A 65507-nucleotide genomic window follows, 5' to 3' on the forward strand; every position below is an offset into this window, starting at 1 on the left:
TTTATGCGCCAAAAACCTTCCGTTTGCCCCGAAACTTTACCACGCCATTTCTAACATAATGTCGGCCACGCTATCAAGAAATCTCCCAGAAACATTCTTTCTACCATTGTTTCTTAAGTTATTCTTGATTCGGGCTTGTAGATAAAATCTTTATTTCTCTTCTTTATGGAATGTTTATTTGTGTGCGCCGTAGATCATGAAGTGACCGAGGGAGAACCCGTCGACGAGAAGTACTGCGAGCAAGAGTCCGAGGACCAGTACCGCGAGCCCGAACCTGAAGGACAGTGCCTGGATCAGGACTTCCCGGAAGGCTTTGTGAATGGCAAGTCCGATCCCACTCTTTGATGCATATTTATCCCAGTTTATAAATGCAACCTATTGGCCTGTTTTATAAAGTGCATCGTTTTATTGCAAAACATGGTCGGATAGCCACCCCTTGATTGCCAAGACTATTCCTTGATGACCTAGGATTTGCTCTGTCAGACGTTAACCACTGCTAGAGATGCTTATTGCCTGATTATTCCTTTATTATATTTTAAACCATGACCACAAGCGATTTACCAAAAATAAGGGTACGAGTGTCTTAAAAGATAAAATGGAATTTTGAGAAAAATAAAAGAAAGACATAATCTGACGAGATGGACGGCGTTTTCTGTGTGAAATGCCACTAGCGTGCTCGTACCTTTGTGGTTGAGCATGGACGGGAGATGTCTGTCTGGTCATTATAAGGATAAACTGAGGTGTCATCTTGCCTAACCCATTTATCGTACAACCACTCGACCGTTGTGTGGGCAACGGCTTAGCATAAACCCCACTAGTTGTTCTGCTGGCCAAAAAGGAGAGCGGGTGAGCAACGGGAGACCATGGAGAAGGAATACGATCTGTGTGAGTTATGTCCCGGTTATGACCTGGTTGATGGGTCATCAACCCCATGGTAGCTTCCGTGTTGGCTAGTTAGATTCAGCTAAGGTGGGTAATGGCTTTGGTAGGATCCGCCGCGACATTAAGGTGTTCGTAGCGCAGAGTGAAAAATCTATTCGAATAGCCGTGTCCACGGTATTGGACGCGTTACGGCATGGTCACTTCAATAGATATTTTGGGATGGTTGGTTTTGTGGCGGGAGTTGTTTTGAAAAGTGCCCGGCCGCTGTGCCGTAAGCTAATGTGGACGTGGAGTCCGGAAGCAGTAAAATTAGGATCCTTTGTGTAGGATCAACCCCACTTATTATTCAAGTACTATAAAACTGTCTTGAGAAAACTCTTTTATTAAACGAACCCTTGCATGTGTAAAATTTCGCTTTACCGCAAATGAACCCAAACCTTATCCTTGATATACCCGTGCATGATCTTTATTATTTCCCCTCCGCGGGTGTGGTGGGACTTGTTGAGTACCTTTGTACTCACCCTATATATATTTGTGGTTTTCTTCAGAGGAAGACCCGGACTTTGTTGTTGAAGACGTCGAATAGAGGTTGCGTCCGCACCCAACCTTGCCTGTGGTGCTAGCTCTCCGCAAGATGCTTCTGCTAGCGTGTTACTCTGAGCCCGAGCTGGATCCCGCGTGGGTCATGCTTTGGTGTATCACCATAGCTATTTTATTACTGATTATCGTTTGTATCGAGTGTCCGCCTCCTCGGAGGTTTGTACGGTAATGTACCATCTGATGTAATAAATGTGTATCAGCCTTCTGGGACTGATTTTTATATCAGCCTCCTGTAAGTCCTTTATAATTGCCATTTCGATCACCTTTGATTTATACGACTAATTTCGTTTGTTTTTATAGTCATGCACTTGACGGCAATGGGACCTCCTCCTGCAAGAATGGAGCCTCAGACGTTTGGCGCCTATGCTCCAGGAACGTCTCTCCCATCGGGTTCGATGCCAGCTGCACCAGCTGCACCGTCCTCTCAGGGCTATGCTCAGCATGCATGGTCGACGGGAGCTCCTGCATACGGTGGTCCATTCGGTGTGCCGGACTGGGACGACTGGGAGGGCGGCTCCGCCACTTGGTCGGAGTTGGTGGGCGGCGGCGCTGAGCCTGACATCATTGGTCCCTCCCAAACGTATGACGCTCCAGGTGCACAGTCCCAGGATGACCCGTTCACGCCTGCACCTCCTCCGCCTCGTCCTCACCGTGCTCCAGATGCATTTACGTACTCGGAGGACCACATACGCCGACGGGCTAGGACCAGGGGGGAGGACGAAGAGAGCGCGAGGTCCGGGACAGGCGGGGTATATACTCCTGATTCGGTGGACTTTTCATATTTAAACTGTTTTTGTATGATACTATTTTCTTTTTAATTGGTTGATGTATCGTACTATCGTAATATTTTGATTCTACGTTGCAAAACGTTATCGTTTAACCATCTTCATACGAGTTTTATATACAGCAATCTTCTTCGTAAAATTGAATTAAAATTTTATATGTGTACAAAAGAGTATGGCGAATAAATATTGTATTAGAAAAAAGTCTGAATTTTGTAAATAATAAATTCCAACAAAAAATAACAAAAAAATAAGCAGGGAACATCCCGCCCACTAGCCGGGCGGGATGCCTCCCGCCCTCTGGCCGGGCGGGATGCTTCCCGCCCTCTGATCGGGCGGGATTCCTGCCTCAGGGAAGTCTTCGCGAATAAGAAACTTTCTTATTCGCGAAGAGGCTCTCGGAAGGGTCTGGAAATATTTTTTGGAACATCCCGCCCGTGGATGGGCGGGATGTCCGCGGCCCCACGCCTGCCGCCCGATCAACGGGCGGGAGGCACCCATTTTTTGAATTGTTCCCAACTGGCACCTCTTTTTCGAATTTTAATTTTTTTACACCTTTTTTTAAAAAACTCCCGTCATCTCAAATCATGACGTGGCATCCTCTCAAAAAAAATTTGAGAGTGAATTTCCTCTCAAATCATGACGTGGCATCCTCTCAAAAAAAGATTTTAACGAATTTTTAATCCAGTCTAGAAATTTGAGACGAAATTCCCAACCGTAGATCATGACCGATTGGAGTGGCGTACCCGATCTAACGGCCGGACAGCCGCAGGCTGCATCTCCCCAGCCCACCGTTCCTTTCGCCGAACAGGCTGAGCGGCCCAACCCTAGTGCTCCTGCCTCCTGCATCCCCGCGCTAAACCCATCACCGCCACCATGCGAGGGATCGGCGCCGCCGCCGCCGCCGCCGCCGCCAGGCGGCACACTACCCTCTCCTCCTCCTACGCCCCCGCCTTCTCCTCCTTCTCCGGAATCGGCGGCGGGGATGGAGGTTTCGGACGCGGGCGCGGGCGCGGCCTGCCGCCCTCCGGCCCGCCGCGCGCTCCCGGTAGGCCCATTTCCGAGGACGACGGCGCGGATCCCTTCTCCGCCGCAACACCCGTCGGCCGCGGCCGCGGGGAGCCCGTGGCCCCCTCCTCCCCAAACGTCCCATCCTTCGCCGCGTTCTCTGGCGTCGGTCGCGGCCGCGGATCGCCACCGCGGCCCACCGAGCCCGAGGACGCCCCCAAGCAGCCGGCCTTCACCAAGCACTTCGACGACGCCCCTCCGCGCCGCGATCCGGAGCCGCCGAGCCCCGAGGCCTCGTCCTCTTCCGCGCCGCCGCTGCCGCGCGCGCTCCCGTTCACCGGCGCCGGCCGCGGCGTGCCGCGGATGCAGCAGCCGCCTGTGGATAAGCCTCCGGAGGAGAACCGCTTCATCCGGCGCCGCGAGGCTGCGAAGCAGGCGGCCGCCGGGGCGCCCTCGGCTCCCGGCCCGCAGCAACCGAAGTTGTCGGGTGAGGAAGCCGTGAAGCGCGCATTGGAGCTCCTGGGAGGCGGCGGCGGGGGCCGCAGCGACGAAGATGGCGGAGGGCGCGGGGGCGGGGGTCGCGGCTTCCGTGGCCGTGGTGGCCGCGGCCGCGGCAGGGGCAGGGGCCGCACGCGCGACGACGGCCGGTCTGCTGATGCGGATGATCGGCAAGCGATATACTTGGGGGACAACGCAGATGGCGAGAGGCTAGAGAAGAAGCTTGGCGAGGACAAGATGAAGATTCTGGAGCAAGCGTTTATGGAGGCGGCAGATAATGCGCTGCCACATCCAATGGAGGATGCCTACCTCGAGGCTTGTCACACAAACAACATGGTGCGTGCGGCCCTGCAGTGGATTTTACCGAGTTTTCCAATCTGGATATGCTTGCACTGTTCCTGATTGTTTTTGTTGCTGTGGGTTTGTGCGTGCAGATCGAATTTGAACCACAGTACCATGTGAATTTTGCTAATCCTGATATTGATGAGAAACCACCAATGTCATTGGAGGAGGTGCTTCAGAAAGTGAAGCCCTTCATAGTTGCGTACGAGGGCATCCAGAACCAGGAAGAATGGGAGGTAATTTCTTGAACTGGCCTTGCATTGTATTATGTTTTCCCTTGAAACTGTTTGCGCTAGTATGTTCATTTTTTCTTTTGCTGCTCAAGTAATGATGCCATAGATAATTTATGATCTTCATCGTGCGGTCATATAGCACATCTTAACTGTGGTACAGGAATGCTTTCTATTCAGGACAATGCACACCATGATGCTATGTCTCTGCAGTTTTAGTACAAACACGAATGTACGGTTAATAATATTACATGATAGTCACCTGCTTGAAGCTTGATAAAGGACAGATAGACATGGGCTACAGCCACAATTCTACTCTCAGTTTACAAATGTATTGTGGTATGTGTCTAGTTATAGTTAGTGACTTGACGACTATTGTATCAGTATACGTAAAGTTATCCAGATCATTTCTCTAGATGATATTAGGATTTTTCCATTCAAATATACTCACATAACTTAGATGAATCTAGCAGATATTACAGATTAATTTTATAAGCATATCTGTTTCTACATTTTAACATTTAATTTACTGTTGGAACCTGGAGTTGGTGTATCGCTGATACTTCAGATAGGCTGCTGTACCGTATTGGATATGGCAGGACTTGACAATACGTGTATAGGAAGTATAAAAAAAGTGTGATTGAAAAATAAAAAAATAATTTCTGATACCGCCTTCTGGAGTTCTGGTATTTGCTGATACCTCAAGTCGATACGCTTCCTGTCTATGAGATAAGTAACAGGGAGACAGAGAATTTGGGAGAGCCTGGAGAGGTGGGCAGGGTCTGAGGAGCACAAACAGGGGTACTAGAGATATGAGGAGGGCATGGTTTCCCATTTTTTTAGTCAGTGGTGTGAAATAGTGGCTGGGTAGATGACAAGAAACAGCGATTAGGGTATCCTTAGGTGGGCTGAGTGGGCCAGCAATCCAGCACATGGAAACCCATCTCATGTTTTCTCTTTTCCTTCCTAGTCCCTTTATCTTGCGATGGAAATGTATTCAGCATGAGTGTTTCAATATTTTAGTTGTTGTGGTGCTTGCTACTCACTAGCTGCTTGCTTACTACCAGCACCCTTCAATTTTGTATTGCTATACTTTCCGTATTGGCATATCCTTGTTTTTGGACAAATGCCGTATCGCCATACTTGTATCCATATTGGTGTATCACGTGATGATGAAACATAGCCTGGAGTCTTTACAGCATCACATTCACATGCTGTGTCATTTCATCAGATTAATATGCCAACCAGCACATGTGAATTAATGGCTGTATTAAGTTGGTGCTATATGATTTTTTTAATTACCTTTTTAACTGTTCTAATAAAATATTTGTCTCCCCATCAGGAAGCTGTGAAAGATGTAATGGCTAGAGCACCCCATATGAAAGAGCTCATAGATATGTACAGCGGCCCTGATGTTGTTACTGCAAAACAACAAGAAGAGGAGCTGCAAAGAGTTGCAAACACTCTCCCTGAAAACATCCCTTCTTCAGTAAAGCGGTTTACTGACAAAACTCTACTCTCTCTTAAGGTTTGTTTGTGTTATGACAACTTATGCTCTGAACATTATTCATAGTAGTGGTGCTTCAATCTTCTATATCATGAATTCATTTTCCGTAATCTCACTCCTGAATCTCCTGTGGTGACAAAAGAAACACGATTTATGTCTAACTTGGCAATTATACTATTTTACCATCTCTTGTCAGGTTTCTTTAAAAAAAAGAGCCTCTTGAAGTTCAACTACAAGAAACAATTACATTTGTTTTGTTTTTATATATCTTTCACAATATCTTAAACGTTTCCCCTGTTTTGAGTATCATAGATATCAATCAGTCTAGTGGTCATGTGCACTTGTAAACATATTACTTATAGCATGTAACTAATCATGGCATGCTGTCACATAGATATACAATTAACAGGTAATGTGATTCCAAATGTTCAATTCTATCTTGAACTGTTGAGGCCTTGTTTTCTTCAACGGTATAATGTGATAACTTCCTACTGATGCTACTTTCCTTATCATCTTCCTTCCAAAATAGATAATTGATATTGTATATGATGAGTGTCTTTATCGTTTTACTCTTTGTGTGCGTTGCAGAACAATCCAGGCTGGGGTTTTGACAAGAAATGCCAATTCATGGACAAGTTCACTCGCATGGTTTCAGAGCAATACAAGTAGAAAGGTCTCTTATACTCTGTTGCATTAACCATCTTATTTAGCCCACAAGGAGATTCAAAGGGCGTTTTTCTTTTTGTTAAAAGAAGATGCGATGGCCAACTTAAATCCATGCAATGTTTTCTTTTCTTTTACTGGGATGCTAGTTTGATAAATAAATTTGCTGATAAACGTAGTTATTTCTTTTGCGAGATTTACCTCCTGGCCAATTTGGTTCTGCACAAGTGTAAACATCGCTGCCATTTTATTCGTCATGTGAAACTCCTGTCCCTTATCAGGGATTACTTAAGTGCTAACCAAATTGTGTTTTTTTGGAATTTAGAATTTGATGTGTGTTTGATCAAAATTTCACAATCCGAATCAGTCATATTTAATCTGTAATGTTGTACTATGGGCCACATTTCTGGACAAGTTATTTTCATTGTATACAATGTCCAAGTATCCATGGAGCACTCTGCCTCTGTTCTGGGAACGCAAGCAAGAACGCCAGAAATCATATGGTGAAACTCTCACATACCTGTATGGCAGTATCGAATTCTCAGCACGGTTTACCTACTGTACAGTGTACACGTGTAGCAGCTTGTACATTCCTTCTCTAATTGTTCCGTGTGTAAACGCCTCTTGATCCGCAAGAGCGACCAGATGCCTACCTACCTAACCCTCCGGAGCTCATCTCCGTGCTCGGTACAAACTGTTTTCTTTCTTCTACAGTTCTACTCTATACAAAAGTGAAGTAAAAACCGTCGAAATCACAGCAAATCATCTGTTGAATATGGCCACAAATGGTGCGTGCAGCCTGGTCGGCATCTCCTTGCCCGTCAGGAAACCTAGTTCTCACTGTCCAAACTCCCCATCCAGGCGTTTCAAGCGACCACACCATTTTCAGTGCCTGAAATGCATCGCGGAATCAGAGTTCATGTCTGTCGGACTTGCGTTCGTCCTGGACTTTGTTGCCTTGTTTGGGAGTGAATTTTACCTCAGAGCTTCTGAATCGTGCTGCCGCAGCGGCTGGTTCTCGTTGTTCTGGCTGTCCAGCGGCATGTACTGGGACATGATGGACATGATCTCCGAGTCCATGTACGACTGCAAGACAGAAACGCCGGTGAGCTCTCGTATCCAGCCACTACCTCTGCTCGCCCTGAACCGCCATGGATCTGGGACGAGGGGACTCACCCTGAGCCTGTACTTGTAGAAGACGTAGCCGGCGATCCCGACGCCGGCGACGCACGCGACGGCGACGAGGATGATGAACCAGCCGAGCTTCGACATGCTGTTGGCTGCGCGACATGTCCAAGAACCAAAAAAAAAAGGTCCGTAACCGTCCAATGGCAGGTGCTAGTACTGATTACTGAAGAAGCTGGTAGCATTACCTATGCAGACGTCCTCGCCCCGGATGTAGAGTTGGTTGCCCTTGCACGTGCACTCGTAGTTTCCCCAGGTGTTCTTGCAGTGGCAGTCCGGGCAGGTGCACGCCAGCTTCTCCCTGCACTCGTCCAGGTCTGTAGATGGAGGAGGAGCGGAGAAGACATGGATGGATCAGATACTGTCTCGATCGATCGGTTGAGCAATTCAGAATTTCAGGTTCAGAATGGTGAACCAACCTTCGCATTTGTGGCCGTCGCCGTGGAACCCAGGCGGGCACCGGCACCCGGTCAGCGCGGTCTCCTTCAATCGCCGGAGAGCGTGAGGTTAGTGACGGCCATCGCCGGAGAAAATCACGTTGCAAATAGGAGCGGAGGTGTTACTGCATACCGAGCAGGCGGAGAAGGTCTGGTGCCCTCTCGTTTCCGACCAGCACCCGCCGTTGTTCAGGGCGCACCTGCCCGGCCCGACCGCTGCAGCACAGACACGGCACGGCACCAAGGTCTCAGCGTCGTGCGGCGGCATGAGAGAGGCCAAGGGAAAAAACGGGGGGTTACCTTGGCAGTCCGTGTAGCCATCGCCCTCGTAGCGGACGCCGTTCACGACGGGGCACTCGCAGACGCGGCCCCGGTACGTGTCCCGGCAGGCCGTGACGTTCGTGGCCTCGTCGCGCCAGCACCCGCCGTTCCTGTGCAGGCACTGGTTCGTCTCGATGTCTGCAGATGCAAAGGCAGGGATCTCGTCAGGTAGGAATTTCGTCAGGCATTTTGCAGAGGACGGAATCAACGGGGTCATGTTTCGGTCTCGCAAGCTGCTTGAAGAACAGTTTCAGGAATCCTACCAGGGCTGAGGCAGACCCGGGGCTCCGTCCCCTCCTTGAAGCCGGCGCACACGGCCTTGAGCACCGCCGTCCGCTCCAGCTTCCCTGCAAATTGAAACCAGTGTCATCACACTGCAATCAGGCAAGCACCCATGGAACGATGCAGATGTCTGCGACGACGACGCAGGCACAGCAGCCGGCACCGACCTCTGTACTGAACGTTGTTGATGACCAGGGTGGGCAGGATGGTCACGTCGCCGCGCGATCCGCTGCCGATCTGAAACATTGCAGCAAGCATCATGTTACCATGAGGTCTGTCAGATCCAGGCCCGCCTGAAGATTCAGTACTAGAGAAAGCCTGTCTCTTCAGTGCAGTCCGCGAGAGGAATTGTGAATCCCAGGAGGAAGATCGCCGCGACGAACCTGGTCTTCCTGCTCCTTGGACAGCACGGCGTTCTCGGCGTCGGCCTCGGGGTCGCCCATGCACTCCAGCACCTTCTTCAGGTCCAACCCTGTTTCCCATTCCACCACGTTATTCGCACGATCAGAGACAGGCTGTTCGGTCATTCCGACGAGCTGACGTGGCACGGCGGCGAGAGGTGCTGGCAGGCAAACTCACCGAGCGCGGTGACGACGTCCTCGGCGCAGGTCTTGCTGTACTTCTTCTCCTTCATGGAGCACCGGATCTTGTAGTCCATGACGTAGTCCCACCACGTCCAGGGCCGGCCGCTCTCGTTGGCGACGCGGTGCACGCACAGCTGCCGCAGGTTCTCCACCACCACGTCCTTGCCGTCGTACCCCGCCCCGAAGTCCTGCTCCGGGTCCGGCGCGCAGTACCTGCGATCCGGCCGTCACCACCGTCGATCAGCCACTGACGCAAGCTCTCACCGTCGCCGGCGGCGGCGCCGGGATGCAGCCTGAACGTACCTGCCGTGGTTGATGCACTGGGACTTGCACTGCTGCGTCAGCCGGAACGCCTCCGGGCAGTACCAGGTGATGTAGTGCGGCGTGAAGCGCGCGTAGCCGCCGCGCTCCAGGAGCTGCGCGTGGCCCCGGAACCCGCGCACGAACTCCATCTGCTCGTCGCACCGAGCACCGCACTCGTCGTTGCTGTTGGTCCAGAGCTCGTACTCGACGCGCTCGTCGGGGTGCGGCATCGACTCGCGCCAGTCCAGCTTCACCACCACCTCCTCGCCGTCGCCGGCCACCTTCTGCGCCATCTTCTTCAGGGACTCGCCGAACGCGCGGTTCACCAGCGCCGACGGGATGTTGATCTTGTCGATGTACTCCGTGCCCGGGGACGCCTCCGGGCTGTCCATCGTCAGCAGCTGCTCGTCCACGCTGTCGGCGATCAGCAACGCCGCCGCGCCCGCGCGCTGCGCGTTCCACGCCTTGAGGGCGAAGTAGCATTCTGCACGTCGCGGCACGCGTTAGAACTCAGAACTCAGGCAGCGGCCGGCGAGCCCCGAGCAGACGGTGGTCGGTAAATAAAACAACGACCACGGGGTGGTCGGTAAATGAAATAGCGTCCAAGGCAAGAATCGCGAGATCCTCGATTGCCGGTGCCACAGGACTGAGAAAATTCGGATAAAATTCGTGGATATCTGGACAGGTTCGTCGCATAATCGTACATAATTTGAGATCCTGGAACGATCTGCATAGGTTGGATTGCAAAAGAGAAATCTCTATTTCTGGGGGAACAGCCAACGCAACTCTTCGTTCAGATGTGCAGACTGCACAGATCTCCTTGCTGCTGTAATGGCTACTCCATCGACGAACCAGTGATGCCAAGTGGCATACTACTCTACAAGGTGCTCTAGTTCTGATCTTTTTTAACCAAAACATGCGTTCAAGTGAAGTGATATCTGTGCTTTCCTGATGAAAGAAATGCTATTTTGTGCTCTGACGGAAGCTTCAGCTTTGGGAGCCTTTGCTTTGAAAGCAAGGCTGGAGTGTTTGGTCTCTGAAGCTGCTGTCTTTCGCTTCAAGGGAGTAGTTTGGCACGCCAACACCAACTTGCTTTGTGGAAGGATCGAGCGAGTTGAGATGGTCGGATGGATCAAATGGGATGTGTGAGCTTCAGACATTAGAAACGCAGTACGTGTATATTTTCTTGTCGGTTTTCTTGCCTTTGTTCAGAGTTTTCAGTTAAGAGATCGACATGCACTAGTCTGCTGAAACTCTGATGCCAAGAAAGGAGCAATCTGATGCCAAATCATCCTAAAACAACTGATGCCCCAACTTCGAATTTAAACAAAATCAAACTGATTTCAAGAAAAAACATGAGATTCAGAACTACTACTGTTCAGTGCATTTTTTTAACGGGCTACTGTTTAGTGCTTCAGCAGTGGGCTTCCATCTATTCCAAATCTTTTTTATGGCGAAAAATGGCACTGATGTAACCCTGCTTGCTGGACTGAGGGTGTGTTCGTTTCCTGTGGCCTAAAGTTTAGAGGGGTCACATCAAAGAGAATCTTATCATTTAGAAGTATTAAATAAAGTCTAATTACAAAACTAATTGCAGAACCCCGGTGCTAATTCGCGAGACGAATCTAATAAGGTATATTAGTCCATGATTAGCGGATGATTACTGTAGCATCACTGTGGCAAATTATGGATTAATTAGGATCATTAAATTTGTCTCGCGAATTAGCACCCAGCTGTGTAAAAAGTTTTATAAACAGATTTTATTTAATACTTCTAAATAGCAAGATTCTCTTTGATGTGATGGCTCTAGAGTTTATAGAGTTTAGAGGGTAGGAAACGAACAGGCGCTGAATTAGAAAAACCTAACAGCAAATTGTGACACCTTAGTTGGAGATCAATCGGCATCAAATGATTAAAATACTCTACCACACTTGGATGGCATGCCTACCCCGATTTTCACTGACCAACCATTCTAATCATGATCAGTATCTAAGACATAGCTTTCCGACAGAAGCAGGCCACCCTGAAAATAACTCTAACAGCAAAGCAACCACTGACAATTGACATCAACTATGATATTGACATGAATAATCAGCAAACAGGCTTTGTCAAACAAAAAGCATAAGCAAAAACCTTACTTGAAAACATGCCGCTTCTTCATATTTTTCATCAGAATTGAATTTCTTTTTAAAAATACTTTTTCAGAATTGACCTTGAGATATGCTCAAGACACTAAAATTTAGCATCTTTGCACGAGGATTTTTTTTTAAAAAAGAAAAGGAGCGGTGCACGTACCTCCACGATCAAGCAGGAGGATGACCGGGCGGCGGGACCTGGACTTGAACTTGGTGTCGAACTCGGCGCAGCCGGTGGCCTTCTTGTCCGGGTAGATGACGACGCCGGTGAGCGTGCCGCCGTAGTCGGGCACGCCGAAGTTGCCGATGGCGGCGTCGTGGTGGCCCCGGATGTGCTCCGGCGCCAGCACCCGCACGCTGCTCTTCTCCACCACGAACCGGGCGCGCACCGCCACGATCAACCACAGCTGCACCGCCACGAGGCCGGCGAGCCACGGCGCGCGCCTCGCCATCATTGCCTGCTGGCAACCGACCGATCAACCGCCGCCGGCCACGCACTCCCCCTCCTGTCTCCGGCAACGATCGAGAGGAGGAAGAAGAAGCAGACTTGAAGCAACAAGGAAGTGGCCTATGAGGCTATAAGTCGAGTTTGGTGGCACCAAGAGGGGTTAGGTGGTCGCGAGCGAGAGGGGAAGAGAAATATATAGCAACTGATGATCGTCGCAAGCGCGCAAGAGAGAAGAACGGATGGGTGAGAGAGAAAGACTAAGAGAAGACCTGGAGTTGGGAGGGGGAGATGACGGAGGACGAGGAGGAGGTTGCTTGAATCGTAGAGAATGGCGTTTGGTCCGGGGGGGCATTGGCGTCAACATGTGACGTACAAGAGAAGGTGACAGGGATCGGAGGAAGAGGAAGGTGCGGTGCGTGCGAGAGGGAGCAGCCAACCGCTAGCAGGTGTGAGGCTATAGCTACGCAGACTACTTCAGAGTAGGAGAATGACAGTGACAACTTTTTTTGGAAAACAGGAGGTGGTCAGGAAGAGATCAAATCGAATCAGGTGCGAGAGAAGAATCACGAAAGGAGAGAGGGGGAGAAGACACAAGAGGCTTTTGGCCCTGATATTTTTCACCTCTTGTTTTGATGAGACCAACCCTGTTTTTACTGTACCCCTGAATTCTTCATGCCCGCCCAAAAAAATCTTCATGCTATCTCACCAGTAGCACTAGTTTTCCATGTCTCTGGACAATCTTTTCCCCTTTTTTGTTATGTAGTGTTAAATAATTTAGGGAGTAAAAATGTATGCGATTTTTCTTTCTCGTTTTTTGTATCCAAAACATGCCCTAAAGATGTACAAACCCCAAGTTGCATGCTATGACTTTTGGTTAAGCGCTACTTATTTTTGGACAAATTGTAATTTCTAGTGAATAAAATTCGTCGTTTTGACATGGGACAGATTGACCTTTTCCAAGGGCGGTGGCTGTCAATAACCTGCTGTGACGTGCCATAGTTGTTGCGTCATGCATGCTCAAGACTTTTTTTGCAATGATTTAATGCATGACCTTCCATCTCTGGATTCCAAAAATACTAAACTTTATCACCAGGTTCGTCAAATAGAAGTGCTAATAGGATGGATTAAATTTTAACCAGACTCAAAAATTTTAGCATGAGATATGAGTGCTAATAGGTGCTAAAGTTTAGCATACAACTTTAATTCATCCAAATATGCTCTAAATGTGGAATATTTTCCAAGACATTTTGAACGTGACATTAGCATCTATATATTCTAACCAAAGTTAACAGCAGGTCGGGGCACACCCTGAGACATCACGCAAGCAACAAGCAGTTCAGTCGCTGTGCGTTCTCGTTGCAAGCGTGCTGCACACACGGTGCTTGCAAGAAAGATCTCTGAACTGACAAATCGGAGACAGAGCTAGTAACACTGACGGCCGGTCCATTTGCGTGCCATGGAAGGGAAAACGCCTCCAAAACTGAATGATTTCTGAACTGAAAGATTGGATGAAAATTTTTGTAACAAGGAGATACCAGGTCGTGGTCGTCTTGGTAGATCGATGAGCAGTCGGCTTAAGTCTTTGGTCAGTCGGTTGTCAGTCTTCTCGAGGTGCAGAACACGGCAGGGTCGTGCCCGACCGCGTGTCTGCTTTGAGTCGGTCTCCGTGGACCTGGGAGTCGACGGTTAGCCGTGCTCCTTGGAACACGTCAAGTTCTGCCCGGGGGACCGGCTGCTGGCTCTGGAACGCTTTGGCGGAGCAGTAAGGCCTATCTGCATCGTCCGATCTAGCCGGCACCATTTACATCTTAATTTTCTCTACCTTTGATTATTTGCAATACCAAATAAATACCTTAACAAAACATACTTTATGGTGAGATTAACGACATAGATTTGATTAATGTTATAGATGTTGGTGTTTTTAGAGATTTTGTCAAAATTATAGAAGTTTAACTTAGCAAAGACTAAAACCATTTATATTTGGAACGGAACACACATCCTTTATCATTAACAAATATCTTGGCAAAGTTAGAAGTAGTCAACATCAATACACGTGTGTGGTGTGGTGCATATGAATTCACAATACCCGTGTTCGTTCAAAAGAAAAAGGTGATAGCATTGTTGCTATCACGTGCAACAACTTGTATCCACGGGGCCATTCCTAATCACGATTTAGACCGAGCGAATCACGACTCACAAGAACTTACAACAAAAGTGACCATGTCATAATTTTAAACTTAACCTTCATTCTCGATGCTAGATCTCAATTGTTAAATTGTATACTCCGCTTGACGGGTTAACACTTATTTCAAAAGGAAATACTTTAGAGAGATACAAATCTCATCTTGAATTGTGACTGCATTTAAATCTTTATTTTCAAAATAAATTAGAATTTAAATTCTAGAACTTTATAGCAATCACAAATTCCTGCCTTTCACATTTGATACTGGTGGAACTAGATTATTGGATGCAACCTTTTCCACTCCTAGCTATGCCTCCGCCGTTCAACACGAGCCATCCAACTATGCCGTTATCGTCTCTCTCCTCCCTCCTCATCCTCCGCCACCACCCGCCGCGCTCGCTCCCGCCAACTTCAAACCGCCCGCGGCCACACCTCCGCCTCCTCCTCGCTCCGTTCACACGCTGCCGCGCCTTCGCATGCCAGCCGCTCGCCGCGGCCACGGACGACATGGCTGCTGCGGCCGCGGCGACGTCGCCCCCCACGCTGCTGGAGCACATGGGCCAGGCCGGCGCGGCCGCTGACCTCACCGTCCTCGTGGCCCACATCCAGAGCGCGTGCAAGCGCATCGCGGCCGTCGTGGCGTCCCCCGGCAACGCCGAGCTGTCGCGGGCCAAGGCGGGGGGCGGGGCTGTGGCGGCCGGGCGTGACGCGCCTAAGCCGCTCGACGAATTGTCGGTGAGTGCTGGCTTCTCGTGTTCCTGAGTTGGTAGTATCGTTCTCGCATCTATAACAACAAAATGTGTTACATTGTTGTGGCTTGTGAAATCAATCTTAAGGGCTTGATATGGCAGTTTGGTACATTACAACATATCCATCTGAAGTTGCTTGAACTTCCTAGATTAACTAACAAGTTGGTTCCTGAAGTTTTGTTAACTTTGACATCAAAGGGTAAAGATCGAGAAACCTGAATAATTGCTGAGTTCACTTGTATTGAGTTTGGGTTGCGAAATCACATATGCAGTGTTAGGTGTTTGCAGTACTGGATTATTTTGCTTGAACTCATTGCTCTAAATATGACAAGAACTAGCTTCACATGCTCTACTATATCTCTTGAACTTATGGCAAAATTATGTGAATCATCCTTTTTGTTTGCTTGAATTCAGAATGATATCATCTTGTCATCGGCCAAAAGTTCTGGAAAGGTTGCTGTGCTTGCGTCCGAAGAAAACGATCAGCCCATTTGGATATCCGATGACGGTCCATATGTTGTTGTTACCGATCCGCTTGATGGTTCTCGTAACATTGAGGTCTCCATACCTACGGGAACAATATTTGGGATATATAATAGGCTGGTGGAGCTCGACCATCTGCCTTTGGAGGAGAGAGCTCAGCTCAATTCGCTGCAAAGTGGAACTCGCCTTGTCGCTGCTGGGTATGTCCTTTACTCATCTGCCACCATCTTGTGTATCAGCTTCGGTGCAGGTACTCATGCCTTCACATTGGATTGGTCAACTGGAGAATTCATTCTTACACATCCGTCCCTCCAAATACCGCCTAGAGGTACTCAACTGTATCATTATTCAGAAATTTGCTTCTTTCCAAATTCTTCGCTGAATAAAATATTAAGCAGCCATTCTTACAAGTCTTATCAAAATTAATTTCTGAACTCTCAACACAATAGTTTGTGAAAATGCCACTGAAAAGTTTTATTGGTTTAAATAATGATAACAAACTGAACTTTATAAAGTCTGACACCAGGCATCAAAACCCATTTGGCCATTTCCGGCCTGCATCTTTTAGAAGGTCCTTTTATTTTTGCTCAAAAATTATAATTGCATATAATGCCAGGACAGATATATTCCGTGAATGATGCACGGTATTTTGATTGGCCTGAGGGCCTAAGGAAGTACATTGACACAATCAGACAAGGCAAAGGACAGCACCCGAAGAAGTACTCGGCACGCTACGTTTGCTCACTGGTTGCTGATTTCCACCGTACGCTCATATATGGTGGAGTAGCTATGAACCCAAGGGATCATCTGCGATTGGTTTATGAGGCGAATCCTCTCAGTTTCCTTGCTGAGCAGGCTGGTGGTAGAGGGTCAGATGGCAAGAACAGAATCCTCTCAATTCAGCCTGTTAAGCTGCACCAGAGGTTGCCATTGTTCTTGGGGAGCATGGAGGACATGCTTGAGTTGGAAAGCTATGGAGATGTCCAACAGAAGGTTAATCCTGGATATGAAGTTTAAGGATATGTAAAATTCAGATTTTCAGGTGTTGTAGCAGTACAATAAGGTAAAGCATGTGTGGCAATCCTGTCTTTGCTTGACCCATATTATTTTTTCTCTCTCCCTCTCTCTCTGCCAAAATTCATTGTACTTCCCTGTGAATGCAAGTATTATGAAATTTTTTAGGCAGATTCCATGTGGCGTCATTGTAGTAGCAGTGTCATCCTGCTTTGCAAATGCTGAATATATTTGAAATAAGCTGTGGACTGAAGTCATAATGCTGCACACTAAGGAGAACTAGTGTTTTCAACATTCAAGGCCAAAGGGCTGGTAAAATACATGCCTTGGAAAATCCACACAATTCCTTGGCCCATGATGAGTATATTTGAGTCATATATGTTATCACTTATCACTGAAACTGGAAACATGCAATTCTGTCATGACCAGAGACATTATACATATGAGAAATCATGCAAATGATCAGAGCACAAAGATTCTTCCGACCATCATTTCAGGAATAGTAGACTGGTGCTACTTTCCTAGTGGCAAACCTGACATTACGATCCTGGTGATACAGATCACAGGGCCACAACATGCGCTAAAACTTAGGGCAAAGTTACCGCATAGATCAGCAACCAGGGAGTGAATGATAACTGATCCCTCACATCAATCCATACAATCTTTAAAACCTATGTGGAAAGCGGGAGGATCACAGTGTAGCTAGATAGTGAATGATGTACAAAATTACGGCAAATCTGTCCAAACTCAATTTGAAGTTCACTGCTCCAAGGCAAGCTGCTTGTGCCGGTTAAGATCGTTGAGGTAGCTTGAGCGCGTGTAATCTTCTGAATCACATGAGTCAAACATCAGGGGCTTTACGATTTTAGGCCTTCTCACTAGCTCAAGTGACTTCCGGTCTCCCTTCAAGAAACAGACCACCTGCAGGCAACAAATCAGGGTCAATTTATGCATTTTTTGCACTTCAACTGGCAGATATGATGCACTCACTCACCGATTTCATACTCGGCCGTGTGGTTGAGCTGTGGTGAATGCACAAAGATGCCACTGCTAGGGTGTACACCATCTCTTCGGGGTCATATTCGTTGCCGAGGGAAGGATCCACCAGCTCTTTGATGTTGTTGGCATCAAGCAGCGGTTTTGCCTTCACAGACGATGAACAATGTGTGAATTCCAGGGGGTTCAGATTTCAGAAGCATGTAATTATGCTACTTCATATTTTCTGTTCATTTCATTATATCCTACTACTGAATTATCAATTTACTCTTAATAATATCAAACAATAAAATCTGATCAATTAATTTCAATATATAGGAAAATATATAGTAGTAGTTTGCTAAATCTGTACCCATATCACTAGGCTCTGTCTGGAGGAGTCCACTGCTTTCCGCCCTGTAACTAACTCAAGAAGTAAAACTCCATATGCAAACACATCTGTCTTCTCATTTATGATCCCATGCATAAAGTATTCTGGGGCCATATACCTAAAAGAGAGTGCAAAATCAAAAAGTTGAAACAACAGGTACAACACTATTGCTATTCTTCTGGATAATAAGAAAGCACGATCAAGAATCAACAAGGCTCACCCAAATGTGCCTTCAATGGGATATACAATATGATGGGTCAATTTGTCAGGAAGCCATTTTGCAAGCCCAAAATCTGATATCTGCACAAGGAGGGAGCAAAACTGTAACTCTTAACATCCCTAGTAATCATATAAGGAACATGATAGTGCAATCTAACAGTAGAAACATACCTGAGGTTGGTAGTCTTCAGTTAAAAGGATATTAGAAGCCTTGATGTCTCTGTGAATTATGCGGCGATGGCATCCTTCATGTAGGTAAAGCAACCCTTCAGCAATTCCAAGTGCAATGTTGAACCTGACTTTCCACTTCAGGGTTTCCTTTGTACCTGATCAGCTAAACTTTATTTTATCGCTGGACTAAGGGCATACACTCTTAACAGCTAATGAACTTTTTATGTTAAAAAGGTGATGCTTGAGATCTCAGACCATGTGGTGTACGGGACTTAGGAAAGTGAATGTAAGATTTATAAATAGCATACAGAAATGGATACATGAACTTCTTTCAGATACTTATTTGAAAGATTATGCTGTACTGGCATAAAAGTTAAAGATCTACTCTCATAAAATTCCTAATGTAAAGTGTACTTCACCTTTTAGAAATGTTTGCATAAAAATATGCCCCCATATCACATAAAATTGCTTAGCTATTTCATTTATTAGATAACAAAAAAAAGTGTTATTCTTAGATAGGAATATACCATGCAGAACAGAAGCCAGGCTTCCGTGAGGTGAGAACTGAAGAACCAAGTGCAAGCCCCCTTCCACACTGAACCCCAGGAGCTGTGCTGCGTTTGGGTGGTTAACATGGGCTATTATTCCAAGCTCGGACAAGAAGTCGCTAACTCTGTCCTCTTTGTTACCGCCTTTTGTTAATCTCTTCACTGCCACAAATTGTCCATCAGCAAGCTGTCCTTTGTATACCTCAGCATGCCCTCCCTTGCCAATCAATTTTTCTATTAAAGTCGCACATAAAATGGAAATCAGTTGATACTCAGGGCAGATAAGATAACAAATCTTGGCCAGGAAGTGTATTTGCATTACACAAAAAAACACTGGAAGTAATCGCCTAAAAAGATGGAAATAAGAAACAGAGCTCAAGGAACTACATTTCCGTATTGTACTATCATGATCAAAAGCTAAAAAAAGCAAGCTTAGGTTAACAGGAGCATGATCTTAAACTTTTCCAGCTAAAGAACATGTGCATGCTAAAAGGACAGTAACAGGTCATCATCATTAACCTAAAGAACCGATCATGATTAGGACCTCAAACCCTCACGTAATGTCATTTTTCAGTGAAATCATAGCATGGCAACTGTAAATCTATAGCTTAATGTTAAAGCTACATCACACCTCACGAGTTTTGCAATGATAGTAACAGCGCCTAATCATTAAATCACTCACAGCAACAGTGAAGCAAGTGTGCATGACAGCATGTTACCTGGACTAAATCTGTCAGTTGCAGCACAAAGCTCTTCATAGTCAAAGCTTCGCCATGATGGTCTCCACTTCCCAATCTCAGGAAGGATCTCAGGAGCAATGGCACTGCAGTCCATTTGGTTCCTACCACTCCGCATTCTCTCCAGATACCCTCTAAGCCCTCTGCTCTTGGATCTCTGAGGGAACGTCACTGCTCTACCCATGGACTTCTTTCTCCGAAGTATTAGCCCGCTTATCAGGTTCCTCCACTGCGTGTTGTGGTTTGATTCTGCTGACTGCTCAACTGAGGCACTGTCATCGGAGTCCACACTGCCAGATACTGACATATCTAGCACGGCACGTGGAGAGCTCCGGTCAGCACAATCGCTGTTGTCATCGCTACTACTCTTTGTGCCAATTCTGGGCATTTCATCGATGCTCCCACTGTTGTCATCATTGCTGCTCTTGGATCCCATTTCAGGCACTTCACCGGCGCACTCACCGTTGACGCTCTTGGAGCTCATTTCTGGCATTGGTTTACAAGCACCATTAGATTCAGCACACTGGCTGTTGCTGTCACCGCCATGCCTATCATTGAGATCTTCACTCGATACGGTGGCTTCGATTACGGACCCACCGTTATCACAATCCTCCTTGGCCGTTTCATCAGGGTTGCTCTTAATGTTCTCTTGATCCTCTCCTGCAGAGATAGCATGGGCTACAGCAAGCTTGTTAGTACGCCATAACACTGATTTTGCATTCGCAAAAAAATCAGGTACCTAACTAACAATCAAGAACGGGACAAATTGCAAAGCAAGCCACAGCAAGAAACAAAAAACACTGATACACAGATTGTCTGGTTTGCCTTGAAAAGCACGTGCTGCCCGATGAGAGTACGCGAGGAGGCATTCTATTGCGGAAGTTTTTTTCCTTAAAAAAACATATATGAAATACCCCAAAAATCGACATCCGCACCACCCCTTTGCCCCGTTCCAAAACTGGTGTTTTGTTCCTCTCTACCACAGCCACAGGCGCTGAGAGATGAAAGGGGCGCAGAAATAAAACAGCAAAAATGTCCGTTTCAGAGGCTTTGGTAGGGTAGGAAATTCGGCAGAATTTGACCATCTACCCGTCCTTCCATACAAAATGGAAACAGAGACCGCACGCCCTCACATGGATTTTACTGTTTCGAATTAGACCAGAATCTCAAACCTGACACCAACCATCTCTCTTCCAAAAAAAAATCAAAATGACTGGTCGAACTTGCGTCATCAAACTCTAAAGAACCATAAATAAAATTCAGGATGAGAAACGAGAAACTACTCATTCGCTTCCAGGAGCAAACCCAACATAAATAAACATTTCCATGTAACAAAAAGAGAGCAAAATCGAGAAAGAAAAGATACAGAAGAGCTTGTAAGCCACAGAAATGGGGGAAAGAAAGACCGTCAAGGACGGAGCGCAGCTCACCTTCCTTATCTGAAGAACCAGGAAGATCCTTGAGCAGCCGCTCGTCCTCCCCTGCCTCTGCGGGTCCACGCAAGAAAAACTGCATCAGTTTCACCATCGCCGGCGACCAAATTCCCGCAATTTCCCTCCCCGGCGCCCAGTGAAATCGACAGACGAATGTATACAGAGAGAGAAAGAATAAAAAAGGAGCAAGCTTTGCATCCGCGTCGCAGAATCTCTCAGAGAGGGAGAGAAGAGAGGAGAGAGACGAAGGATACCTTCCGTGGGAGCCATATATCCTCCCCCCTTCTTCCTCCTCACCGGCACCAACAACTTCGCTTTCAAGGGCAATCAAGCTCGTCGAGGACAGCCCCTCCCGGCGCCGTCTCGCATTGAAACAACAACGCTACACCAACTGAGCCGGAAACGAACAGGCAAGCGATATGGGAGGGAGACAGGGGTACTTGGAGCTCGCACGGCACCCAAGAAAAATGGCGGATCGGGGCAGGCGCAGCGAAATTAAATTCGAGATGAGAGAGAGGGAGGGCTGCAGGATAGAGAGGTGGCGGGTTCTTTTGAAAACCGCCGCTGCGCTGTGCTGCTGTGCTTTCCTTTGCGCTGCAGGCTTGCGGCTATTCCTCCCTTCTCTCAAAAGAAGAGAACATATAGGCAGCAGGTCTAGAGAGAGAGAGAGGTGGGAGGAGAGAGAGGGACTGGGCAGTGGGCACTGAGCTCTGGTGGCAGTCCCACAACCTTTTGTAGTGACCTCTCTAGACCTGCAGGGGACCTACAAGGCAAGAGGAGGGAGAAAAAAATATTTGCAAAACCTTGTGGTGGAATGGGTTCTTGCGGCGAAGAAGAGAACGGGGGAGACTTGAGAGTTGGTGGTGGAAAAAGCTTGGATTTTGATATGCGCTTTGTGTTCTTGTGCCTTGTGCCTACTACTCTCGGTAAATCTTGGAGCTTGGACTGGGGGGAAAGAATACACTCTTGAAGGTGAGAGAATGGATGGTGATGCCCGCCTTTGTGCAATTGGGAATGGGGATATATCCATGGTGGATGCAGTAGACAGCAGTTGGGGGGTAATTTATCTTCCCTTCCAACTGCAGCCCCTTCTTTTGGATTTTTGTCGTCCTCTTTTGCAAATAGGGGCTTGGAGTACTGTATATTTGTGAGTGCTAGTGGTGCCACGTCCTCCTATGGGAAGGCTAGGGGCTAGCGTTAGGAGTTTGGGACACATGCATTGAAATAAGCAGTGTGAAATGCCGGTGGTCTGCTGTGGTACTGGAGGACATGCCTGGTCTACAAATTTTATGGATCATCATGCTTTCCTTCAAAATGTAGCGGCATTTAAGGTTGAGTTGAAAAGGCTGCCTTCCTTTTTCTCGAAAAGATAAGTAGTAATGCCACATCGGCACTTATTAAAGCTCAAGGACAAGCTGAGGACATACTATGAATTTAGAGACACGTTCCTACAAAGCAAGCTAGTGCGGAAGCACTCATAAAACTACTGTAAAATATGAACTTAATCACAAATGTTGCTGTAACATATTCTATAAACATAGGAAAAACCTTAAAGACTACGTACATTTTTTTCCTAGACAAATCTACATGCACCATTATTAAAATTCGGGCAAGAAATTAGAAAACATGTCGATGGCCAAAACTCTGCAAGATGCTCCTTTTTCTTTGGGCAATATCATAAAATATGATCACATGCTATTTGAGTACACAATCCATCCCATTTTAAATTCCACGCGATGTTAAAAAAAGGAACACTAGTCCCATCCCATGGCCAAGAAAAACATGGAATTCCAGTCTCCCCGTTCCCCACCCTCGCACGCGACGGCCAAGTGGCCAGCGCTAGGTCATGGGCGGCTGCTCTCGGTGCGGAAGTCCCAATCCCACACCCCAAAGCACATGGGAATCGGGCCGCCATCGGGCAGTCACTCACCGCCCGTCTCCGTCCACCCCCAGGGACACGAAGCTGCGCGCGTATCCTAGGCCGCAAGGACGGCGAGGGAGTACGGTCCGGGCGCTGTCCGAGGCCAGCCGGAGCGGCGGCATCAATCCGCATCCGCATAGGATACGAAGAAGAATCATCTCGTCCGCTACCTGCCCTGTGCCGTCCGTGGCAGCAGCTGCCCGTTGCAGTGGCCGAGCCGAGCACCCACGCAATCTCGTGGATCCATTCACTTCACTTGCCCCAAACTGCCACTGGCTCATTTACTGCTGCGCCGTCAGCCATTGGCTCGGTGCCCTGGTTCCCAAGTTTGAATCGCTGGCCACGAGCACGCCTCTGCTCGGTGCTCGCTTGCCGTTGCTCGCTGCTCCTGCGAGAAATTCGTCGATCCCGACAGGTTCCGCCGCCGGGCGCCGTCGCCGGCCCCGCGGGTTTATGTCGACAGCGATCTACTACTCCAGTTCTAATCCTGTACGCCAGGTATTGCCCCCGGTGTAGCGCCAAGGAACACGGCCACTGCTTGCTGAAACGCTGAGGAAGAAAAGATTTGGCTCGTCGGAAGCCGGCGCGCAAAGCACTGGCAGCCAGCCGCGGGCTAGGCGACGCCACACGCCACTTCTTAAAGTTTTTTTTTTGCTAAAAACTTCTGGAAGTCTGAAGACACTTGTTAAGCTGCCACGTGCGCAGCGAGAGCGACACTAGCTAATCCGATTCGAGCGTTCATTCGGGGGGCGAGGCGAGGTGGATTAGGCGGGGGGCGGTCCACTTATTCTAACACCAGCGGCAACTGTACCATTGCCTGAACTGAAACTCTGACGTGCGATCCGGGGGATTCAGCGGAGTTGCGATTCGATCACCGGCTGCAAAGTGTGCGTGCGGATGCTGCGTGGCGCCCGTCACCCGACGACGACCTCGGACTCGAACATGTTGTCGCCTCGGGAAAGCCGGTAGAGCAGGTGGACCGACCCCTCTCCGCTCCGGCTCTCCCGATGATCCCGTCGCTGACTCCATCGCCCGTCATCCGATCCCAACCGAACTCAAATATCCCACTCCACCCGCGTCATCTTCTGCACTTCTGCTCATCCATCCACACGCCACGGATCCACCACCCGTCGACCGCTCGTTACTGCTCGCCGCCGCGGGGGGCGGGGTCCCTGCCTGCCAAGCCAAGGAGGCAGGGCTCCATGATTTCCCCCCGGATCCGCGCTCGTCCAGCCCAGCCCTCTCGCGAACGTGCCCCGGAGATCTGCGTGTCACCGGCGCCGCCGCGACCGTGCGCGCCTGCCTGTCATGTGCGACGGCGTTCAATTCTGGGCCAAGATTCAGGCGCGCGCGTGCGATCAGTCACCCTGCGAGCGCGCGAATAAATACGCTGCCAGCGCGATACACGCGGCGTACGTACAGTACCCCCGGGACCGTACGGGGCGGCAAGCAATCAGCGGGTGCCGCACCTCCCGGATCCGGATGCGCTGTCAGGTTAAGCAGCGCCATTAAAGCCTTGCGCCGTGGTGCGCCGACGAGCTCCCGGCTCCGGTTCCCCTGTCCGTTCGCGACGGCCGGCGGCGGCGAGTCCATGAGACGGATCAGCAGCAGCGGTCGGCAGGGACGCCAGACGCCAAGGGGGGCAAGGAAGTGGCTCGCCGCCGGCCACGATAGATCCAAGTGGCTGGCACCGTCGGATCAGAGCGCCGGTCAAACGCCGCCGCCGAGCACTGGAGCCGTTGGGCTAGACTTTCCGGGCAGTGGATAATGGTTCGGTCTCTGTCGCGCTCCACTGCCTGAACGCCCAGAGTTTGACCTGACGCACTTGGCATTTTAGTTTCTAGCGTGCCTGCTTCGCTTGGGGACTTTGGGGTCGCTCACGCTCATGGTGCTGGTGCTGTTGCTTCGAGCTTGTGGACCGGTTGGGGTGGTGCCAGTCGCGGGGAGCTGACTTCACGGGGATGGAGTGCGGCGAGTGAGCAGTGACACTGTAGCGGCGGCGGCAACAGTGACGACTGGCTGGTTTCGGCAAGGTGCCGGCCACCTAAAGCGCAAGAGAGAAGATTGAGCAGGTGAACGACTCCATGTATGGCGACAGTATTACTGTTCAGTGTTCATCCAATCACCAAGCTCGCAATTTCACTCGGCGTGTCTTGGAACACAGGGATTTTGGAATTACGACACAAAACATGATCAATTGATCATACCAAACTTCCATCACGTCATTTTCTCAGCCTCTCCGAAACCTGACGAGGAGGTGAAGAAATTGACTTGCACAAGATCTTTTTTTAGGAAAAAAATCTCGTCTCGTCTGCTCGTGCTGGAGACCAAAGCAGCAAAGCTCCAACCGCACCTACCTGTGTTTGTCAACCGAATAACTGCTGCCGTGACGGGTCCACGTGTTCGTCCCCCACCGCGATCACAGGAGCGCGATTGGCGGCGCGCTCCGGGGACCGGGGGCCGGGGGGAGGAAACGTGGCCGTCCTCGTCGCCGGTCGCCGCCTCCGTCAGGCCGGGCCGGCCGGCCGGCAGGCCGCGTGCAGCAGCACCCCACATGCGGCCGCACGACACTCGGGGGAGTAGAGTGCGGCAGGGGCGCGCGTGAGACCGACCGGAACCTACCCGATCTTACTCCCCGCCCCGTCGGCCGGCCACGCGAGACGTCGCGATAGTGCCCGCGATCCCAGGGGGCGCACCGGCGGCATGGCGGCGGCTGGCGGACTGGCTCCGTCGCGAGGCACCCGGCGGCGGCGGCGGGTCCTCGTGCCCGCGCGTGTCACGGTGTTTTTACGGGCAGAGAGAGAGAGAGAGAGATTTGATGGGGATTTATGTCCCCAAAGGCCTTTTTCACCGCGCGCTCGGTGGTGGGCTTAGTCCACCATAGAGATTACGTGACGTAACCTTCTATAGCCTAGCGTTGGTGGGCTGGGATTTGATGGGGTTTATGGGCTTAGTCCACCAGGGCAGAGAGAAAGAGAGACGAAAACTGGCGTAGTGTTTTGGGGCCTCGTTCAGCCACAATTTAAACGACGCACGGCCTTTTTGGGTTGGCTTTGTTTTTTGTAGATTTCAAATTACAAAAACAGGAGAATTCCTCATGGAAACTCACACACATTAAGCACCAGTAAATGGTCCGGTTGCATATTATCCATCTTTTACGCCTGCTACAAAAGTACAAATGTGTAACTATATCTGAACTAGATGCAATGGGAAAAAAGTCGTTTTTACCTTCTAAACTTTGGGATGAGTCCACATTTCCTCCTTAGATAATAAAAACCGTCCACCTGGACTTCTTGGACTCGCAATACTGGACACATGACCTCCCTAAGTGGTTTCTCTTAGTGGTTTTGCTTTTTGCTCTTTTTCTTTTACGTTTATTTTCACTGAATCTTTAAAAAATCATAGTAAATAAAAAAATTATAAAATAGAAAATCCAATTTTATTGAACTCCACGTGAGCATCGAAGCAGTGAATATATGATATAATTTAATATAAAAAATTTATTGTAATTTTAGATATATACTTTTCTGTAATTAATTCATAGCTATAATTTTCGTGGTCCAATTACGCTGAAATTTTTATGGTAGGCTAATCATTATATGCTTGAACTGTAGTAAAAAAATTTATGCTCATTTGATTATTTATGCTTGAGCAACTAAGGGCTTATTTGGTATGGTTCTGGAGGTGAACTCCTCCAACTACAAGCTCCAAAACCATCAAATATTGACCTAGACGTGGAGTTCGGATGAAATTACCCACCAATACCACCCGTTACACAAAAATGGTTCGTTTTCTTTTCTCCTGAAGCCCCATCGCCCTCAACCCCGTGACTCCCTCCTTCACACCGCCGCCGCCTCCTTCCCATGGTCGCTGCCACCTCCTTCCCATGGCCCCACCTGCCACCTGCCGAGCGCCGCCCCCCTCTTCCTTCTCTGACTAGCGCCGCTACCCTCCTCCCTCTGCTTCCTCTTCCTTCTAAGCCTGGCCCGCCTCCCTGCAACCTAGCGAGCACCGCCTGCCCGTCCCTTCGTCCCTTGCAACTCGCCGCCACCGCCGGCGGCGGATCCTCCCTCCCAGGCCGCGCCACCCCACCCTCCCCTGCCCGTAGGTCGCCACCACCACCACAGCCGGCCCCTCCCTTTCTTTCTTCCCCTCCCGCACCGTATCGCGTCTCCGATTCTTACCTCGTCCTCGTCGGCGGCGGGGCTAGCAATGGCGCGGCGGCGTCAGAACGCCACCCCTCTCTTCCTGCAGCCGATCCATTGCCAGCCGCCGCCACCGCCCGAGACCCATCCTGCGCATGCCGTGCCAACCCCACCCTCCCTTCCTTGCTCTCCTCGCAAAAGTCACGCGCGGGGCCAAAGGGAAGGTGCATGGCGGCCTGTGCGTGAACCTCATCGTCAAGGACGTCTGCGGCGACAGCCTGCTGCATTTGCTCATCATCAAGAAAGACAAGCATCCGACACGGTGTCCTGAGGAAGAAGAAGATACGGATTGAGATGATGACATGTGGGGTCATGAGTTAGGGAAAAAGGATAATCCACCCTCAAAATCCTCTTTTTTTTTTAAGCTGGGAGCATCTTCCATGTCAAACACCCCATCCAGTAAGTTCCAACTCCACCTAGAGCTAGCTCCAAATAGAGTTTTGGAGTGGAGGTGCTCCAGTCAGAGTTGGAGCCATGCCAAACAGACCCTAAATTCCAAACTATATCAGAGATTCTTCAGTTTCTCGAGCATACATGATCCAATGGGAATGAATTTTTTACTACAGCTCAAGCATATAATGATTAGCACACCATAAAAATTTAACCATAATTATACCATGGAAAATATAGCTATAAATTAATTATAGAAAAGTATATATCTAAAAAGTATAACAAAATTTTTTTACGAAATCATATCATATCATATGTTCACTGCATAGATCTACTTATGTGGAGACAAAAAATTAAATTTTTCTATTTTATAATTTTTTTATTTACTATAATTTTTCAAAGATAGCCAAAATAAATATAAAAGAAAAAGAGCAAAATCACCGAGAAAAATTAGCCAGGAAGGTTATGTGTCCGATATTACGAGTTTAAAAGGTGCAGGCGTACGGTTTTATTATCTAGAAGGAAACGCGGATTCTTTCTAAAATTTTAAAAAAACTTTTTCCGATGTAATCTGAGCATTGATGTCGAGTCATCTGAGTTTTCTTCCTCACCGTTGATCTGGAAGTCGGTCCAGTCTCTTCTGCTTCCTTCAGCTCATTCGGTTCAGCCCATCCTCCAAAGCTTCCGAGCCCACCACCGTATATGGGGCGAGACGGCCTTGGGCTTTGTCCAGCCGTCTCGGAGGAATCAGGCCGGAGCCCAGCCCAAACCATCACCCACCATCAGAGTTCCGCCTCGCCTTATCCACAGGAGAAGGCGAGCAACGGCAACGTGGCAGCAACCAGCAGGCAGCCATGGCTCCGTCCACCTCCACGTCGCCGCTGTCCCGCCTCCTCCTCAGCCTCCCGAAGCCCGGCTCCGCGAGGCACCCCCGCGCCTCTCCCGCGGCGCCGTGCCCGGACGGCTCCAAGAGCCCCGGCGGCGCCGGCCTCGTTCTCCGCCGGCGCGAGGCCGCGGCCGCGGTGCTGTCCGCCGCCGTGCTCTCCCGCTTCCTCCTCCTCCCTGCGGCGGCGGAGGCCGCGGATGGCGGCGAGTGCCCGCTCGAGGTTGCTCCGTCCGGGCTCGCCTTCTGTGACCTCGTCGTCGGCACCGGCGCCGCCGCCCAGCAGGGCCAGCTCATCCGGGTCAGTACCGTTCGCCTTCAGGGCTTCGCGTCATGCGTTCGTACGCCATCCATTGCTGATGAGATGATGCGATGCCCAAACCGTTAGCGGCCTGTCCAGCTTATAATCTCTGCTGCTCCGATCGGTCCGTGCAGGCGCACTACACGGGGAGGCTGGAGGACGGCACGGTGTTCGACAGCAGCTACAAGCGCGGGAGGCCGCTTGTCTTCCGCGTCGGCGTCGGAGAGGTGATGCCCGCCACGCTAGTTCGTCGGAGCCGAATTGTCACCTGCATGATTAGTCTGCACTCTGCAGCAGGATCTGCAGTTCGTCACGGTGTCTCTTCCCTGAACAATCCTGACGAGATGAGAATGCTGTTTCGTTTCTTCAGGTGATCAAAGGATGGGATCAGGGCATAGTAGGCGGCGAGGGGATCCCGCCGATGCTCGCAGGTTCCTGCTGAACCCAGCAAACTGAACTTTTGTTTCTCTGAACAAACTGAGTCGGATCGATGATTGCACGTGTGTTCAGGGGGTCAGCGGACGCTCAAGCTGCCGCCGGCGCTGGCCTACGGCGAGAAGGGGGCGGGGTGCAGAGGCTGGGAACCCACCTCCTGCGTCATCCCGCCCAACTCCACGCTCCTCTTCGACGTCGAGTACGTCGGCAGAGCCGTCAGCTGATGAAGATCCCGATAGGCCATCTGAGCTCTCTGCTTAGTGTGGCTTGCTGGCTGTGATCGTGTCAAGGGAGCCACAGACACGACTCTGTATTTTCTTTTCTTTTGTGTGTGCTTGGTACATACTACTAGTTAGTAGTGTACATGATCGTGACTCGCCGGTAGAATTAAGGACATGATGAAATGTGAGACCAAAATGCATGCACTGGAATTCGTCAGGAGCTCCCAACAACGTTCGTGCTTGAATTTTTTTTTTCGTGGATTGGAGTTGTGCAATTTGAGCCCATCTCCACAAAAGCTGGACGTGTAGGACGGAGTGGGCTAGCCCGTACGTGGAGTACTATTGGGCCAGATCGTGAATTGACTTTTTTTAGGGCCAGATTGAGTACTGTTGGGCCAGATCGTGAATTGCCTTTTTCGGGCAAGGTCGTGAATTCGCACGCACGCTGTACTGTCGGTGGTCTGTGAATGTGTCTTCCAGCCCAGCCCAGTAGCCACGTCGTCTCGTCTCCCCCTCGGTCCACAGAGGACGAAGGCTTCGACGGCAAGCGAGAAGGGGAAGCTCGGCCACCGACGCCATCAGGTAGGAATTGCGCCGCCTTTGTCTCCACATGTTACCCCGCTTTCTTCTTTCCTCAATTACGCCGCATCGGGATCTCGCCTCATTAACCTCCATGGACGAGCCTCCGGCCCTGAGGGGAACAAGCAAAGACCTGAGCTTATGTTCTTCGTGGGGCTATAATTCCGGGAGGATTGATTCGAAAAAAATCCGGGTGGTATTTTCGGTTTCTTTTGAACATTTGGGGCGCCACTTTTTGTGTAAAAAACCAGCGCTTGATTCTGTGCTGTGTGGCTACAGAGGGCCCCTAGTCACTGCATTGAGAGCCTGCCACAATGCTATCGATTCTCTGAACATCAGCCCGCAAGCTTAGGAGACCTATTGTTGAATATCCCAATTCCACAGTTTTCTTAATTTGATGCAGGAGACGGCTAGATTTGTCAGTTTTTGCCATCCTCCTTGGAAGGTACAGATACAGAGCTACCGTACAAGAATTTGCAGTCTTGCGAGGAGTAGCATAGGAATGGATGATGGTCAAGTATACCAAGAAGAAGGAGATGACCATGATTTGGTGCTGCAGAAACAAGAATGGATCAAGTATGCCTTTAATCCCCTCCCACCACCTCTTCTTCATCAGCTCTTCAGTCTATCAGGAGGAGTTGACTCGTATATCTTGTTGGTTGTTTGGTCATTTAGAACACAAGATATGCTCAAGAGTAAGCTTATTCTTGAAGATGATTTTGTTTGGAGTTTACCTTCAGTTGGCTCAAGTTCAGGTGAAGATGCAAGGGGCAAACTGAAGTATATTGGTGGGACTGACATTAGCTTCTTAAAAGAAGACCCATCCACAGCATGCGCCGCGGTGGTAGTCCTGGATGCTGATACTTTAGAAGTTGTCCATGAAGAGTTTGACGTTGTTCGACTGCAAGTGCCATATATTCCTGGATTTCTTGCATTCAGAGAGGTAACCGAAGTTCTGTCTTGTACACATTTCAATCAATATGCAAGTTGCTCTCATTGCTGCAAGAAGTGTGGTATTACCTATTGCTAACAGTTTCTTCTTCTTGTCTCTAGAGCCAGGGGATTCTAGTATGATCAGTCCTAAGTTCAGTTATTGTATAATTTGAGATTGTTGATTGTCATTCAAAATTTCTATCTTTTGTGCTTGCTGACAAAGATGTCTAATGTCTGTCAAAATGTACCAACATGTATACTGAATAAGTAAGTAAACAAGGCTGTCTATCATTACAGGCACCAATTCTTCGTGGACTCTTGGATAAGGTGAAGATCAATGCACGACATTTCTACCCTCAGGTAAATATTATTTTTGTTACTTGGAACAAAGAAATTTAGTTGAAGAAAACTGCTTGTGTCCTTCAGATGGAGGTGGTATCATCACTTTCCATAATGGTCAGGTTGGATCAGGAGCCATAGAAAATAGGCCATATTTCTTTCTCCAGTAAATAGGATACTGACTTCTGCAGTTATACATTTGAAGAATCCTAGTGTTAAAGCAATTGTGTTTTCATGAGAGTTAATCATTGTAGTTTATGAGATGTCTTGTATAATTATGTTAAGACATTGTAGCATGTTCTTAACATATTGAGAATTGTTACATTAATCATCTCCATTTGCCAGTGCTTTTCTAAGGTTTACCATTCTGCCCTGGCAGTTGCTCATGGTTGATGGAAACGGATTGCTCCATCCGCGAGGTAAAGCACATTAACCAATTGTTTATAATGATAGATTCATTGTCACACTAGTAGTTTCAAGTAGCAAGTTTGTTGCCTATAGCAAGTTTAACATTTTAGTTTATCATGTTGGCATTTCATACATGTAGAATTAGATTGTACTAAAATCATCTATACTGCCTGCATCTTCCTATTGGATTTTATTAACATTAGTTCATTATGGTATTCATGCTCTTACAAGATGCTGTATAATCACATCTGCTATGTGATCCCATTTTCTATTCCGATAATAAACTTCCTTAGTAGCCATGTGAACCCTCGTCAAAACGTTTTGGTGAAATGGAGCATCTTTTTTTGTTGTTATTGTGCATATAAGGCTATTAGCGACAAGCTACATGAGTCTAAAATCAATCAATATTATCTATATTTTCTATACGTGAACTCTCTGTCTTTTATTTTCTGCAGGTTTCGGTTTAGCTTGTCATCTTGGCGTGCTTGCAGACCTTCCAACCATCGGAGTTGGGAAAAATGTAGGTTGGTTTGCTGCTGTTGCCTGTTGCATTTTTCCCCTCAATTCAATCTGCATTATGCAGCTCTCGATAACCCCCCTTCCGGGAGGACTAACTGAGTCTCGATGTGTTTATTGCACCAGCTGCATCATGTGGATGGCCTTAACCAATCAGATGTCAGAAGACGGCTTTTGTTGGAAGAAGACTGCAATAACGGACTAATTTTGTTGACTGGAGAGTCTGGGACAACATGGGGCGCGGTAAGAGATTCTGCATCAGCATCTAGAATCAAACGCATGCTGTTGCATTGCATAGCTAAGCTGGTGTAATCGAACTGTGAGTTTGTGCCAGGCGATGCTTTCCTGCTCTGGTTCGTCGAAACCAGTCTACATCTCAATTGGGCATCGCATTTCGCTTGATTCAGCAACTGCTGTAGTGAAGATGTGTTGTAAATACCGTGTTCCTGAGCCAACGCGGCAGGTAGAGAGGATTGGCATTTACTGCTGAAGAAAGTATGCCTTAAACATGCGGATGCTTGTTTTTGTTTCTGGGTCACTAACAAATTGCCTTTTCTCCTGTAGGCTGATATAAGATCGAAGGTGTTCCTGCAGAAGCTCCGAAGGCCAGAGCAGTAACAAGACTTGGCAGTTGGCACACCTGGAGCCTGCTCACTTTGCTGGCTGAGTTGAATTTTCAGAATTGAGATGTGTGTGTCACGGCAACATGAAATGATTTCTGTACAGCTTCCTCTAACCAGCATAACTACATCCAACATGATAGTCACTTGTGACATGATTTCTGCTCGTTTCAGAATGAAGTGTCTTACATGAAACGATTTCTGCTTCCTTTAACTAGTGTAATTACGTCTGGCATGATTGTCACCTGTGAGGTTACCGTACAGATCGCGATCTGTTTAGCTTGTTTGCTGTCACACGGAAACAAAGCGATTTGATCTACACTGGAGGTCTATAAACTGCTGTGCGTCGAAGACATGATCACAGAACAATCGGAGATGTCCATAAAACTTTCTAGTACCGTGATGGCGCAGCTGATTGTGCGAATGAAAAGCTGCAGAAAAGCAGTGGGCACCCAATTCTGAACCGACAGAAAAAGTGTCTGTTTCTACTCTCTCCGTATTCCAGACCACAAAATCGGGCACCGTGTCTTGTGCACCCAGTTCTAATAATCCAGTAAGGAGTCGACAGAATGAGCAAACCCTTTTGAGAGATCTAGGAAGTAGTAACGGCAAACCCTGACCAAAGTAAGCCTTGGACGACTGGCCGGAGGCTACATATAAGCACACATCGCCGGCGATGTGCCATCACCCATTCTTGGCTCACCAAATTGCAGAACCGCAGCAGCACTGGCGCCAATGGCTCCATCGTTTCCTGGTGCCGTCTTCAGGATCCTCGTCGTTGCTGTACTCATCGCTGCTACCCTCTCATCCCATGGTACGCCGGCCCAAAACAGTGTCCAAAGCTTTTATTTGCGTGCTGCAAAATACACTTATCTCTGTACTTCAATTTGATGGCTTCGACGACTTGAAAGTCCGACGTGTAACGCCGCGGTGTTGTGCTGGCTCAGCGGCGGCGAGGTACGTTTGCCGGGGCAAGTGCGGGGACTTCCTGCCGGACTGCGACAGCTGGTGCCGGACCGCCGGCGGGTACCCCAAGGGCGGCCAGTGCGTGCCGCCGCTCGACCAGTACTGCTGCTGCATCGAATAGCTTGGCTAATGGAATGAAAATCACTCATCGTCATCAGATGATGCCGAGATTTCCGGAATAAAAGAAAGAGAAGACGCGATTGGAAACTTGTGTGCGTTTGTACTTGCAATTTTGCAAGTTTATTATTGACACAGTTACAGAACGGATAGATGAGCAGCTCCCTCTACCAGCCGAGCTCTTTGCCTTAGTAGCTAGCTAGCGCGTCTCCTTGATGGCCTCCTTGACGTCCTCGCTGACCTCCTTGGCCCTGTCCTTCACTTCGCGCCCGGCCTCCTTCACCTCCTCCGCGGCGCCCCTCGCCTTCCCGCCGACGTCCGCCGCCGCGCGTCCCACAGCCGGCCCATCGCCACCACCCGTCTGTGCCCTCCCTTTGTCCTCCTCCGACCCCGGCGCCAGCGCCGGGTCGCCGTTGTTGGAGACGGAGGTAAACGCGGCGCGGCACACCTGAAACGCACGAGCGGAGAAAGCACCATCGACCAGCCGCGAGATCAGATCGCGCGCCCCTGGCCAGCGGCCACGCGTGCATGGTCCGAGCGAGCGGGACTGAACAACGGGCGTGAGTGGGACGCCACGAACGGTCGTGGCGGCCTTGGCGCGGCCGGCCGGCAAGGGTACGGCGGCGCGGCCGCCGAGCGACCCAAGCACGCGACGAGAAGCCATCGCCCGATGACGACGAGGGTTCGCAGCTGACGCTTGGTTTCACCGAGTTCCGATGCGAGGCGTGGCGTGCAGCCTCGTGCGGTTGAAACCCCGCCGTGCTTGCGGCTTGCCAGCGCAGTCCAGGTGCAGCTTTGTACGCGGTGCTCTGCAGTGCAGGCCGCGCCTGCAAACTCCAGGTGTTTGGGTGGCGCGCCCTGCGTCACAGGTGTTCCGACTTCCGAGCGGCGGCTGCCGCTAAAACTCTTCCGGGCCAGGAGGCAGGCGCTGCACCGAGGATAAAGGTTGGGCCTAGCAGGAGGCCCGTTTTTCGGGAGGAGATTGGGTTGGGCCCGAGTCTCGTCCTGGGGGCGGGGGGAGGACATGCCGCAGCCGCACGGTCCACCCTGGCGTGCGTGGGTCACGTTGATCTGCTGGGCCTCCAGCCCACGAACCTACGCTTGCTGAACCCGCTGCGCAGCGTGTGACGGTGTGAGCGTGCGTGACTCGGTCAGTCGTCGTCACTCCCGTCCCGTCGGCGCTGGAGCCATGCTGGCCCTCATCGGGAGTCAAGGTCGCCGGCGACCTTCCTTGGCTGCCTCCGACGGGAACGCAGGCTCGCAGCCCCCACCGACCTCGCTCGCTCGCTCGCTCCCGGCCCCGCCGCCGACCGCCGTGGGAACCGACACGGCCGCACCCGACGTCCCGACCTGGCGCCGCTCATCGACGCGATCCCCGACGTGACATCGACGAAAACAGGGTGGTTCCTGTGCCAGATCCCCCAAGTCCAGAGGATGTCGCTGACCAATCCCGCGCGCTTTCCCACCGGCACGTACGCTGCCACCTCCCTCTCTCACACACACCCACACGCGCGCCGCGCCATGAGAGAGAAGAGAAGAGAACCGAGCCACTGACCCAGGGCACGTACACGACCGAGTCAACCGTACAGGACGGGGGCGAATAAAGTACTCGTACGCGCAGGACGTTGACAATGACAGCGGAGCCGGAGCAGGGCGGCGACAGGCTGGCACGACGGGCACCAGCTTCTTGGTCGGAGAGGTAGGTTGGTCGCATCCACGGCGGGCGCACGTACACGGTAGCACGCTGCAGCGCCCTGCCCAGGTTCCGTCGTCCTGTGCCGCAACCGTACACTGTAGCAGGACGTTGACAAGGTCGGCGAGCTGACAGACCAAACTAGAAAGCGCGTCCACCCGGCTCGCCGGAGCTGGCACGGCGGACCGACCGGAGCGGAGATGCTAGTCGTGGGAGCTGCCCCTTTTTTCCCGCCCCGCAGCCACCGCACCTACCGGGGACGCGGGCGCCGCGCCGGGATCCGACGACGAGATGCGGTGCGGGGCGGACGGGGCCAAGCGAAACCGCGTCCCCCACAGCCACTGGGCTGGCGACTTGCCGCAGCTAGCGGCCACGGAGAAATTCCCGCGTTTCTCCGCCGCCGCCGTCGTCCGGGGCGGGGGTCCCCGGCCCGACCTCGGCCGGAGCTTACTCTAGAGTGAGTCAAAGCAAAAACAAAAGAGCAATCAAGATCCGGCGCTTTGTTCTTGCCAACCCAAAGCAAGAGTTTTTTCTCTCTCTTTTTTTGAGGTAAACCCAAAGGAAGAGCGACGAAACCAGCAGGCAGCACAGCAGGCAGCTGCATTCCTGTGTTCAATTCGGCACCCGGTCCTCCTTCAGGAGCCAAACGAATCGAGCTGCACGCACGCAGCGACCGAGGTGCTCTCTCTTCTCCATTAACAGCCATCACCATCCGTTCGAAGCTTCCAACCAAGCCGAGACCGGATGCGCACCCGATTCGGGCGGGGCGGGGCGCCCATGTGGGGGGCGTCGCCTCCGCATGTGGCGTCTTGGATTTGGTTCAGATTTCCCGGAGCCGATCGGGGTCCGCCGGCGGGATCCACAACAATCACGTTTGGTCGCGCCGACGAGGAAGGGAAGCGGCCGCGAACTCAAGTTTGGGGGCGGGTCGAAGGCATTGCCCTATTGATTGATTGATTGATTACTCGCGAGGGCACCTGCGAATTAGGGGCCTGCCCCTTGTTTCGCGACCAGCTGAACTGGCCGCCGGCCGCATTATCTTTTCTTTCTCGGCGAGTTGCGCGGATCGGCTCGGTTTGTAGGTCGGGTCGATGATGAGCGTGCCCGCCCGGATTAGGTCCAACAACTAGGAGACAACCGAACCTCGCCTACCCGGCGCTGCAACGCAAGTGCAGAAGCGGTGCTGGCCGCTAGCACCGACTGGCCGGCGGCGTTGGGCGTTGTCCTCGCCGATTCTTTCCCCAACTGGCTCGGTTTGCGTTTTTGCCTCTTTGCTGGTTGACTCAACAAGGAACCGAAACCTTTTGTTTACATTTTCTTTGCCACAAACTAGTACATTTCGTTGAATTAATCAAATTCCCTTTCTTCATCTTTCGAAAAAAAAAATCCCCTTTCTTCGTCCACAGCCCCTTCCCGGCTTCCCCCGGCCCCCAGCCTTCACCACGCAACAAAATTTCAACTCGATTTTTGCCCATGTTCGTTTGGGCCTGGCTTTTGTTTCTCCAAAGCAAAAAATTAAAATAAACAGGTAGGCTTTGAAATCAGCTTACAAGAAGCTTAAGTTTTTTTTATCTATATGAATAAAAAGTTGGGCTTGACAATTCTTATTGCATTTCAAATGTTTTGAGGGCTATTGGATACTTATACATTTTGTTTATTCAAAATATAGGCTTCCTAGCTTCGTTCCATCAACAACTTTTAGAAAAACCAGTTTCCATCAACAGCTTCTGAAAATCAGTCTTTTTTTCAACAGCATCACCCTATACGTATGAGAAATATGATAATATTTAAAACTACAGTTAGGGAAAGTGGCCAGCCTGTGGTGTTTTATGCCATGATAGTTTATTTCTTCCTCTAAATTAATTATATAGAATATTATTCTAATTCGTTTTATTAATTTATTAGGCTGAAAAAACCTCTTATTTCTGAACTCCACTAGACCACGTAACCAAATCCCAACCCATCTAACTTTCGAAAAGAAAAACCCACCCAATCTTCACTGGAAAAAAACCCTCCGCCCAATTCCTGTCAAGACCACTGTCATTATCTAATCGCACTCTAATCATGTTGTTCATCAACCAAAAGCGACAACCACAGGGAAGATCAAAAGAAAAAAAAAACGCCTCAGCCTCAACCCCCGGTTGCTCCGCGTCGTTGTTGTACGCGGCGTTTATTTAATCCAAAGCAGCTTCCTTTTACTCATTCCAACCCTCTGGCACAGCTAATCCGCTTCTTCGCCTTTTTCTCTTCCATCTCCTCGCCTTCGCTGCTGCATTCCAACGCCCCCACGGAAAATAAAGGCCAAGAAGTGGTGCTAGTGGAGTAAAACCACGCGCCCGAGAGGAGAGGGACAGTTTGGTGGAAGACGCGCATCCGGAAGGAGCGCACCAGGAGCTCCGGCGGCGAATTCGGGCGGCGAGCGTGCCGGTTCACGCAGGCGGCAGCGGCGGCGGCGGCACCGGAATTGTGGCGGACGAAGCGGCTGGTTGGTGCGGCAGGAGCTTGCGGGTAGGGCGGTCCCGGTTGGTGAAGGGGCGAAGGTGTTGTTTGGGGCGTGGATCTGGCCGGAGGCGGGCGATGTGGAGGAGGGAGTAGGGCCGGATTGGGGGAAAGGCGCGATCTTGGGGGTTCCCATGGGCGGATGCTTCTCGCAGGAGGAGCACCGGCTCCAGAGCAGGCCAGGTTTGTGCGCTTCTGCCGGTCTCTCTGATATAGTTTACCATGTTTGGGAGGTGTATGGAGCTCATGGTGTGAGGTTTGGCGTTGCTGTCTTTGAAATTTGGTTGTGAATTAAGCATTTTCTTATTGGTCTTTGTAAAATCAGCTGAAGAAGCGGCAAAAGGATGGATTTTGATTAGGATTTTAAATGATTTTGTGTTTGGAAGATGCGTTGGCTTGTTTGATGACATCTTGTGCTTGTGAGCTCATGCTATGGCCTTGTGGGTGATGCGAAATGCCATGTATAGTCTTTTACTGCCCCTTCTATTTTGTTCGCACTAACTTTGCATGGCACAATTTCGCCTGTTGGTGTCCTGGTGAAAACACGGTACTGTAATACACTCATACTTTGCTTACGAAATTGCATTCTGAGGCAATGTCCTTGACAACTTGGCCAGCTGTAGTTTATGGGAAGAATAAGTCAAGTATAGCTTATATTTTTTTTATAGGACTTAAATAGGTAAAGTTCCTAGATACTATGCCACCTGCAAAATCTGTGCTTGAACAGTCCGGTAACTTGGCAATCTGGTAAACTGAGCTTCAATCGATTCTTGAAAAGTTAGTAAGCCAAGATTAATCAATTATTGTAGAGTGAGAGATTTGATAGTGGACTGCTGCGCTAATATCTTCAAAAAATTTAGAGAAAGTTGATTTATCCAGATACGTATTCTGTCCTGCTGATGGCAACTTGTGACCACAGATGCTCCCTTAAGACCATTCTGATTGCCAGTCAGAATGGTCTCAAGGGAGCATTGTGACACAGTAATGCTTATGACTACACAGTGGTCAAATATGTGGTGTCTTTTTTGGATTACGTGCAACACAGTAAAGTAGCCATTGCCATTCACTTCATGGGATCAATATGAATTAAAAAAATATCCTGGGACTGAAGGATATACATCATAATTCTCTATTTCTAATTTGAGATATGCATTGATTATATGTCTATATGTACATCTTTGATTCTTTCCTGATGAAGTTGCTTCTTAAAATTTCTATCAGCGGAAGCTGCTGGACCAGATGGTTTGAAGAAGTCTAAATCTGATTCTAAAGCTATAGCAAGTGTTCTTGCTCCTCCAAAAGATGTTGTTGACTTACAAGTAGAAGGATATGGAAATGTTAATATTTTCACATACGATGAACTGAGGGCAGCCACGAAAAACTTCCGGCCAGACCAAATTCTTGGAGAGGGTGGATTTGGAGTTGTTTACAAAGGTGTTATTGATGAAAATGTTAGAGCAGGTTTCCCATCTAGACAGGTTGCTGTTAAAGAACTAAACCCAGAGGGCTTTCAGGGAGATAAGGAATGGTTGGTAAGTCCCATTGCTTTCTTGCTGTTTCTATACCTGGCTTTGGTCATATACGGTACACCAGTTATTCAAGTTAATTTTATGCTCATTAGAAACCTTCATGAGAATGGGTTGATTAGATTTTGAAGACTCAAGCTAGTGATAAGGCCATTATTCTTTATAATTATATTGGAAAGTCATTGTCCTTGTCTATATTTTAATAAATATTATTCACATACACTCTATGCTGATGAGTGCATTTCTATACTGAGTAAACAATATTCTGCTTGCAATAACTGCACTAATGGTTTTCTGATGTGTTTCCAGGCCGAAGTCAACTATCTTGGGCAACTTAGTCATCCAAATCTAGTCGAACTGATTGGCTATTGCTGTGAGGGTTCACATAGACTTCTTGTCTATGAGTACATGGCTTGTGGCAGCCTGGAAAAGCACCTTTTTCGCCGTAAGCTCCAACTGTCTATTTTCACTGCCCTCTTTAGCAGTCAGTGTTCTTAGTAGCTTAACCTGCATGGGGTGCATCATTTTTGCATTTAGACAAATCAGCAGAGAAGATATTGGTATTAATTCCGTTTAAATCTAATTGGTAATATAATGTGCAAATTTTGGGGTTTGTTTTTGAAATGATAATGAAATCTTTTTTGTTTGAATTTTGGGGTTTAGTTTATGTACTATAGCACTTTTTTTTTTGTTTATGCACTATATTGTAGTATGCCAAGCAAGCTTTACACACCTTTTAAATGTCTGGAAGATCAATTATACGTATATTTCCAATTATAAAGGGGTTTCTCATTTATTTTATCCTCTTGCTTGTAACATAACAGGGGTTTGCCTTAATATGCCATGGTCAACACGCATGAAGATTGCGCTGGGTGCCGCAAGAGGGCTTGAGTACCTTCATGGAGCCGAGAGATCCATCATCTATCGGGATTTCAAGACGTCAAACATCTTATTAGATGCGGTTCGTGTTTCATCTATTATGTTTGGATGTTTTGATATTTTTGCCCTATTTCACGTACGAGTTTTAAGATAGTTTCTGAATATAACTTCTCATATGTCCAACCAACCAAATTGTATGGACAATATATTTCTACCGCTGAACAATGCATTGGTGATGCTGTGACACATTGTCTGTATATCTGCCTTAATCTCAACATCTCTATGAACTGCTCAGTATAAATCGTACTATGTTTTTTGAAACCTGGAGGTTCATTGCATTTCCGCACCTCCAAAATGCTACCCATGTTTTAAAGCCATTAAAGAATACTTAATCATTTTACCTAGTCCATCTTTAGAAGCACAGAACCGCACAACGTATGCTAATCTAAATTTCTCACTGCGATCTTGAGATATTAATATATTTGCATCCGATAGCATCTCAATGCCACTCTACCGCTGTTGCAGGACTACAATGCTAAGCTTTCAGACTTTGGTCTCGCAAGAACAGGACCTAGTGGAGACCAAACCCATGTGTCAACTCGGGTCATGGGAACTTATGGATATGCAGCTCCAGAATATGTCATGACTGGTAAGGATGGAATTCCCTATATTATAAGAAAACAAGTCTATATTATAAAGAGGAGAGTGAACATGTTCTCATGTATGAACAGACACTTCATTTTACTAGTTCAAATATGTTAATCCTTAATGACCAATTAACTTGCCGCAGGCCATCTGACTGCCCGAAGTGATGTTTACGGCTTTGGCGTCGTGCTTCTAGAGATGATTATTGGAAGGAGAGCTGTGGACAAGACCCGGCCAACCCGTGAGCATAACCTAGTTGATTGGGCACGCCCCCTCCTTGTCCACAACAGGAAGCTGTTCAGGATCATTGATCCAAGAATGGAAGGGCAGTACTCCACCAAGGCTGCCATTGAGGTGGCAAGCCTCGCATACCGTTGCCTGAGTCAGAACCCCAAAGGGCGACCAACCATGAGCCAAGTCGTTGAGACCTTTGAGGCAGTGCAGAACATGCCTGAATGCCAAGACATACTCCTCCAGAACAGTATCACAGGTGCTGTGACGCTCTACGAGGTCCCAAAGGAGCCTACAGAGAGTGTTGAGAAGGAGAAGACCAAGCAGGAACCGGCAGTCCTTCCGGCAGTAAAGACTGCCGCTGTGCCGCCTGTGAACGGAAAGCCAGTCCCCCAGAGCAGGCGGACACGGCCTGGGAATGGCCGGAGCAAGAGCGAGCCGTCATTGGAGTGCAAGATGTACATCCCGTCACCGGACTCCGACGGACAGCAGCTCGGCCTGGAGGCGCTTGCATCCCCTTCCAGAGACAGAAGTATACCGGACCCTCCTGATGAGGATTTGTACAAGATATAACATCAGATCAGTTTTTTCCCAATGATTTGAGCCATCGTTGGTCATCTTTTGCGCCGCCGTCCATGTTCTCAAGAACAGTCAGCCAGTGTTATTTTTTTCCCTATGATGGCCACGCTAGGGTTCTTGTTCTTCCGATTAGCAATTGTATGTAGATGAGAGTTGTGATGGAAAGCATGTAATGTGAGTGCCTGCCATGACGACGCTGTAAAAGCTTGAGACGGTTCTTTCTGGGAGAACTTCCACGCCAAAAATGGATGTGGAAAGATGTGTCCTGACAGTCAGTGCCGTTGCCAGTGTGTTCGACTTGTAAAGATGCTTGTTCTGCATTGTAAACCTGAATAGTTCTACGGCAAATCAACACCACCATGGAAATTGAGAAATTAGTCAGTGCCCATATCCTGTCCAGTTATTTCTATGAATGTATGCTCGCTGCCCGAATCGATATTTTTTTGAAAGAAAGAGCAGAATCGATATTCAAACTTAAGAGTAACATGCTTATCTTTCTCAAACTTTGTTTCTGGAGAGGGCGAGCTGCCATTTGATTTGGATACTTTCGAAAATCTTATTTAGACCTGGGTTAAACTTGCAGGGAAAAAATAATTTCCGGGGAAAAATATTCATAGTATTTTGGTGGGGTCGGGAAAGTGAAAATACAATGACATGTGGGCTGTCTTGCCAGAGAAAAGAACACAAGCACAACAAAACACATGCTCTTCAAGTTCCGACCCCTCATGGCGACGGCGGCGAAGGTGAGGGCGACGCCGGCGGTAGCAGCTTCCACGGCGGCGGCGGAGCTGGACGAACACGTGCACTACAAGCACACCGACGCGTGCCACCACCTCCGGTGGACAGCCAAGTAACCGCCCCTCCCTTTCACCTCCCTGCTCGCTTCGCTTTCTCCTCTAGCGTTTAGGGCTTTGAGCGTGAGCCCTGGAACTTTGTTCGTTGCTGGGTTGGACAGGGAGAGCTACGAGTACATGTACGCGCGGCCGTGGAGCAGGGTGGTCGACTTCTATGCCGATCTCGTGCGGGCCGGCGCCGGCGCGGCTGGGCTCGCCAAGCTGTTTGGGAAAGATGAGGTGAGGAAGAACAAACATTTGGCTCCCCTGTGATAGCCAGGTGGTAATTTTCCGATTTGCTCGGTTCAAGAGGAAGAAATGTTTTATTTCTTCTGGCTATTATTTATGCTGTGCTGAATTGTAACATCGTCGAGTAAATAGATCTTCCTAAAACTGAGGATTAAATCAGGCCATACCAGTATTGGACGATTAAAGTTCAGATAGATTGCCTGCTACTCTAGTTGTGCCTAGACTGAATAGCTAAAAAAGGGCTCCAGGATTGATTGGGATTTGCATCGATGCATATGCTAGTTTTTTTTATATAGAAAAAGGTTGGAGCGTGGCAATGGTTTACATGTGTTGATTTTGAGAAACTCATTTAGATTTTACTTCCACAGAAAGATTACACCCTTGATACTACGGAAGAGAAGAATTACCTAACTCCATCAGAAAAACAAACGGCAACAATTTCCTCCAAAGATCGTGGAGGAAGGTGGGAAAGAGTAACATTTAAAATTGTTCTTTCGTACCATGGGGGCTCGTTCGATGGCTGGCAGAAGCAGCCTGGCCTCAATACTGTTCAGGGGTAATTTGTTCAACCTATCACTCTTCACTTCATTCACATGTTATAGAATATAGTCACTGGTATTTTTCTAAAACTTTTTTATCAATCGCAGGTTAGTAGAGAAACATCTTGGACAATTTGTTGATGAGAGAAAAGCTAAACAGCTCGAAGCAAGATCTTTGCCAATAGAAGGCTGTGCCATTGTTGCTGGGCGCACCGACAAAGGGGTGACTGCTCTTCAGCAAGTTTGCTCATTTTGTTAGTTAACCTTGAGAATACATATACTGTTGCTTTCACTGTTTTCACTTTTTTGCCTAATTTAATCACATTTTGAAATTTATTATGCAGCATATCAACATCTCTTGGCACTTCTCCTGATGAAACTTACATCTTATATTTCCTGTATATTGCCATAGACACATGGAGGAAGGATGTGAAATATGGGGATATAAAACACGCAATAAACGAGGCTGCTCCAGATAAACTAAAACCTTTGCATGTGTTAGAGGTATCTTGTCATCCTTTTGCCGAATATATCTATGCACTTGATATTTGCTGCTAGTGATGCCTGCATTCCATAATTTATTTTGATAATTAGTCTGCATTCCATATTGAAATGCCATTTAATCATACAGTAGTATTCCAACAGTTTATTCTTGTCGGTGAAAGTTCTGAGAATGCCAGGACCTGAACTTCAAATGACGTTATGCTGGGTATTAACTGATGACACAATTTGCAGGTCGCGCGTGAGTTTCATCCTAATTTTTCAGCCAAATGGAGGAGATACATGTATATTTTTCCTCTTGACGAGGATGCTAAATTGATCTTGGAGGAAGAACACTCCTCTAAAGTACTAGAGAATTATGACCACAACATAAAACCTCAAAGCTTTGATGTGGCCAAGGTTGACAAAATCCTTAAAAAACTTGCTGGAAAGACATTATCCTACAAGATGTTTGCACGTGATACGCAAGCTTCACGAAGTGTGTAAGTTTTACCCAACTATGAGTTCATAAATGTGGTGCATTTATAAGTACAACAATGGCTTACGGCAGGCTAATCTCTAGCAGGTGGATCTTTCTTAATGCATATCTTGTAGTTTTATTAGCTCATCCTGACATAGATATTCATCAGAATATTATGGAAATTGTCTACCATACTCATCACCACCTGTCATATGAAGAGAGCAATACGCTTCTTTTATATGGAATCTTTTTCTCTATGTTGGCACTTGTTCTGAAGCTCAATAAACTCATAACTTCTATTGATGTTCTATTGTTTTTTCAGTGGCCCACCTACAGAATGTTTCATGTTCCATTCTCGAGCTGCAGTGGCCAAGCTATATTCTGCTAATGAGGTGAGAGTAGCATAGATTTGTTTTGTCTCTAATTATTGAATAGACTGCAGTCATCAACTTAAGAACTATGTAGCTTTTGCTTCTTGAGTTGCTCTGCACATGTGTGGCAGGATTTTATTGAAAAAAAAATATGTGTGGCAGGATAGTGCCCTTTCCATGTAGTATTGCTGTGACACATATCTTTGCTGACCTCAGAACAAAGGAGTATCTGAAAGAAACCTGGACTGTTGGTTACAATTGTTGAATATACTTTTTTCTTGAACCAACTGTTGAATACTTTGATCTAATATTTTTATTATCATCTATATTTGTGTATTCTTTCAACTGAAACTGCTATGTTTGGTTTTTGTCTTCCCTTATTTCCCCCCAGGATTACAAAGAAGGTATGAGGGTCATGTGTTTCGAGCTAGTTGCAAACCGGTTTCTACGTAAGGTAATACAAGCTGTGATGCTTACCCTTGTTCATTCATGTGACTGCTGACTTTCACTATATTGCACTGTACAGATGGTCAGGGTCCTTGTTGCTACAGCCATAAGAGAGGCTGCTGCTGGTGCAGGAGAGGATGCTTTGTTGAACCTGATGGATGCCACTGACAGGCGTGCCACAGCACCTCCGGCACCGCCAGAGGGCCTCTGCCTCGTAGATGTTGGTTACGAAGATTTCAGTAAACAGAGATGCTTCATAGTTGATTAAAGGAAGTCATATTTTTTTATGGAGAAGAACACAAGATGCACGATTGAACAATCGAGGACCTAGGTTACTCCAGGTTGCTGAGAAGATACCAAACCCTTTCAGTTTTGATTTTGGGCCCTACATGCTTACTTGTTGACCCCAAACATGACCCATCTCAGTAGGGCACACCCAGTGTTGGCATTACTTTTTATTTTTATTTATATATTCATCTTATTTATAAGAGATGCAGTCATGCAGAGAAGAGAAGTAGAAACAGTGATAGAGGAGATGCAGAACCAATTCTTTTTTCAATAAATGGATTGAGAGATGAGCTGAAAATATAGGTCGTTGAATTAACTCTTGTTAACCCGTTCATCGAGAAACCTTGAGAGCTTTTTTTTTAAAAAAAGAAAACTTGAGAGTTTGGCTGACCGTGTTAACTTGAGAGTTATCCGTGACAGCGACGCCGCCGCCTCCGACATCTCGAACCGCCACGTTGTCGGAGCTGATGATCGTGACCGTCGTCATCATGCCGTTCCCGTCGCCGGAAGGTCATAAGCGTACAGTTCACCGAGAGTCGGAGGAGAAATTATAAAGGCTTCTTCTATAGTATAGTTCTGTACGTGTAGAAACTAGTATCTCGTGGTTGATTAGGTCTCCTATTCGTTTGGCTTATTTTCTGTTTATGCACCAACTTTCGTAAATTAGATTAGAAACTCATGTAAAATACGTCGCTTCAAAAAAAAAATGAATCCGCTTCGAAACTCATGTAAAATACCAAACCCTAAGTCGTAACGATCTGCTTTGTGGTAAGTGCTTTGGCAGCTTGGTAAGGCTATTCATGGTTGACCGTAGCAGCCACCTCCTTCTGGTCTGCTCCCAGTCCTCACGGCGCACTCCGAGTCACGGCCGGGTCGCTCCACTGCTAACTCCTAACTACATAGACAGTGGCGGACTAGGGAACGAAAAGAGCTTGGATCAAGCTTAAGACAATTCTATTACGATCTCCAGTAGAAAAAGATTGCGACCACAGCAGATCACATTCGAACCGCTAGCTATTCAAATTGATTCTATTTATTGGCCCTTCTCTTTTAATTTTCTGGTCTCTAGTGTTGATTTGCATATACATGTGCTGACTACTGGTTGCCTTCCTTCTCAACGCACCAAAGAACCTTTCACCATTGCAATGTGCTAGCATTAGCTTGTTGCACGTATAGCGAGGAGGCCCGGGCCAGTGCCCAGGGAGCTCGGGCCAGTGCCAGGGTGGCCGGGCCCTGGGTCCGCCGGTGACCTACAACACTTCTTCCCTGTCTTGGTCTTGGCCTATGTTACTGCCAAAAGAAGAAAAAAATATCGCCACACGTCCATCCACGATGTGCCGTGATTGATTAGGATTCGCGAAATCAGTACTAATCATACGAGTGCATGTATGACAATGCAACTCAAGTGTCATCTCCCAGTGCTAATATCATAGTTTGAACCGGATGAATCAAATCAAAAGCACAACTTCAGAAACTGAAAACTGCAAAACCTCAGAGAACGAGCGCATGATAGATTGAGTTTTTTGATAGAAAAAGATCCAGGTAAAAGTAAATCCGGTTCTAAACAGCTTTACCTAGTAATAATATCAAAGTAGCAGCCAATGATCTAACAAAAATTGATGAGCGTCTTCCTGAGATGAAACTAAGCGATCCACTAAACCCCACAGCACGGCAAAGGGCGCCCGACAGGTCGATCGAGATCTTTGATCCATGGCGGCGGCCGGGCCCGGCGGCCTCTACATACTACTCGAAGGCCCACTGGTTCTCCTTGCGGATCTTCTCCTCCTCCTCGGGCGAGAAGTCGTTCTTGATCCCGAACGTCTGCCTGATCTGCTCCGGCGTCTTGCCCCTGATCATGTCGGCGACCTTCTGGCAGCAGAGGTCCAGCAGCGTCTTGACGTCGAGGTAGTTGGCGGCCAGCAGGAGGTCGTACAGCGTGTCCGTGTCGACCTCGATGAACGCCTTGTCGAAGCTCGCCAGATCGACGCCATCATCCTTGCCCGCCGAGTCGGCGCTCGAGGAGCTCCCGGAGTCCGAGCCAGCGGCGGCGCCGCCAGCAGCAGAAGACTCGGCGGCGGTGGCGGCGGCGTGCTTGTTGCAGTACTCGAGCACCTTGGCGAGGGTCCTGGCGGGGACGTTGGGGAGCGGGATGCCGCCGTCGGTGCAGCCGTCCTCGATCATGTGGCGGATGGTCTGCGACATGGTGGCCGCCGCCTCCGTCACCTCGAACCGCGCGTCGTCCGAACTGATGAGCGTGACCATCGCCGGGGAAGCCATCGATTCGGCCGCGTGCGTGGTCGCCGGGACGGGATCAAAGCGCTTTCTCCTCAGATTGATTCGAAGGGCTGGCAATTGGCGAGCTGCGTGCCCATGGATTGGGTTGATTTTATAGGACGAGAGGGACGGTAGATCTTGGAGATCATCGACATTGAGTCGGAGTAGGAAACGGCTCCGTTTAAGTTGGGGTGGACCAAGTGGGCTCGCTTACTCGGGCCCATCGGAAGCCCATCAAACCCTCGCCTTCCTCCTCCTGGACGGTTCCGTTTAAGACCAGTAGTATAGCACTAGTCCCGTTTTCGAAGGGTTTAATCCCGTCATATCAAATGAAAATTTTACTATTTAAAAAATTTAAATCAAATCTATTTATAAAACTTTTTTTAAGATGGATGTAATTCGCAAGGCGAATTTAATGAGTCTAATTAATCCACGATTTGCAAAAGTAATACTACAGTAACCATCCGTTAATCATGGATTAATATACCTCATTAGATTTGTCTCGTGAATTAGCCTAGGAATTCTGCAATTAGTTTTATAATTAAATTTTATTTAATACTTTTAAATGATAAGATTCTCTTTGATGTGATGGGATTAAAGTTTAACGCTCTGGAACTAAACACCCCAATATGTCTTTACATGAAAAGGCGCTATTTTTCCTCCTCATCTCAATGATATTTAATTTTGCCAATCCTTTTTTTCCTTCACTGTAGAACGCTGCAACAGCTTCATCTAATCATCTCTTCTCCTGTAACCTTCGTAGTAGCAGGCCTTTGGAACTTTGAAGCCGTTCACTTGCGCATGCCATGCCTTCCTGCGAATACTAGGAGTCATGCGCAAGGGTGCGAGCGAACTCGTCGTAGAAGACGTGTCGTTGGTCGCTGCAAGTGGACCCAAGACTACTTTTCTTCTTCTTCCTCATTACATCATGACATCCACGGGGTCAGGGAGAGGGTGCTGCCAGGATGCGGAATCCAGCACCGCCAGACATAGAAGAGAGGGGGTAGGGAAGCCTGGCAGTGGTGGCGGGTTAAGAGAACGGCGCGGCGAGATGGCGGGAGCCGACTCGGTTAGATAACTGGTGGGCCAGAACTAAAGCGGGGGCGTATGAAGCCAAGTGTGGTGACGGCAGGCGGTGGCGGATCCGGCGGCAACGAGGGTGGTGCCGGCGGCTGGGGGCGAGCTCATGATGAGCCTCATGGGCCTTTTGCGATGACTTGCATCCTAGTGGTACTGCGATCGGGAACAACCCCCGTACCTTCCAGCTGAGGAAGATACCAGTTTGCTAGCTATGATAATTTAACTACACATAATTTCATATCTGCTCTAATATTGAAAACTAATAGGTGGTCCGTGCAAATAGTGCGGGTAGCTAGGTTTATTACTATACTCACATTATCTTTTTAAAAAAATCAACTTCTACGATACTAAATTTGTTTCACCATAAAATTGTATTGATAGTATATGTATTTTGTTATTGTGAATTATTATACTTTTCATAAATTTGATAAAAAGGTAGAGAAGTCTGACTTAGAACAAAACTAAAGTGACCAATAAATCTGAAAGAAAATAAGTAACTTTTGTATTTTACTTAAAAAGAAATTTATTCAAATAGTTTTATTTTCCATTTATTCTAATTTTTCCTCCTAATATCCTAGACGAAGACCCCATCTATATTTTTTCCATTGTCATATTATATGGCATATTTTGTTGGAAGATCTCATTTAGAAAGATATTTTTGGTATATATTCAAACTAATATAAAGTTTTTACCTTTTAAAAGGAATATATTTTTTATTTCTGACAGGTAGTGTACATTTTTTTAAAAGTTTTACTTACGGCGAAAATTATCCATAGTCTTTCCTTAAGAAGAAGATCTAGATGAGCAGCTCAGATCATTAAAGTTTATTTTTAAAATTTGTAGATGCATCCTGTTTAGTTTTGATCATGTCAAGTCTCTCCGGTCTCAAATTGCTGTCTCTGTATATATGTATATGCTTCCTTCTTCTTCAAGCTGTTGCAACTTTTTCATAGCCTATAATATACTAGAGGTTAACAAATTTGTTGTTGTGCAAGCAAGGTATAGTCGTCTTCTTTATGCTTGTTCTTTTTCTCACTCCTATTCCTAAGGAGTTTTGCCCGTTATACCGTAGTCATCTGATGCCATAGCAAGATATTGACGTCTCACAGCTTCTCGTTGCTGCTTGCTTGCGGTGATGGTCATGCCTCGCCGGAACTTCTAGGGTAAAATGATACCCGACCAAGCGACCATGTTGGATTCTGTCGCTAAGCATGGCATACAAGGCCCATCGTGCAGCGAGGGAAGTAGTAGCGCGGCGGCCATCGCCGCTGCCTTGCCTCGGCGAAGCCGCTGGGTCGCCGGAGAAGCAGCCTGGTGGTCGAGGGCTTGGTCTTGGATTAAATTGGAACCGGAGGTCGGGGAGGCGGCGGCGGATGATTGATTGGATCGGAAGTTGAACCGCACCGCAGCCGAGTGACCACCAGGCCGTAACGGTCCAGCCCATGGGCGCCCATTCGGTGCTCTTCATCAGGCCCAACCGCATTCGCAGCACGGCGCTTTTGCGTGAGAGAGGCGGCCTGAGATGATCGTGGCTCTGCCCGGCCGAGGCCAGCGAGCTCTGCGTTCTAACAAGCTCCGACTCGGGCATTCAAGGCCTCTACGCGCCAACAAACTGGACTGGACAACAGAGCTCACGTTTGCGTGCCCCTTTGCATGTGGCACGCGTCCGTCCGTATCTGCAAGACTGCAACGGAAGAGTGACCATAAGCCTAATCATAATAGAGTTTTATGATAAATTTTATGACATTAATTACCATGATACATTAGTATTTTTGATGATGTGGCACTGATTTAATGAGGGAAGAGAAGGAACCAGTTTCATCCCAACGATACTCTGCTAACTCGTTTCCAAGACGTTGGAAATAGCGTGAAACGACTATTTAATTACACTTAATTACACTAGTTACAAATATACATGCCACACTAGATCAACTAGCATTTAATTACAATGGTTAGCTTTGGAGTGAAATGAAACTCTCCATTAAGGTATATTGTTTCATTCATCCCCCAAGCTGACATGACATTCATGAAAATAGGGATATGAAACCTCCTATTGTGATTAGCCTAAACTTCAATAGTATTATGTGCTGAAGGTCTTGACAAACTCATAGGTCATAACCCGAGTACCGAAGAACTAGCTTCTTCAATCAAATTTAGCATCTGTTTTGAAATCATAATTTTTTTCTTACAAAACACAATGCAGAAGCAAACATTTAATTTTTAGATAATTTTTGAGAGATTGCAAGCCACCTTCTGCCTTGGCGGTCGCTTCTGCTTGTACAAAGATTTGACATAGTATACGTCTGAACATCATTTGCCAGAATGTCAGTACCAAGGTTTATCCCCCATTTTCTTTCAGAACGGACCAAATACATCGCAGGCACGGGCATAGCTAGCCTTGACAGAAATGAGAGAACAAAGCATTTCTCCCGCAGCATATCCCGGCAAAAACATATAAATCACCTCCCATTTATCCCGTAATAACATAAGGCCGCCCACGCCCTCGTTCTTATCGTGCAATTTTTTTTAAACACTAATGCGTTTCGCAAATAACAACTCAATAAGATTTTTTTTAAAAAAGAAGAAAAACAAAAGCTCCAGGGGGCGGCCACATGCCGGCGATCGCCGCGACCGTGGCCGCGACTCGGGCGCACGAACCGGGACGTGCGAGGCGAGCGCGAGGCAGGCAGCCGAGCTGTCGCGCGCCTTGCCGTGCCCGGGGCACTAAAATAGTCGCTACCTGCTGCCGCTGCACGTCGGTTCGGTCGTTGGGCGATCAGTGTGATCTCGGTTGAAAAAACGGGCCTGGGCAAAGGACAGGAAGTAAAACGTCTCCAGAGGTCGCAGAACTCTTTTATGCGTCCTGCAAGGACGAGCTGAACCTGAACGGTCGCCGCCGCAGAAGTAGTCCACACGGCCTCGCGCGATGTTTCACCTCAACTGTTCTTTTCTTTTTTGAACAATCGTTTCGTCTCAGCTGTCGGTGGCTTGTTTTGTTCCAGTCGTGCCGAACGGCTGAGCCTGAGCACCAAGAAAAACTTGTAAAAAAATGTCGAGAAGAGAACTCGGGGTTGGGTTTCGAGTTGAGTTGGTTGTCTGGCTCCAGACTTGCACAATCTCAAACCGATCGAAACGGAGCTGGAGAAGCTTCAAATGTTATTTTCTGCTGCCTATCTAATTAATCATCATCATCGCGGGTGACATGACAGCCTGCGCGGTGGGAACGAACGAGCCAACGGCGGCAACAAGAAAGACGTTGCGGTCGCAGCGGCGACTCCCAAACGCGGCCGCCTCGGGAACGCAGCCCCGCGCGCCTATTCTTAGCTTGCCACGAGGCCGCCGCGGGGGCCCGTGCCCACCTCTCGCTCTTGCTCGCGGCCATGCGCGCGCGCTCCCCCACCTCCTCCTGCGCACGTCGCCGCCGCCAACACTGCTAGTGCGCCGCACGCGTTGACGCGCGCGCACTCATCGCACCTACCTCTCTCGCGCGCGATCCCATGGCCGGCGCGTCCGCCGGGCGGTTGCTCCTGGCCGCGGTGTCGCTCGTCCTCGTCGCGGCGTCGGCGCAGGCTCAGTCGGAGGCCGACGCGCTGCACGCGTTCCGCGCGGCGCTGCGGGGGCCGGACGGCGGCCCGCCGGGGGAGCTCAGCCAGTGGGATACGGGCTTGCCCTGCGACGGCGACGCGCAGCGGTGGGACGGGGTGAAGCGGTGCGCCGGCGGCCGCGTCGTGGTGCTGCAGCTGGAGAACCTCCGCCTGCAGGGCGCCGCGCCGGACCTGCGCCTGCTCGCGCCGCTCGGGGGCCTGCGCTCGCTCAGCCTCGCCAACAACAGCCTCGCGGGCGCGCTCCCAGACGTGTCCGCGCTGCCCGCGCTCAGGTCCCTCTACCTGTCCCGGAACAGGCTCTCCGGCGACATCCCCGACGGCGCGTTCGCGGCGCTGAGGGGGCTCCAGAAGCTGGACCTGTCCAACAACGCCTTCACCGGACCGATACCGAGCTCCATCGCGACGTCCGCCAAGCTCAAAGACGTCAACCTCTCCAACAACAACTTCTCCGGGCCCGTCCCGGAAGGGCTCCAGCACTTGGGCGCCGCCAAAGTCCATGTACAAGGTGAGTTCGCCATGGCTGACTGTTTGTTGCCGACTTGCCGTGCTACATTGCTACTTGATCATTCGTGCATGAATGCGTTGGTTAGATTTTATCAATGTTTCTTCTGCTGTTTCGCAAAATTTTGCAGTTTTACAAGTCTATATTACTACTGAGATGTGCAGTTAACACCAGGAATTAGAAGTACTATGGGTAATATTACTTTGGGGGTTAAATGAATTTACTGCATCAAGAATGTTACACATATGTACAACTCTTTCACAACTAGCTAGTAATCTCAAAGGCTTAAAATCACTTATGGTTGAGTTATGGATTTAAAAACCTGGTTATAACAAATTTGTATAGACGAGACTTCCGTAATAAAATAACTTTACTACCTGTTCATATATCTCCTGTGGTCCATAGGGTGACTCCTCTTTTTTTTTTTATCAAACCTAGCTTAATGTCTCCAAATCCAAGAACAAAGTAGGGAAAACAGTACTCCAAGAAGTTGAGAAAAACAAAGTCTGTAAAAGTCAAGGTTCATCATCCGAAGTTGAATATAGTATTGTACTGCTTTGAGGTTAACAAAGTCAACAAGATGAACAAGAACACAACATATTGATAATGGAACCTTAGCTATATACAAAATTTACCATAACATTAAATTTTTTTAAAATACGTATTATTAGAGCAAAACTTCCATTTTTTTAAAAAAACAGGTATTATTTCACGTACAACTATTTGTGTCCAGCTTATTTAATGAATCTGATGGCCTAAGTGCATAGATGCATTGTTGTTGTTTCTGTCTGGAGCTTGCTCTTTAGAACGAACTGGGTAACACTGCCTATTCTTGTTCCAGTCTCAGGCTCCCAGCTAATCGTGTACTAGTACACTGCCTGTTCATGTTCCCAAATCATGTTGTGTCAACAAAAATTTCTCGCTGCTAGTGTCTCTACTGCACTGCATACTGCAACATAACTGAAATTGTCAGTTATTCTGATCATGTATCGGTAATGAGGGCCTCTGGTTAGTCACAAGGATAACTTATCAAAGACACAGAGACTAAGGGCGTGTTCGTTTCCTACCCTCTAAAGTTTAGCCCCGTCACGTCAAACGAGAATCTTGCTATTTAGAAGTATTAAATAAAATCTGTTTATAAAACTTTTTGCACAGATGGGTGGTAATTCGCGAGATAAATTTAATGAGCCTAATTAATCCATAATTTGCCACAGTGATGCTACAGTAATCATCCGCTAAACATGGACTAATATACCTCATTAGATTCGTCTCGCGAATTAGTCCTGGGGTTCTGCAATTAGTTTTGTAATTAGACTTTATTTAATACTTCTACATGACAAGATTCTCTTTGATGTGGTAGGTCTAAACTTTAGACTCTAGAAAACGAACACACCTGATTGATGTGATGTGATCTTGCTTGACACAATGATATACCACCAAATACGGGTACAGTAGCAGCAGCCAATTCTTGACTTGAGCGTCTCTGATCCTTGGTGTGTACGTACCCTTGTTAAACTTGATCTAAACGTATCCTGGAAATCATCAGGGAACAATCTTCTCTGCGGCCCGCCGGTGGCCCCCCCGTGCTCTTCCTCGTCCCCGGCGGCATCGTCGTCGTCGACATCCGGCAGCATGAAGGTACTGATGATCATCGCCATCGTAGTGGTCTCCATCGGCGCGCTCCTGGCCGTCGCCGGCGTCTTCGCCGCGGTCCAGGCCCGCCGCAACGAGCCACGATACGCCGGACGCACCGAGACACTCGGCGGCAGCCCCGACGCCGCCAAGATCAAGGTCACCTCCGCTCCGGCCGTCAAGATCGAGCAGGTAACTAAGTCACACGGCATATGCACGTGCCAGCCGCTCGATCAATGCAGCTAACGTTCGTTTGTTCGTGGCGGCAGAGCGGCGTGGACCAGCACGGAGGCGCGGTGACTCCCGCGGTGGCTGGGAAGCGCGGCGGCGGTCGGCGCGACGACCACGGGAAGCTGGTGTTCATCCAGGAGGGCCGGGCGCGGTTCGAGCTGGAGGACCTGCTGCGCGCCTCCGCCGAGGTGCTGGGCAGCGGCAACTTCGGCGCGTCGTACAAGGCGACCCTCCTTGACGGCCCGTCCCTGGTGGTGAAGCGGTTCAAGGAGATGAACGGCGTCGGGCGGGAGGACTTCGCGGAGCACATGCGGCGGCTGGGGCGGCTCGCCCACCCCAACCTCCTCCCCGCCGTCGCCTACCTCTACAAGAAGGAGGAGAAGTTGCTCGTCACGGACTACATGGTGAACGGCAGCCTGGCTCACGTGCTCCATGGCGGTACGAGCAGCTAGCTAGCTCAGGCTGATTTGCTGATCCATGGCAATGTGATGCCTGATTTGCTTGCGATGTGATGCAACAATGCAATGCAGGGGCGAGATCGAGCCTGCCGCCGCTGGACTGGCCGAAGCGTCTCAAGATCATCAAGGGCGTGGCGCGCGGGCTGGCGCACCTGTACGAGGAGCTGCCGATGCTGATGGTGCCGCACGGGCACCTCAAGTCCTCCAACGTCCTGCTGGACGCCGCCTTCGAGCCGGTGCTGGGCGACTACGCGCTGGCGCCGGTGGTGACGCCGCAGCACGCGGCGCAGGTGATGGTGGCGTACAAGTCCCCCGAGTGCGCGGCGCAGGGCGGGCGGCCGGGGCGGAAGAGCGACGTGTGGAGCCTGGGCATCCTCATCCTGGAGGCGCTGACGGGCAAGTTCCCCGCCAACTACCTCCGGCAGGGCCGCGCCGGCACCGACCTCGCCGGGTGGGTGCACTCGGTGGTGCGGGAGGAGTGGACCGGCGAGGTGTTCGACAAGGACATGCGCGGGACGCGGAGCGGCGAGGGCGAGATGGTGAAGCTGCTCAAGGTCGGGCTCGGCTGCTGCGAGCCCGACGTGTCCCGCCGCTGGGGCCTCGAGGAGGCCCTCGCGCGCATCGAGGAGCTCCGGGAGCGCGACGCCGGCGACGACAGCAGCACCGCCTCGTCGTTCGTCAGCGACGGCGAGACGACGCCGGCGGCGCGGCACGGCGAGCCGCAGTCGCACTCCACGTAGTAGGGGCAAACCCGGTGTCGTGTCGATCGGATTCGTTCGGTGCAAAAACTTGTGGCGTGTGTGATGTTCGTGTACCGGCGGCGGCGTTGGGCGTGCGTGACGGCCGGAGATCGTCGGGGGTGTGTAAGCAAGCGTGCGGGAACTTCTTCGGCGCGTGTAAATTGGCTGTTAGGTTTGTTCAGCAAAGAGGGGATGGGCTGTCGTGGTAGGAGAATAAGGCCGTTCGATTTTTCTTGTACTTGTTTCGCGTACAGGCATTGTTGTTGCAGGCGGTATACGAGAATTGCTGTCAGAATAAAGGAGTGCAGTAAAATACTACGCAGAAAAGGATTTCAAATACGAAAATACTTATTCATGGTCACTCTTGTGCCAGCGTGCCACTTTGCAGTTCAGTTCGTTTGATTTGTTGGTGTTCTTGGGCAAGGTGGACGCGTGCTTTCATAGGGAGAGGGGGCAATTATGCAAATATTTGTGTGTGTACTCGATATATATTTTTCTCAACTGTACTATTTGCTCCAAAACACTGTTTTTTTAGATGACTTGTAGCCTCCCTATGAGTCAATCTCTTTCTCGTTTCTGAGAGGCCCTATGAATGTAGCTGAAGGCGAAGCCCACGGCGGCCCACAATGATTGCCAACTACACGACCCAAATAACTATGCGCGTCTACGCTGCCCTTTCTTAGCAGAGAGGCCAGCGATCAAGCTGGGTCAGCCTAGCCCGTTTTTTTTTTTTCTATACCTCCCAACCCAGGTTGGAGCTTGCGTGGCGCACCGAACGAAACGAGGGAAGTGCCGCTACAAAAATTGTTCCAAACTCATCAAAGTTGGATATTGTAACACATGTCTCAAAAAAATATTATAGCAAAAAAAAACAACTGAATATACAAACTACATCATTGATCCGACGCGAAACTGGGAAATATTTTTCCTAGATTGCTTGCAGGTAGGGGTTCCTTCCATCGCCGTCGACGACTGGGATCCTGAATCTTCTGGTTGGTCGTTTCTACACGGCCACATGACTCATCTGATTTGTGCTATCATAATTATTTTCAAGACGGAACAAAAAAAAAAATTCGAATTAGAACGGTGTAACCACCCGACCCCCAACCTCCAACGTCCAGTCCAACGGCGTGCCACCCGTGCGCGTGCGTGTCTCGTTGCTAATGGCCACGGCTTCACTGCACACTGACGCACACGTCAAGCAGGTAGGTCAGGTAACCCACGAGCACGATCGGGCTCCGGATAACGAAAACAATGGAGCACGCACGCCTTTCGGAAAGAACTCGGGGTGACATCCGAGGATCACAGCTTCGCTGGGATGATGTACAAAGGATCTTGTTCCCCTTTCCCTTTCCCTTTTACCTGGCTGCCGACCACCTCGCCGAGCGCGGCCGCCGCTCGCTGTCCCGTCCGACGCGGCTCCACGCGCGCGTCCCGGTCGGGGTCTCGGGTCAACGGCGCCACGCCATCGCCCACTCACCGGATCCCGGATCGTGTGGCCGCGCGGGCGCGGCGGGGGGAGGATCCCGATGCTGACTCGGACGCGCCTCGCTTTCACCGCGGATACGCACGGGGGCCGCGCTGGTGGTGACGACGCCCCCACCTGCCGGCTCCACCCCCGCCCCGTGACAGCCACGGCCCACCGGGCGCGGGGCCCGCCGGTCGGCCGGGCGGGGCGCCCCACCCCGGCGTCCCTGCCGCGCCACGGCCGACGCGGATCCGAGTCAGCTCGCGTCACCATCCCGTTTGACGAGGTGGTTATCGCCCAGCACACCCCAACCAACAGCCTTTCCACGTACTAGCGCAAGATTTGTGCCCGCGGCCGGCCCCTTCAAAAGCGGCCGTCGGCTCGCCGGCGACACGAGCGGAAGACGACGGACACCACCCCGCCGGAACCGGGAGGGCAGCGGGAGGCAGAAAGGGCGGCCGGCGACAGCAGCCAGTCCACCACCGGCGGACGGAGATGAAGAAGTGCCCGTCGGAGCTGCAGCTGGAGGCGTTCCTCCGGGAGAGCGGCGGCGGCAGTGCCGCGGAGAGCAAGTCCGGAAGCGGACCAGGCGAGCCCGGTGGGAGCGGCGTGTTCTCGCCCGGCGGCGTCGGCTTCGGCGACTCGGTGAGCACTGCCAACCACGAGCAATGTGCTACAGTGCTAATAGCAGCGCTTGCGATTAACTGGCATATAATCTCTGCTTAGGATTTGATACACTTGCCTGTGATTTGATTAACTAAAGCTCCCGCTTGCGCCCGAGCAGAACACCATGGATGGAAGCAGTTGGTGGTTCGGGAGCATCCGCCCGGTGAACCCACCCGTGTCGCAGACGGCGTCAATCTCCGGTAAGGGGCCACCATAGTCCATAGAACCCTGCAATCTAGAAAAAGTTGGATTTTTAGTTTTAGCCATGTGGAACATAGTGAGCTATGTACAATTGAACATGTCACCATACACTAATTGTGATCAATTGTGCTACTTGGACATGTGAACCAAACCATTTACAGTTTACGCACATGAACTTTATGGGATTTTACAGAAGCTCGATGTTTCCGTTTCTCCAAAATCTGAAGAAAATTCCTACCTACCTACCTACCTACCACACTGGCCTAACTGCCACTATTTGAACATTTAATTTAACTGATTTGGAGTATTATCACATCCAAATTAGGCTATGGGAAGTACTGCTAACCTGTTGCATTTGTCCTGGACACAGCTAGCCCCAGGGCAACCACCTCAACGAGTCATGCTCTTGAGAGCGAGTCAGACTCTGACAGCGAATCATTGTATGAGGTAGAAGGAGGTTCATGTGAGCGAGGCACCAAATCTATGGAAACAAAGCGAATAAGGAGGTATGATGGGATCAAATTTAAGATAAAATTATGCAAGGTTGTAACGAACTCTGAACAGCAAGCTTACATATTTTTTTCCTTCATTGATCCGTTGCTCTTGTGATTTCAGGATGGTGTCCAACAGGGAGTCTGCTCGACGATCCAGGCGGAGAAAGCAGGCACAATTATCTGAACTCGAGTCACAGGTAATGTAACCACTTAGCCCAAGCGGCAGGCGCCCAGCAAGACTTCCGATTAAGTATATGATGATGAGAGTTTATGGCGAGGTTGTGACCATTATTGTGTTACCTCATAATCAGGTCGAACAACTTAAAGGTGAAAATGCAACACTGTTCAAGCAACTTTCAGAGGCCAACCAGCAGTTCACCACTGCAGTCACAGACAACAGAATCCTCAAATCGGATGTAGAAGCCTTAAGAGTCAAGGTAAAGTGGTTTGCTTCTCCCAAAATCAGTTGCCACAACAATTGACTGATCACACAGATTTTTCAATTGTCTAACCAATCGCTTGAATTGCAGGTAAAGATGGCAGAGGATATGGTAGCGAGAAGCACAATGTCCTGCGGCCTAGGCGACCTTGGTCTGGCACCATATCTGAATTCAAGAAAGATGTGCCAAGCTTTGAATATGCTCACAGTCACAGGATTGGATTTGCTAGGGAGTGAGGCATTCAGAGGTCCAACCGCAGCTCGACAAGTTCAGAACTCACCAGTACCAAGCACTGCAAGCCTAGAGAGTCTGGATAACCGGAAGTCCAGCGAGGTGACCAGCTGTGCGGCAGACATGTGGCCTTGAGATTCAGGACACTGATCGGATTCAAAGCTTGCTAGGCAGAAATCGCACCAGTTCATTACCTCAAACAATTGGTGCCTCTGGAGCATAGCTTCTGTCAAATTTCCTTGAACCATATTTCTACAAAAGGTTTTACACTATCACCGTACATCGCTCGTCTGATGTAGCTATCTGGTACTTCTCCAGTGGGAAAGATACCATTTACTGGAAGTTGTCATGGCAAACAGGGAATGTGGCAAACCTCAAGTATAGTTTCAAGTAGAAAATGAACTTGTCTTTGTAGGAATCTGCAAGAGCCAAAAAAAAAGATGTATTTTTTTTTCTGGAACACATATAATTAAATGAAACATCCTGAACAAATGTGTGAAATAGCCAAGTAGGGAATGATGCTTAGGATCCAATTGCAGGTGAGACAATTATGTTTACAACAAAATAAAGTGATCTATTGTCTAGAAACAATTACAATCCAGAGGAATGTTTGATACAGCATAAGTCATCTAGTGGGTTTGCAGGACTAGCTCTAGTGGATTCAGGCATGTTTTCATCACTTTATTCAGGCACTATGATTGTCTAAGGTGATGGTAAAATACAAAAACTAATGCGGTTCTTCTGTTATTTGAAACCTTCAGGCATGGTCAATGCTACTTACATTTCGTAAAGGTTCCATGCATCTGGAAAGTTAAAAGGCGAGGAGGATTTCATACACGTTACGACATTTTACAAAAAAAGAACATTTCTAGATCGAGCATCTTTTATACATATTCAAAACATATCCCGAGACCTCGAAACATCCAATAGGATAAATGGAAGAATTCTTGAGAGTGAAGGAATCAAACAAAAAGGGTTGACCATTCTCAAAAGTAAAGTGAATTTGCCTCTAGAGAAACCAAGGGCCACCAGCCATAACACCTTTTCGCCCACCAAAAGGGCATGATGATAGATAGTATTCTCCCTCCCCTTATAGAGAAAGTACAGAATTGCTGAGACATGACACATGTCGAATGGCTGTTCGAGGCCACTGAATTTAATCTGGACCTGTGGTCCACTACAATCTAATGGGCCATCTTTCAAGTATCATACCTTCCATTATTTGACAACCCATAGCAATGCAAGTCAATGTTATGCCTTCTATTGTCTGAAATAGGTCAGATACATCTTGCATATTGCATCCTCTAAAGTCATACCTACTATTTATACATATGAAAATTTGGTAAAATCAAAATAAAATCAATGATCAGCACCAAAATTTGAGGAGCAAATGGAAAGGCTATCTGTAATGATTTCCCCCACCAAACCATGAATGGTGAATCCAGGGATGAAGGAATGTTCTCTCCAGGAGAGAGATTAATTCGAAGTTGGAAAGGGAAAAGGATATGAAATCTCATAGCTGCTCAACCAATCACTTGGGGACACAAATACCCACTCATGAATCTTAAATTCCTGACCAAAAAAAAAGGGATAACTGTCACAGAAACCACTGACAATTCAGGACAAGACACACATTAGAAGGAGGAGCGCATCAAATCTTGCTATATCCTGCCTGTTCTTTTGGTTTGATAATGTTATGGGAGGTAGACATTCTTATTACATCGACTTCCGATTATATTGTTAAAATTTTCAATGACATCTATATGATTGCATTGGCTTCCTTCTTCCTACTGTTTAATTAAACTATTTAGAAATTAGTTTTTGACATTGTGGTGAATCCTTTGACCTTTCTTGCAATTCCAAATTTCTATTAACTTTAGGAAATCATAAAAATACTCCATTTAGTTTTGAAATTCTCTTAAGCTTTCCTGTACCAGCACATATGATCACATAAAACAACCTCATAACCTAGGCAAATACCAATCAGGAGAAAACTGAAGTGAAATTAACTTCATAACTTGTGCTGTTGTGTATACCTAAAGCAAGATACCAATACAAGTACAACTTCACTGATCTGTGTGCAAGTGGTCAAAGATCTATCCATATCAGACCTAACACATCAATCCAAAAGAATCAGGCATCTACTTTGACAAAGTTTCATGACAAAAGAGGCAAACCAGATCTCCATTGCATACCTTCGGTCCGCTTCGGAAGTTTATATATACAGAGCAAGCTTGAAGGCTCAAGAAGTCATGCACAAAACAAACATAGAGTATTAGAGGCATATATACATATGTGCATCATCTTTCTAGTGGTGCACACCCTAGAGAAGTTTAGTTTGGTGCATGTTTCGACTGATGACTGTCAATGGCCCTGCGTGAAACGAGATAGAGAGCAGAATGCAGCCATGGATGACTTGCCGGGTATGTGCATGCATGTTACAAGGGAGCATATGCGACCTGTTTATTTTGAGTCCATGCTGCGGTGTCTTCCGGCAAGTTGTCCTTGGCTACATCTTGTTCTTTTTCTCTCACGTTAGGCTGTTGCAGGGTTTAATTTACATGGCTTACCTTTAGCTTCTCTCATACCGTTATGCATACATTATCTGGATGGGACAGATTATGCCATGAATCCTTTCTTATTTTACTCTGGACGTGAAGTACTTGTGTTGGCTCATACATAGCCACCTACACCTGTTTCAACTTATTAATAATTTTTTACTGATGCTTGGCGTGGTAAGAGGTAGATGTGCTCTTGAGGTGGTGAGGTTCTGCACTTGACAATAGGTAGCTGACACTTATGAACAACCGAATTCTTTCATGGTCGCTCCAGTAGTTAGCTGTATAACACTATCTTGTCTTACCGAATGGTGTACCGTTTTTCATTTCCAGTTTTCGTGTTCCTAGGGGCTTTTTACCCAAACCATTCCCTGGCTGTCAGTTATCGGAAGTAACTTTGACCAAATATACTTGGCATTCGCTGGAGCTAGCAGCACTGCTGCTAACATCTCCTAAATCTGGCCTTGCTGCAACAAACTAGTTTACTGGAAACATGGACCTAGTTACAAGTTCATAGCACAAGGTAAGGACATTCTTCCGTAAAAATTTCTTCTGAAAATACCAAACCCAATCGTTGCATTAAAGTTCGTACTGTACTTTTATATTTACGAGCTAAAGTTCTAGCACATCCTTAACAGTCAACAGAAATAGACCCGCACTAGCCAGAAATCTGTTTAATACAATTCACGCACCAAAAGCTGGCCGGCCACGTGGCCAGTTCCCGGCCGTCGGATCGGCTGGGTGGACGGCTCAAATCTTGCGACTCCTGGTCATTTTGCAGAAAAATCCTCGGACTTCAGATAAATAAGACCGCAGTCCGGCCTCCTCACTCAAGTAATTTTATAAAAAAGCGCACAATTTTTCTTAAAATCAACCCGCAGTCCAACCTTCCCGGTCCAGAAAAATTTGCAAAGAAAATCTTAAATATTCAGAAAATCAACCCGCCATCCTGGACCTCTCTCAGGAATATTTCTAGAAAAATCCTCAGATTTTAATTAAATCAAACCATAACTCGTTCCATCCATTACTTCTACACGAGCAACATTATACGTATAATGAAAAATTCTTAGATTTTAATTAAATTAAACCACAGCTCGTTCCATACGTTATTTCTACACGAGCAATATTATACGTACAATTTGAACACCAAAACTCATTGAAATCAAAAGTTGTTCAATATAGAATTTGATAAAAAAATTCAAAAACTACAACTTCATTATAGAGCAAATTTTAAAATTCAAAACGCTTTCGCAATTCATTTGCACAAATGCTTGCATGCGATCCATCGTATGGACACCAAAACATCTTCAAATTAAAAAGTGTTCAATACAAAAGTTGCTCAGAATTTCAAAATCTACAGAATTGTTATATAGTATAATTTTAAATTCAAAGCGCTTTTATAATTCATCCGCATAAATGTTTACGTATGATCCATTCTACCTACGATTCGGGCACCGAAACGTCTTTACGTAAAAAAATTTTAAATACAAAAATTGCTCAAAATTTCAAAACCAAAAGTTTTGCTACACAACAAAATTTTAAAATAAATAATAACAAAAAAAGAGAGTTTCATTCCATACCAAAATATTATCCTACTTAAATAGTAGTGTCACAGCAATAGAGAGTCCAAAATATACACTAAGTACAACAACGGGCTGCAGATCATGACACTTATACATACAATAATTAGTACTGGTCTATGTATAAACTAAAGTCTGTATCAACTAGAATCTGACGACACGAAATACGAACCCTACGTGGTAAAGCCGCGTGCTTATCTAGTTTCTATTACAAACTCGCACAACTGAAGCAACTATATACCCAAATGCAGGGACTCCATGGTTGATGATGGTGCCAGCAACAGCAAGGTTCGTGCAATAGCACCAACAATTTTACTGGAAACATGGACCCAGTTACTAGTTCACAGTATAAAGCATGGTGTAAGGAATATGGTTCTATTAGATTATAATTGTAATTTTAGTGATGTGTGATAATATATTTAATGGAACTAATGAGTTTGTGAGCTTAAGTTTGTAGGATTTCTAAATCCTATGGATGGAGTCCAATCCATATACAGGACAGTCCAAGTCGCAATCAAGACGTCCAAATTGAAGTGATAAACTAGAAAAAGAATATATTTGGGTGTCCAAATGACCGTAACAACGATTGGGATAAGTGACTTAAACATTCAAAGGACCAGTTGAACCGATGCCCATGAAAAACAACGGGTCGGTGCATTGGAAGTTCAAATGATGATCAAGTACAAAAATGACAGAAGGACCGGTTACACCGACCACATGACCGGTTTAACCGACGCTTAAAGAGAAGTCGTCGTTGCAATTTTTGTTTAGATTGCCCGAGAGATTTGGGAGTTAACTGCCTCAAGAAGTTATCTACGACCAGTTAAACCAACACTCATCGATGCAAGGTGTCGGTGCAATGACGTCAGCAGAAAGAGAACGTTGGAGTTCAACGGCTAGCATGCAAGCTGAGTGTGACCGGTTAAACCGACAGTGGTGACGGTTTAGCCGACACTTTAGGTTTTTTGGCAGAAAAGCTATAGCCTATATAAGACCTCAACCCGAGTCATTTGAGACTGCTGGGGGAAACTCTGCTGAAGTTCTCCAAGCCAACCAAAGAGTTTATTGATCAAATCCTTAAATTTAGCACAAGCTTTGTGAGGTGTAGTGGTAGGCTAGCTCCAGAAAAGTGTGAGAGCAAGGTGTTGTTGGTTCTTGAGTGAACCTCGAACTTGTATCTCGGTGAGCCGGCCCCTTGGAGTCTTCATGGCTCATCGGCAAATCTTCGACCCTCTGACTTGGTGTGGAGCGGTGACATGGCTTTGTGCGGGGACGAGAAGGCCCCTCCTTCATGCAAAACTCCGTAGTGAAGGCGGCATCAAGGTGATTGGAAACTTGGTGTGAGCCTTAATGGCCGAGCCTTTGTGGCAAGTTAACAAGAATCCCGAAAGAGACTTGGTGATCGGAAAGCAATACTCTTTGTGAGTGCATTAAAAGTATGGATTAGAGGTGGCTTAGTGCTTACGGATACTACGGGGTAATCCTCGCATCAAGAGTTTGCTTCCTCTTATCCCCTCCTTTACGTTTTTACGTTGCTGTAGCAACTTGTGTGCCTTTACTTTCTTAGTGTAGATCTTGCTATAATTGGCTATAGGTTGCAAAACTTATTTGGATGAGGGTTTCACACTAGTTGAATCATAGTTGCATATCTAGATAGTATATTC

General features: G+C 48.2%; 11 protein-coding genes across 14 annotated transcripts; 8 read left to right on the top strand and 3 right to left on the bottom strand.

Annotated features, from left to right (window-relative positions):
• Positions 1 to 3065: 3065 nt before the first annotated feature.
• Positions 3066 to 6861, top strand: LOC112888924 (protein TonB). The gene is made up of 4 exons (XM_025955318.1): positions 3066 to 4106; positions 4205 to 4348; positions 5685 to 5870; positions 6438 to 6861. Exons 1-4 carry the CDS (start codon positions 3141 to 3143, stop codon positions 6516 to 6518), a joined length of 1377 nt encoding a protein of 458 aa, XP_025811103.1. The 5' UTR covers positions 3066 to 3140; the 3' UTR covers positions 6519 to 6861.
• Positions 6862 to 7011: 150 nt separating this feature from the next.
• On the bottom strand, positions 7012 to 12619 carry LOC112888923 (vacuolar-sorting receptor 6-like). The gene is made up of 13 exons (XM_025955317.1): positions 11920 to 12619; positions 9625 to 10108; positions 9317 to 9534; positions 9121 to 9209; positions 8905 to 8974; positions 8719 to 8802; positions 8435 to 8593; positions 8268 to 8350; positions 8117 to 8180; positions 7886 to 8014; positions 7689 to 7792; positions 7492 to 7598; positions 7012 to 7404 (listed from the first exon to the last, which is right to left on the bottom strand). Exons 1-13 carry the CDS (start codon positions 12212 to 12214, stop codon positions 7398 to 7400), a joined length of 1893 nt encoding a protein of 630 aa, XP_025811102.1. The 5' UTR covers positions 12215 to 12619; the 3' UTR covers positions 7012 to 7397.
• A 2057-nt stretch (positions 12620 to 14676) lies between these two features.
• On the top strand, positions 14677 to 16811 carry LOC112888845 (fructose-1,6-bisphosphatase, chloroplastic). Its single transcript, XM_025955203.1, has 3 exons — positions 14677 to 15124; positions 15553 to 15949; positions 16238 to 16811. Exons 1-3 carry the CDS (start codon positions 14699 to 14701, stop codon positions 16636 to 16638), a joined length of 1224 nt encoding a protein of 407 aa, XP_025810988.1. The 5' UTR covers positions 14677 to 14698; the 3' UTR covers positions 16639 to 16811.
• A 190-nt stretch (positions 16812 to 17001) lies between these two features.
• On the bottom strand, positions 17002 to 21909 carry LOC112888844 (receptor-like cytosolic serine/threonine-protein kinase RBK1). Of its 2 annotated transcripts, none has more exons than XM_025955202.1 (9): positions 21364 to 21909; positions 21107 to 21163; positions 19659 to 20336; positions 18919 to 19173; positions 18392 to 18546; positions 18222 to 18301; positions 17984 to 18119; positions 17630 to 17779; positions 17002 to 17556 (listed from the first exon to the last, which is right to left on the bottom strand). In XM_025955202.1, the coding sequence occupies exons 1-9, from the start codon at positions 21377 to 21379 to the stop codon at positions 17395 to 17397; spliced, it is 1689 nt and encodes a 562-aa protein (XP_025810987.1). In that variant the 5' UTR covers positions 21380 to 21909; the 3' UTR covers positions 17002 to 17394. The 2 variants fall into 2 exon arrangements, with proteins under 2 accessions (XP_025810987.1, XP_025810986.1); XM_025955201.1 differs by having other exon boundaries at positions 19659 to 20354; positions 21364 to 21896.
• Positions 21910 to 28435: 6526 nt separating this feature from the next.
• LOC112889691 (peptidyl-prolyl cis-trans isomerase FKBP13, chloroplastic-like) lies at positions 28436 to 29693 on the top strand. Its single transcript, XM_025956439.1, has 4 exons — positions 28436 to 28809; positions 28944 to 29036; positions 29180 to 29240; positions 29320 to 29693. The coding sequence occupies exons 1-4, from the start codon at positions 28480 to 28482 to the stop codon at positions 29466 to 29468; spliced, it is 633 nt and encodes a 210-aa protein (XP_025812224.1). The 5' UTR covers positions 28436 to 28479; the 3' UTR covers positions 29469 to 29693.
• A 360-nt stretch (positions 29694 to 30053) lies between these two features.
• Positions 30054 to 33055, top strand: LOC112889690 (endonuclease V). 3 transcript variants are annotated; one of them, XM_025956438.1, is made up of 8 exons: positions 30054 to 30620; positions 30720 to 30987; positions 31275 to 31337; positions 31696 to 31735; positions 32180 to 32244; positions 32367 to 32483; positions 32575 to 32703; positions 32805 to 33055. In XM_025956438.1, exons 1-8 carry the CDS (start codon positions 30442 to 30444, stop codon positions 32856 to 32858), a joined length of 915 nt encoding a protein of 304 aa, XP_025812223.1. In that variant the 5' UTR covers positions 30054 to 30441; the 3' UTR covers positions 32859 to 33055. The 3 variants fall into 3 exon arrangements, 2 of the variants coding, with proteins under 2 accessions (XP_025812223.1, XP_025812222.1); XM_025956437.1 differs by having other exon boundaries at positions 30054 to 30987; XR_003228149.1 differs by lacking the exon at positions 32805 to 33055 and having other exon boundaries at positions 30054 to 30987; positions 32180 to 32248; positions 32575 to 32655.
• Positions 33056 to 37705: 4650 nt separating this feature from the next.
• Positions 37706 to 42402, top strand: LOC112889687 (probable serine/threonine-protein kinase PBL17). The gene is made up of 6 exons (XM_025956435.1): positions 37706 to 38318; positions 39357 to 39667; positions 39971 to 40106; positions 40486 to 40622; positions 41066 to 41189; positions 41331 to 42402. Exons 1-6 carry the CDS (start codon positions 38270 to 38272, stop codon positions 41987 to 41989), a joined length of 1416 nt encoding a protein of 471 aa, XP_025812220.1. The 5' UTR covers positions 37706 to 38269; the 3' UTR covers positions 41990 to 42402.
• A 268-nt stretch (positions 42403 to 42670) lies between these two features.
• LOC112889688 (tRNA pseudouridine synthase A) lies at positions 42671 to 45983 on the top strand. The gene is made up of 9 exons (XM_025956436.1): positions 42671 to 42845; positions 42951 to 43068; positions 43446 to 43633; positions 43725 to 43870; positions 44029 to 44120; positions 44352 to 44599; positions 44900 to 44969; positions 45340 to 45402; positions 45475 to 45983. Exons 1-9 carry the CDS (start codon positions 42697 to 42699, stop codon positions 45661 to 45663), a joined length of 1263 nt encoding a protein of 420 aa, XP_025812221.1. The 5' UTR covers positions 42671 to 42696; the 3' UTR covers positions 45664 to 45983.
• A 1258-nt stretch (positions 45984 to 47241) lies between these two features.
• Positions 47242 to 48058, bottom strand: LOC112890066 (SKP1-like protein 1A). Its single transcript, XM_025956910.1, has one exon. It carries the CDS (start codon positions 47958 to 47960, stop codon positions 47427 to 47429), a length of 534 nt encoding a protein of 177 aa, XP_025812695.1. The 5' UTR covers positions 47961 to 48058; the 3' UTR covers positions 47242 to 47426.
• Positions 48059 to 52534: 4476 nt separating this feature from the next.
• Positions 52535 to 56354, top strand: LOC112890132 (pollen receptor-like kinase 4). The gene is made up of 4 exons (XM_025956995.1): positions 52535 to 53147; positions 54691 to 54968; positions 55046 to 55445; positions 55538 to 56354. The coding sequence occupies exons 1-4, from the start codon at positions 52535 to 52537 to the stop codon at positions 56203 to 56205; spliced, it is 1959 nt and encodes a 652-aa protein (XP_025812780.1). The 3' UTR covers positions 56206 to 56354.
• Positions 56355 to 58017: 1663 nt separating this feature from the next.
• Positions 58018 to 60289, top strand: LOC112890919 (bZIP transcription factor RISBZ5-like). The gene is made up of 6 exons (XM_025957800.1): positions 58018 to 58318; positions 58458 to 58539; positions 58911 to 59046; positions 59156 to 59231; positions 59346 to 59471; positions 59565 to 60289. Exons 1-6 carry the CDS (start codon positions 58169 to 58171, stop codon positions 59838 to 59840), a joined length of 846 nt encoding a protein of 281 aa, XP_025813585.1. The 5' UTR covers positions 58018 to 58168; the 3' UTR covers positions 59841 to 60289.
• The last annotated feature ends 5218 nt before the right edge of the window (positions 60290 to 65507 follow it).

This window comes from Panicum hallii, chromosome 4 (genome assembly GCF_002211085.1).
Source record: "Panicum hallii strain FIL2 chromosome 4, PHallii_v3.1, whole genome shotgun sequence".
Lineage (NCBI taxonomy): Eukaryota > Viridiplantae > Streptophyta > Magnoliopsida > Poales > Poaceae > Panicum > Panicum hallii.

Bases quoted from the DNA above. Each gene is read 5' to 3' on its own strand.
- LOC112889691 (XM_025956439.1), top strand. From the start codon at position 28,480: ATGGCTCCGTCCACCTCCACGTCGCCGCTGTCCCGCCTCCTCCTCAGC. The intron at 29,037-29,179 runs GTGATGCCCGCC...TCGTTTCTTCAG, and splicing joins TCCGCGTCGGCGTCGGAGAG to GTGATCAAAGGATGGGATCA. The intron at 29,241-29,319 runs GTTCCTGCTGAA...ACGTGTGTTCAG, and splicing joins GATCCCGCCGATGCTCGCAG to GGGGTCAGCGGACGCTCAAG.
- LOC112889688 (XM_025956436.1), top strand. From the start codon at position 42,697: ATGCTCTTCAAGTTCCGACCCCTCATGGCGACGGCGGCGAAGGTGAGG. The intron at 43,871-44,028 runs GTTAGTTAACCT...ATATTGCCATAG, and splicing joins TCAGCAAGTTTGCTCATTTT to ACACATGGAGGAAGGATGTG. The intron at 44,121-44,351 runs GTATCTTGTCAT...CACAATTTGCAG, and splicing joins AACCTTTGCATGTGTTAGAG to GTCGCGCGTGAGTTTCATCC.
- LOC112888845 (XM_025955203.1), top strand. From the start codon at position 14,699: ATGCCTCCGCCGTTCAACACGAGCCATCCAACTATGCCGTTATCGTCT. The intron at 15,125-15,552 runs GTGAGTGCTGGC...GCTTGAATTCAG, and splicing joins AGCCGCTCGACGAATTGTCG to AATGATATCATCTTGTCATC. The intron at 15,950-16,237 runs GTACTCAACTGT...ATATAATGCCAG, and splicing joins CCTCCAAATACCGCCTAGAG to GACAGATATATTCCGTGAAT.
- LOC112890132 (XM_025956995.1), top strand. From the start codon at position 52,535: ATGGCCGGCGCGTCCGCCGGGCGGTTGCTCCTGGCCGCGGTGTCGCTC. The intron at 54,969-55,045 runs GTAACTAAGTCA...TCGTGGCGGCAG, and splicing joins CGGCCGTCAAGATCGAGCAG to AGCGGCGTGGACCAGCACGG. The intron at 55,446-55,537 runs GTACGAGCAGCT...AATGCAATGCAG, and splicing joins GGCTCACGTGCTCCATGGCG to GGGCGAGATCGAGCCTGCCG.
- LOC112890066 (XM_025956910.1), bottom strand. From the start codon at position 47,960: ATGGCTTCCCCGGCGATGGTCACGCTCATCAGTTCGGACGACGCGCGG.
- LOC112890919 (XM_025957800.1), top strand. From the start codon at position 58,169: ATGAAGAAGTGCCCGTCGGAGCTGCAGCTGGAGGCGTTCCTCCGGGAG. The intron at 58,540-58,910 runs GTAAGGGGCCAC...TCCTGGACACAG, and splicing joins GCAGACGGCGTCAATCTCCG to CTAGCCCCAGGGCAACCACC. The intron at 59,047-59,155 runs GTATGATGGGAT...TTGTGATTTCAG, and splicing joins GAAACAAAGCGAATAAGGAG to GATGGTGTCCAACAGGGAGT.
- LOC112888923 (XM_025955317.1), bottom strand. From the start codon at position 12,214: ATGATGGCGAGGCGCGCGCCGTGGCTCGCCGGCCTCGTGGCGGTGCAG. The intron at 9,535-9,624 runs GTACGTTCAGGC...GCCGGATCGCAG, and splicing joins CAGTGCATCAACCACGGCAG to GTACTGCGCGCCGGACCCGG. The intron at 9,210-9,316 runs GTGAGTTTGCCT...AATGGGAAACAG, and splicing joins GGACGTCGTCACCGCGCTCG to GGTTGGACCTGAAGAAGGTG.
- LOC112889690 (XM_025956437.1), top strand. From the start codon at position 30,442: ATGCAGGAGACGGCTAGATTTGTCAGTTTTTGCCATCCTCCTTGGAAG. The intron at 32,245-32,366 runs GTAGGTTGGTTT...TTATTGCACCAG, and splicing joins CCATCGGAGTTGGGAAAAAT to CTGCATCATGTGGATGGCCT. The intron at 32,484-32,574 runs GTAAGAGATTCT...AGTTTGTGCCAG, and splicing joins CTGGGACAACATGGGGCGCG to GCGATGCTTTCCTGCTCTGG.
- LOC112888844 (XM_025955201.1), bottom strand. The intron at 18,547-18,918 runs GTATATTCCTAT...TTAGCTGATCAG, and splicing joins CCTGGCTTCTGTTCTGCATG to GTACAAAGGAAACCCTGAAG. The intron at 17,557-17,629 runs GTGAGTGAGTGC...TGTTGCCTGCAG, and splicing joins CACGGCCGAGTATGAAATCG to GTGGTCTGTTTCTTGAAGGG.
- LOC112889687 (XM_025956435.1), top strand. From the start codon at position 38,270: ATGGGCGGATGCTTCTCGCAGGAGGAGCACCGGCTCCAGAGCAGGCCA. The intron at 39,668-39,970 runs GTAAGTCCCATT...ATGTGTTTCCAG, and splicing joins AGGGAGATAAGGAATGGTTG to GCCGAAGTCAACTATCTTGG. The intron at 41,190-41,330 runs GTAAGGATGGAA...AACTTGCCGCAG, and splicing joins TCCAGAATATGTCATGACTG to GCCATCTGACTGCCCGAAGT.
- LOC112888924 (XM_025955318.1), top strand. From the start codon at position 3,141: ATGCGAGGGATCGGCGCCGCCGCCGCCGCCGCCGCCGCCAGGCGGCAC. The intron at 4,107-4,204 runs GTGCGTGCGGCC...TTGTGCGTGCAG, and splicing joins CTTGTCACACAAACAACATG to ATCGAATTTGAACCACAGTA. The intron at 5,871-6,437 runs GTTTGTTTGTGT...TGTGCGTTGCAG, and splicing joins AAACTCTACTCTCTCTTAAG to AACAATCCAGGCTGGGGTTT.